General features: G+C 46.9%; 15 protein-coding genes across 25 annotated transcripts; 9 read left to right on the top strand and 6 right to left on the bottom strand.

The window, feature by feature from the left end:
- Nucleotides 1-9,282: 9,282 nt before the first annotated feature.
- Nucleotides 9,283-13,222, top strand: LOC9648643 (nucleolar GTP-binding protein 1). Of its 2 annotated transcripts, XM_002976272.2 has the most exons (18): nt 9,283-9,428; nt 9,492-10,349; nt 10,403-10,494; nt 10,542-10,656; nt 10,734-10,798; nt 10,856-10,969; nt 11,035-11,109; nt 11,170-11,208; nt 11,259-11,330; nt 11,386-11,499; nt 11,559-11,630; nt 11,689-11,725; nt 11,795-11,907; nt 11,970-12,161; nt 12,228-12,360; nt 12,421-12,763; nt 12,836-12,957; nt 13,029-13,222. In XM_002976272.2, the coding sequence occupies exons 2-15, from the start codon at nt 10,232-10,234 to the stop codon at nt 12,306-12,308; spliced, it is 1,299 nt and encodes a 432-aa protein (XP_002976318.1). In that variant the 5' UTR covers nt 9,283-9,428; nt 9,492-10,231; the 3' UTR covers nt 12,309-12,360; nt 12,421-12,763; nt 12,836-12,957; nt 13,029-13,222. The 2 variants fall into 2 exon arrangements, with proteins under 2 accessions (XP_002976318.1, XP_024537159.1); XM_024681391.1 differs by having other exon boundaries at nt 12,228-12,763; nt 13,029-13,219.
- Nucleotides 13,223-13,486: 264 nt separating this feature from the next.
- LOC9648645 (cationic amino acid transporter 1) lies at nt 13,487-15,830 on the bottom strand. Of its 2 annotated transcripts, none has more exons than XM_002976406.2 (3): nt 15,793-15,830; nt 15,367-15,731; nt 13,487-15,017 (listed from the first exon to the last, which is right to left on the bottom strand). In XM_002976406.2, the coding sequence occupies exons 2-3, from the start codon at nt 15,722-15,724 to the stop codon at nt 13,588-13,590; spliced, it is 1,788 nt and encodes a 595-aa protein (XP_002976452.1). In that variant the 5' UTR covers nt 15,725-15,731; nt 15,793-15,830; the 3' UTR covers nt 13,487-13,587. The 2 variants fall into 2 exon arrangements, with proteins under 2 accessions (XP_002976452.1, XP_024537156.1); XM_024681388.1 differs by having other exon boundaries at nt 15,367-15,734.
- Nucleotides 15,831-15,847: 17 nt separating this feature from the next.
- On the bottom strand, nt 15,848-19,946 carry LOC9648988 (putative ion channel POLLUX-like 2). Its single transcript, XM_024681399.1, has 24 exons — nt 19,803-19,946; nt 19,690-19,733; nt 19,476-19,636; nt 19,165-19,428; nt 19,021-19,092; nt 18,893-18,968; nt 18,739-18,837; nt 18,525-18,679; nt 18,372-18,473; nt 18,235-18,321; nt 18,096-18,180; nt 17,888-18,035; nt 17,719-17,795; nt 17,589-17,669; nt 17,363-17,533; nt 17,191-17,304; nt 17,045-17,137; nt 16,864-16,990; nt 16,730-16,806; nt 16,631-16,678; nt 16,514-16,583; nt 16,374-16,447; nt 16,201-16,311; nt 15,848-16,101 (listed from the first exon to the last, which is right to left on the bottom strand). Exons 4-24 carry the CDS (start codon nt 19,221-19,223, stop codon nt 16,009-16,011), a joined length of 2,019 nt encoding a protein of 672 aa, XP_024537167.1. The 5' UTR covers nt 19,224-19,428; nt 19,476-19,636; nt 19,690-19,733; nt 19,803-19,946; the 3' UTR covers nt 15,848-16,008.
- A 16-nt stretch (nt 19,947-19,962) lies between these two features.
- LOC112348524 (30-kDa cleavage and polyadenylation specificity factor 30-like) lies at nt 19,963-21,948 on the top strand. The gene is made up of 7 exons (XM_024681195.1): nt 19,963-20,338; nt 20,536-20,812; nt 20,863-21,042; nt 21,154-21,267; nt 21,329-21,397; nt 21,448-21,534; nt 21,589-21,948. The coding sequence occupies exons 1-7, from the start codon at nt 19,989-19,991 to the stop codon at nt 21,874-21,876; spliced, it is 1,365 nt and encodes a 454-aa protein (XP_024536963.1). The 5' UTR covers nt 19,963-19,988; the 3' UTR covers nt 21,877-21,948.
- Nucleotides 21,949-21,952: 4 nt separating this feature from the next.
- LOC112348573 (erbin-like) lies at nt 21,953-24,614 on the top strand. Its single transcript, XM_024681389.1, has 14 exons — nt 21,953-22,181; nt 22,239-22,348; nt 22,413-22,532; nt 22,585-22,677; nt 22,739-22,781; nt 22,830-22,939; nt 23,055-23,188; nt 23,246-23,318; nt 23,379-23,453; nt 23,515-23,613; nt 23,666-23,754; nt 23,839-24,142; nt 24,243-24,416; nt 24,496-24,614. Exons 1-14 carry the CDS (start codon nt 21,965-21,967, stop codon nt 24,607-24,609), a joined length of 1,755 nt encoding a protein of 584 aa, XP_024537157.1. The 5' UTR covers nt 21,953-21,964; the 3' UTR covers nt 24,610-24,614.
- A 2,039-nt stretch (nt 24,615-26,653) lies between these two features.
- Nucleotides 26,654-31,484, top strand: LOC9648989 (filament-like plant protein 4). Of its 5 annotated transcripts, none has more exons than XM_024681382.1 (6): nt 26,654-27,556; nt 28,004-28,177; nt 28,258-28,429; nt 28,525-30,691; nt 30,762-30,822; nt 30,878-31,484. In XM_024681382.1, exons 2-6 carry the CDS (start codon nt 28,052-28,054, stop codon nt 31,424-31,426), a joined length of 3,075 nt encoding a protein of 1,024 aa, XP_024537150.1. In that variant the 5' UTR covers nt 26,654-27,556; nt 28,004-28,051; the 3' UTR covers nt 31,427-31,484. The 5 variants fall into 5 exon arrangements, with proteins under 5 accessions (XP_024537150.1, XP_002976320.2, XP_024537151.1 ...); XM_002976274.2 differs by having other exon boundaries at nt 26,654-27,467; XM_024681383.1 differs by having other exon boundaries at nt 26,654-27,467; nt 28,007-28,177.
- A 66-nt stretch (nt 31,485-31,550) lies between these two features.
- LOC9648646 lies at nt 31,551-33,191 on the bottom strand. Of its 2 annotated transcripts, none has more exons than XM_002976408.2 (3): nt 33,077-33,191; nt 32,533-33,015; nt 31,551-32,465 (listed from the first exon to the last, which is right to left on the bottom strand). In XM_002976408.2, exon 3 carries the CDS (start codon nt 32,128-32,130, stop codon nt 31,594-31,596), a length of 537 nt encoding a protein of 178 aa, XP_002976454.1. In that variant the 5' UTR covers nt 32,131-32,465; nt 32,533-33,015; nt 33,077-33,191; the 3' UTR covers nt 31,551-31,593. The 2 variants fall into 2 exon arrangements, with proteins under 2 accessions (XP_002976454.1, XP_024537164.1); XM_024681396.1 differs by having other exon boundaries at nt 31,551-32,468.
- On the top strand, nt 32,599-33,719 carry LOC9648990 (peroxidase 42). Its single transcript, XM_024681196.1, has 2 exons — nt 32,599-32,701; nt 32,938-33,719. Exons 1-2 carry the CDS (start codon nt 32,599-32,601, stop codon nt 33,717-33,719), a joined length of 885 nt encoding a protein of 294 aa, XP_024536964.1.
- A 59-nt stretch (nt 33,720-33,778) lies between these two features.
- On the bottom strand, nt 33,779-35,459 carry LOC9648647 (peroxidase 29). Its single transcript, XM_002976409.2, has 4 exons — nt 35,345-35,459; nt 34,897-35,290; nt 34,476-34,830; nt 33,779-34,405 (listed from the first exon to the last, which is right to left on the bottom strand). Exons 2-4 carry the CDS (start codon nt 35,104-35,106, stop codon nt 34,005-34,007), a joined length of 966 nt encoding a protein of 321 aa, XP_002976455.2. The 5' UTR covers nt 35,107-35,290; nt 35,345-35,459; the 3' UTR covers nt 33,779-34,004.
- A 387-nt stretch (nt 35,460-35,846) lies between these two features.
- Nucleotides 35,847-37,846, bottom strand: LOC9648991 (cell wall integrity protein scw1). 2 transcript variants are annotated; one of them, XM_024681394.1, is made up of 9 exons: nt 37,661-37,846; nt 37,420-37,599; nt 37,265-37,340; nt 37,070-37,199; nt 36,871-36,982; nt 36,719-36,810; nt 36,590-36,659; nt 36,453-36,535; nt 35,847-36,380 (listed from the first exon to the last, which is right to left on the bottom strand). In XM_024681394.1, exons 1-9 carry the CDS (start codon nt 37,733-37,735, stop codon nt 36,218-36,220), a joined length of 981 nt encoding a protein of 326 aa, XP_024537162.1. In that variant the 5' UTR covers nt 37,736-37,846; the 3' UTR covers nt 35,847-36,217. The 2 variants fall into 2 exon arrangements, with proteins under 2 accessions (XP_024537162.1, XP_024537161.1); XM_024681393.1 differs by having other exon boundaries at nt 36,719-36,813.
- A 20-nt stretch (nt 37,847-37,866) lies between these two features.
- On the top strand, nt 37,867-39,095 carry LOC112348575. The gene is made up of 4 exons (XM_024681395.1): nt 37,867-38,551; nt 38,619-38,715; nt 38,780-38,839; nt 38,895-39,095. Exons 1-4 carry the CDS (start codon nt 37,878-37,880, stop codon nt 38,973-38,975), a joined length of 912 nt encoding a protein of 303 aa, XP_024537163.1. The 5' UTR covers nt 37,867-37,877; the 3' UTR covers nt 38,976-39,095.
- Nucleotides 39,006-39,566, top strand: LOC9648992 (mediator of RNA polymerase II transcription subunit 32). The gene has a single exon (XM_002976276.2). It carries the CDS (start codon nt 39,027-39,029, stop codon nt 39,543-39,545), a length of 519 nt encoding a protein of 172 aa, XP_002976322.2. The 5' UTR covers nt 39,006-39,026; the 3' UTR covers nt 39,546-39,566.
- A 136-nt stretch (nt 39,567-39,702) lies between these two features.
- Nucleotides 39,703-43,050, top strand: LOC112348572 (pentatricopeptide repeat-containing protein At3g09040, mitochondrial-like). The gene is made up of 5 exons (XM_024681385.1): nt 39,703-39,791; nt 39,837-40,024; nt 40,097-40,126; nt 40,182-40,259; nt 40,334-43,050. The coding sequence occupies exons 4-5, from the start codon at nt 40,257-40,259 to the stop codon at nt 43,016-43,018; spliced, it is 2,688 nt and encodes an 895-aa protein (XP_024537153.1). The 5' UTR covers nt 39,703-39,791; nt 39,837-40,024; nt 40,097-40,126; nt 40,182-40,256; the 3' UTR covers nt 43,019-43,050.
- Nucleotides 43,051-46,441: 3,391 nt separating this feature from the next.
- On the bottom strand, nt 46,442-48,411 carry LOC9648649. The gene is made up of 2 exons (XM_024681398.1): nt 48,304-48,411; nt 46,442-47,966 (listed from the first exon to the last, which is right to left on the bottom strand). Exons 1-2 carry the CDS (start codon nt 48,373-48,375, stop codon nt 47,511-47,513), a joined length of 528 nt encoding a protein of 175 aa, XP_024537166.1. The 5' UTR covers nt 48,376-48,411; the 3' UTR covers nt 46,442-47,510.
- Nucleotides 48,412-51,189: 2,778 nt separating this feature from the next.
- On the top strand, nt 51,190-54,198 carry LOC9648993 (nucleotide pyrophosphatase/phosphodiesterase). 3 transcript variants are annotated; one of them, XM_024681387.1, is made up of 12 exons: nt 51,190-51,486; nt 51,559-51,763; nt 51,816-51,910; nt 51,971-52,046; nt 52,182-52,448; nt 52,500-52,644; nt 52,696-52,777; nt 52,836-52,968; nt 53,035-53,240; nt 53,291-53,416; nt 53,500-53,806; nt 53,860-54,198. In XM_024681387.1, the coding sequence occupies exons 2-12, from the start codon at nt 51,596-51,598 to the stop codon at nt 54,169-54,171; spliced, it is 1,917 nt and encodes a 638-aa protein (XP_024537155.1). In that variant the 5' UTR covers nt 51,190-51,486; nt 51,559-51,595; the 3' UTR covers nt 54,172-54,198. The 3 variants fall into 3 exon arrangements, with proteins under 3 accessions (XP_024537155.1, XP_024537154.1, XP_002976324.2); XM_002976278.2 differs by having other exon boundaries at nt 51,192-51,763; nt 52,182-52,298; nt 52,356-52,448; XM_024681386.1 differs by having other exon boundaries at nt 51,190-51,763.
- Nucleotides 54,199-62,214: the final 8,016 nt, after the last annotated feature.

Consider the following 62,214-nt stretch of genomic DNA (forward strand, 5'->3'; position numbering starts at 1 on the left):
ATTGATTGTTGCACCAAGCAACATCGAATCTCTACCTCCCTTCTTGAGGTATTGTTTCGGTTCCATAGCAAAGACTCTTCTTTGCCAAGTCCGGAGGATGTTCACCCCTAGTACGTCTCTTTAGCATCTTCTGCTATGGGCTCTATCCACGGCCCAACTTCGTGACCCTCCCATGGGTCTTTTATAGAGACTACTTTCCTCGGACTCACTATGCCATCGCACGGACATAGTTTATTTCCCTTAGGTGCTCTTCCCACTTGGTCATCACGACCAAGCCACACCACCTTAAATAGTTCAATTTCAACATTTTGAACCAGGAACTTCATTCCTTAGCCAACCAAGGACCTTGTCCTTATCTGGCCATAAGATCACCTAGTGATCTCACCTTGGCACCTTAATAGAGTTGCTAAGAGGTACTTGGTCTTCTAGACCTCCAAGTTGTTGACTATAACCCCGGGGGCATCCCCCACACTTGGCGGTGCACCCAAGCCAGCCCTTACGGCCAAGGGTTCATAGCAACTGAGATTAGGTGTCCCCATCTCACTCACCACGACCTTGGTGCCACTTGCACCAAAACGTTCAAGTTAGATATACTGAGCTTTCACACTAAGTAATCTAACCGTGCATCACGACTCCGAGGCATCCCTCGCTTGGCGGTGTGCCCAAACCAGTCTCCCCACTGAGAGTCCATGACCACCGAAATATAAGTGTCCTCATATTCCAAACCATCACCACGCCCTAGTGATTTGGGACTCGAACCCAAGCACTAGAGGGTCGGGACTCAAACCCAACCTCCGTATATGCATCTATGGACGGCATCACACAAGATGCCTGGCGTGACTCCCCACGCCGGTGCACCAACTTATTTTTAAAGCGCGCTACAGATCACAGTTTAGGAACCTAGTTCCTCCACACTGCCAAGTCCTCTCACTTGACATGTCTGTGATCATGCATGGACTCCTCCATGCTCAGCCCCATGGCCCACCCTTTTTGAAGTTATCACCTTCAACTAGGGTATTTGTTCCCCCGACGTGCCAATCTCGTTTGGCAAGTCCTCCGACCACTGTAACATGGTTCCTGCATAAGCGTGAAAGTCCTTGACCATCGACTTTCGTTCAAAGCCCTCTCTTTGAACACTCGGGAACTACTTCCCTAACCTTGATAGCCTTGCCTCATGGCAAGCTTCAAGACCACGCTTCTGCTGCGCCACTTTGATTTTGCGTGTTCCATGAACCATTTACACTTGGCCTTTCTAGGTACTAAGCTACCTAGAATCGTCTTTGGGAACCTTGAAGGAACTCTGTCCCTCAGCTTGCTAAGGCCTCCCTTTTTGCAAGCCTTCCAAATGCCACATAGTCTAACATGGACAATTCCATATTTTAGACTCTCCATGGCATCACGGTTGCTAGCGGCAATACCCTCGAGCCCCCACTTGATTCTCCACTCCCAGCTGGCATAACTAACCTTGGTTATGCACTTTGATTCCTACGGTTCGGTTCTATCCCCTTACTTCTTGCTTTTTGGCTTCACACCTTTCCTTTGGTCATTCTCCTCCAGACCAGGAGGATAGCTTTGCACTTTCTATCATGCTTTAGCAAGTATTCTTAGGGATGAACCTACCCAATAGCCTAGGGAGTGGTTCCTCAATCCGGGTATGCTCACCTTATAATCCCACACACTGGGATTACATTATTGCTTATGGGCCTTTACATGCCCATCACTAGCCTTGCCAAAATTCCATTTTTGGCTTTGTCCAACTCGGGTAGACAGTCCTCTCCTGTCTCCGCAACCTTGGACATTTGGATAGCACCTTCTATCCATCATTCGCTAGGGATTTAGTCCCTTGGGCTTTATCCATTGCCCTCGCGACATCAAACACCACCTTCTGGTGTTCTAGAGTGTTCGGGTGTCCCAATGATGGCTTTCTTGACAATGAGTATTTCCTTTTATGACATTGACTTACTATATCGCAACACAAGCAACTTATCCCCCGTAAGGGTATATCCAACTTCCCTATGCTATTAAGAAGTCTTGGGTAGCTACCTTCTACCCGTTTAACCAGTTATTTTGCACCTCTTGCTTAGTTGCCTCATAGTTGTCAAGTCCTACAACTCATTGCTTGGTGTTTTCACACCTCCATCATTATCTGGGTCACCACACTCCAACTGCATGCTCTGCAGCTTAGGCTATGCTATTCCCATTTCCATTGGGATTCCTTTGGCAAGGGGTTCTCATGAACCCACCAACATAGCCTCAAGGTATCACACCTTGGCACATTTGGTGTCTCCACACCATCGGCTCCACGAGCCTACCTCTATGACATTTCCCCTTCGTGTCTAAGTCTTTGCCAAGACCAACACTGCTCTTTCTCATGCCAACCATCCGTTAGCACTGCACCATAGAGGTCACACACAACTTTATGTCAAAGTTGTTTTCTTCTGGGAACACCTTTCCCATAACTTTAGCATGGCACATTTTGCCATCGATGAGATACCCTCTGTTCTCATCCTTGGATCCTATGATCCCCCCCCATCCTTTGTGGGGTACAACACACCACAGTCCAAATGCTTCCATCAGTCCTTTTAGGACCATCCGTTGACTCTACTTGAGTCATCCAGCAGTTTTGGACTTGGTTAATCCACAGACCCGTAAGGTCCTACTTGTGAGGCACTAGCTCACTGGAATACACTTCTTGCATTCCTGTCCTACTCAAAAGGACTATTTTCACAAGTGTTACTCCGACACTTGATTTTGTTCTCTGGGGGCAACCTTTGCCCCTTAGGACTACTTATCCATGTGATGAGAACACCAACTCATCCACTTAATACACCCCCAACTCCTTGGGTTGTTCCAGCATTTATTAGAGGTAGCCCCGGCTACCTTTTCAAGGACTTGAGTCCTCTTCCGTATTTGACCTCCCACGGTCATTACTTCTGGTCTCACATTCATGAGCACCAACCTCAACTATATGAGGAAAATCTTGTGACTCCTTTATTGCTTTGGAGTCTTTATCTTTCCCGTGATCCCAACTGTAGTTGTTTACCACAACTACATTAGCCAGTTTGCTAAGTCAAACGCTTATCTGGATCACATCCTCAACTCTTTGAGGAAAACCATATACTGTTCCCAAGATCCCAAAGTCGTTCCATTATTGGCTCTTTTCTATCCACCACCTTGTCTACAAGTTCACACATGAACTGTAATGGAGAGCTATATCTTCCCAACCTGCTACTCCTCAAGGATAGACCCACTTTTTGGACCTTTCGTTGCCAACACCAGTGGTGATATACTTGAGCACCAATAAAAGTCGGACTAAGGAACAGCTCCGATACCAAATTGTAAGGGACTAAATTTTCCATTCTACTTTAGTCACTTAACCACACCTCCGACCACTTGGAGGAGTCTCATTCACAACCTCCATAAGCCCAACTCAGGACTTGGGGCTTGCTAGCCCCGAGAATGGCATCCATGCCACTCAACCTTAGCACTTGGTCCAAGTGCTTCACGTGTCCGATCCCATGATCGACACCCCAAGGTACCACCGACATATCGGCCCGTTACGCTAAGGCCATGCCCATTTACCTTGGTCACACTGGTGGTCCAACACCACCTACATTCCAATCCCTTCTCTCAAAGACTGGGTCATCCATCCATGAGTGGTCATCCCAGATCCACTCCTTAACATCCTTAGGATGCCTACAGACATGGGGAATAGCCTTCCCCAATATCTCCGTTCCGGTCCCCACCAGGTCCCTTTCTGTCCTTGGCTGTGTTTGCCAACACTGCCACTAGATCGAGGCCCACCGGCCCGACCACTAAGTCCCACTATCCTCTAGGACTTCCTCACTGTGTGACTGTGTCCTTGGTCACCACACCGGAGGGCTACCCCTCTTCCTTTCCACAGTCTGGGACTTTGGGACACCATTTCGGAACACCGTGGCCTTACGCAAGCCTCATGGGTACTCTCCCCGCCTTTCGTCTTTAGGTGCTCTAGCCATGGGCTTAGAGCGAGGTTCCGTTGAGCCACACCAGGTATCCAAGTAGGTAGTGCCACCCACACTTGGACTGGGAGCATCGGCCAGTCGATCTCCCGGGGGAACTAGAGCCGGCTCTTGAACACTTCACCAAGCTACCCCGCTTGTCGGTCTGTGTTCACTCTAGTCTTGGACTTCCCAATGGGCAGCTCATCACCCAACACTGGGTCCGGCCTTCCTGGGCCAAACTGGCCTTTCCTGGCCAAACTGGCTCCACTGCAGTCCTCCCCATTACTATACTTTTGGAGCTCACCAAACCCCCAAGGGTCTGGGAGACGAACGCTTTGGGCTTTCACCCTCTCAGGCTCCGAACTCGGACTCGGACTCGGACTCGGACTCGGACTCGGACTCGGACTCGGACTCGGACTCGGACTCGGACTCGGACTCGGGCTCGGGCTCGGTCTCGGCCTCGGCCTCGGTCTCGGTCTCGGTCCCGATCTCGGTCTCGGTCTCGGTCTTGGTCTCGGTCTCGGTCCCGGTCTCGGTCTCGACTTCGGACTCCATCTCGGACTCCATCTCGGACTCCATCTCGGACTCCATCTCGGACTCCATCTCGGGTCCATCTCGGACTCCATCTCGGTCTCCATTTCGGGTCCATCTCGGGTCCACCTCGGACTCCATCTCGGACTCCATCTCGGACTCCATCTCGGGTCCATTTCGGACTCCACTTCGGACTCCAACTCGGGTCCATCTCGGGTCCACCTCGGACTCCACTTCGGACTCCATCTCGGACTCCATCTCGGGTCCATCTCAGACTCCACTTCGGACTCCAACTCAGGTCCATCTCGGACTCCACTTCGGACTCCAACTCGGGTCCATCTCGGACTCCACTTCGGACTCCAACTCGGGTCCATCTTGGACACTCCCACGTGTCATGTGTTGGTCCTTTTGGGTCCCTTTTTGGAGCCTCGCCTTTTGCTCGCTTCATGCTCGTTCCTCGAGCACTTCGTTGGGAGTTCCACTCCCGCTCTTGACTTTTCAAGTCGGAGCTTTTGGTCCAAACGTGATACGCTCGTTTGGCTCTCGCTTCGGCCACTACCATGTGGTGCCCTTCCAGCTCCACTTTGGGGCCTAGGGATTTTGTGTCTCACAACACCGCCTTAGCTTTTGCTAAGTTCCCTCACCAAAGTTCCCACCTATTGTACCAGCTTCTACCTGGTTCTACTTGGTTTCAACTACTTATTGCATGAGCAACAGAGTGTTGGTCATCCATCTACGGATTCCCAATCTCTCCCAATCCCCCTCTCTAAGTTAAATTGGACTTACATCTTGCTATTGGCCTCCTCAAAGGGAGCCATAGTAAACAAGGCCAATGGCAACTGAGTGACAGTAATTTATTTATACAATATCATATAGCATCTCATTGACAAGTACTGCCTAAACTATTAAAAGCAAGCCCAAGTGTTTGAGGAGAAGGATGTTTAGGAACATAAGCCATTATTTTCTTTAAGTTCCTTCCTCACAAATATATATTGTGGTCCTTGTAATTGTAGTTGTTACAAATGCCTTAACTATAAACAATGACCCTTTAGTGATAGAGATATTCCTCTCAAAGCTAGTTGTGCAAAAACCAAACCAAAATGAGAATAATAGCATTATCAAGGAAGATGACTTTACAAATGAAGAAGAGAATATTCTTCGACTGCCAAAGAAAACTCTCTTGACACCACACAATAAACATCACTAAAGTCGAAAACCAAGATGATGGTGGGGATAAACCATACCAAGGATCTCTATTGAGATCCTTGTCATCAAAGATAGTGGTACTATGCCATGCAATTGGTAAAAATCATCAATACAAATGAATTATACCTTCATTTTCTGTTTTCTGAGTGCAAATCAATTATTGTTAGTATATGATAGCAATAGTAGAAGCTTTGAAGATGATGGTGTGCCTCCAACCCTCCTTTTTAGAGGGAAGCAACTCCACTCCACTTACTCTTATATAACTTATTTGTAGTAGAATAAGTCAATTGGAAATCTTACCATTAAAAATTGCATTAATGTTTGTATGTAAACTACTGGAGCATCAACAATAATGGATAACACCACCAAGGTGTTCAATGCCACTATTTACCTAAACACCCAAGATAGTGCCAATTTCATTATATTACATCATAAGAAAGTTGTTATCTTATAGGATGGTACTATTGCACTTAAGCTGAGAGTATAGAGAGACACTAAAGTTCATTTGCAAGTTTAATAGCTAAAACATAAACTTTTCAGTTGTTTTCACATAAAGAGCACAAGTGATGAGGAGATGTTTTATGTTGTTGCTAGACACCTTAAGTTCCACTAGGCCAAAGGTGAAATATTTTTTCAACATATGCTTATTACCTAAACCATGCTTCATTGGCAAGATTGGGAGAGTGTCTTCTTTAAGTTTAGCTTTTCAAAAGCACAATACAAAGTGTGTTTTGGGACAACACAATTTAGCAACTTTTTGCTAAAGGAGACACTAATATACTTCCTTCAATTATTAACTCTATAATAGCATGGTTCATTGAGAAGAGATGCATGTGCTTATGTTATAAAAATTGCCATTATTTTATTGTTTTGTGCAGGGACTTATATAAGAATCAAACAGCTGTACAACAATTGAAACATCTATTTCACATTATTGAATACTCTATTATAAATTTTCCCACTTTTGCATTGAGAAGGCTATGTTTTAGCTATACAAATTTGTTTGCACATGGTGCAATTTGGTAAGACAAATGAGGGAACACCAATTATAAATCAATCCATTATTTACCAAAATGTAAAATGGCTTTAAATAATTAAATTAACTATTTTCAATTCACCTTTAGTGCTAATCTTCATACTGAGTTATAAAGTGGTCTATACATATAAAATTGGAGGAGCTTTGGTCTAGGAGAACACCATAATAGATGTGGGCGAACCACATATAAAAGTTATTAAGGTGGTTGATTGCTAGATTCTTCACACATTCCATTACAAAGTAGTCTATGCATATGAGATTGAAAGAGCTTTGGTCTAAGACACCACAATAGATATAGTTGGGCCATATATAAATGCTATGTTCAGTCGATTCTAGGATTGGCAAATTTAATTTTCACTTACTTTGTGTTACAAGTACACAAACTGTTTGTACTTAGAAAAGGAGCCAAGTATTGGCATTTTTGGATGTTTTACATTATAGGACATTAGTGTAAATTTTTAAGTTTAAGCTTTTTAACTTTAAGTATCCCAAAACTATTAATCGATTGGAAAAGAGGGTGCACTTTTGTTGACAAACCTTTTCCTTTTATATTTATATTCTTATGAATTATCTTTCGTTGGTTAGTTATTATTCTAAGCCTTCAAATACAATACACAAGTATCCTAAGGGTGTATAATTGCAATAATGGAAATTGCAGCTAAAGAGGTTTCAGATAAGAATGATTGATAACTTAGTTAAAGAGGACTATATAAGATAAACTTCAAGGCATGCATACCACATATTTGGAATGCACTTAACTAAGATGTATCAAATCTAAAGTCGAAGGGTGATTAGCACAAGTTTATAGATTCCATATTAAAGAACTTAGCAACTACTAACTATAATATAGTTCTTGAGCCTAGACTTGCCAAACTTGGTGAAGATTATAAATAGGTTGTGGAGGTATGCATGGTTAGGGTGGTGTGGCATTACCTATTCATGGAGTCAAACACAATAGGAAATTTACTCTGAGAAGGCTTCCAACATGTAATATATATGGAAGTTTGATAAAAGCTTTACAAGTATCTAGGTGGGTTTTCACTTATTAGCACAAATGCTTTGCTACAAACCTTTCAAGTAAGGACAATCATTCATTAATCTTTGATTGGGATTTTGGAGAGAACTTCTACAATTGAATTAAAGACATCATTTGATATAACTATTTTCTCCTACATGCAATTGAACAATTGTATATTTTAAGCATTTTATCTGAATAATCCCAAAGAGTTATCCAAGTTCTAATATTTCATGATTAATTCGTTGAGTTTTAATTAAGAGAGCCTATTTAGATCTAAGTTGAGACACTAGGTATATTGTATGCTCGATTTCCCAACTTCTCCACATGGATATAAAATGTTTTCTTCCCACTAATGTATTTGTTGATGGGGTGGACCAAACACAAGATCCACCAAGCTTTAGAATCTAGGTTATTAAAGTACTATAATTTAGGCATTTTTTTTCTATGATAATATAAATAAATAACATATTGAAATTAATATAGTTGCTTGACATTTTGAAAAAGACTCTTTCCAATTCAACTTAATTCATCAGTGAAATATTTAAAATATTTTACAAATGCTGATTATAAACACTTGTAGCCCATGGTACCATTGCAGCTTCAAGGGTAATCACTATAACTTTCAAAGTAACTAGAACCAAAATCACCTTTTAGGACCATAAACTTATTATCGCTTGCATCTCAAGCAATAATATGTCCCTTACTATTGTTTTCTTCAGTACGGTGTTTAATAATCTCCCTCCCCCCAAAGCACAACATTAAAAGAAGACTTGGGTTGGCTTGTTAGAAGGATTGTCAAACTATGGGAGGAGGAAGTATTATATAAAATCCTCAATTTTGTGCTTTGTTAGATTTATTATTTGCCATGCTAGGAGGAAACTCAAAAACCTTAATCATTGTAAATTGATAGTTTTGCCTCATGCTTACAAAATTTAAATATTGAAACTATTATGATTGGAAAAGTATTCAAAGTATCCACTACTGTTGCTCTTTTCACCTGAATGTTATTGCATGCAATTGCAATTTCCATATTCTAAACATATTGCTTTTAAGAGAAGGTGTTAATGAAGACTAAAACTATGATCAAGAAGATGAGCATGAAGTGAGTGGTTAGACACCATTAATCTAGGACCAACAAAGGTGTCGCTAAATTTTATATACCATAAGCAAAATTTATGACAGTTTCTGGATCCATATGTGAGTAATTAGTAGATGTGAACAAATAAGATCCCAACTAAAACATTCATAACTCAAGTTTAGCATAATGGATTATCATTGAGAATCAAGTTAAAGTTACTTAACTATTACTACTTACAAGTAGAATAGGTACACATCATATATAAACCCTTAGAATGACCTGGACTTGACCTTGACCTGACTTGACTAGCCCGGACTTTGAACACGGCCGTGGCCTTAACGCATACGTCAACAGCGTATGAAGACCGTATGTGCAGACCAGACTATAACTTGCGTGGGAACGTGGAGTTCCTCAGGCCAAAAGTTTGGGCTTTTGCAAACTCGAGTGGAGTGAAGATAGATCGATCAATGGAGCTAAAAGCTGCAGTTTTGCCTGTTGTGCTTGTGCTTGGAATGATACTTCACGTTGCAATGGCTGCACAAGGAACCGCAACGTACTATGACTCTCCATACACACGTAAGTTGATCATTTTTGTGATTCCATCCATGCATGATCGCCAATTTTCTCTTTGCTTTGCAGCAAATGCCTGTGCAGATAACAACCTTCCGGCTGATCATATGTTTGCAGCGGGCAGTGCTGCGATTTACATGGGCGGCAGAGGCTGTGGAGACATGTACACCGTCAAATGTGTTCGGCAGAACAACCAGGGGCCCTATGGTTGCACCAGCAATCCTGGTCCTTACACCATCAAGATTGTGGATTACTGCCCCGAGGGTTGCAATGGGACTTTTGATTTGCCTCACGAGCTGTTCCAGAAGATGGCCGATCCAAATGCCGGCAACATCATTGTGGAGTATCAGAAGATTTGACTTATATAAATCCCACAAAGGATGGTGAGCAAGAGCGACAAAGCAAAGAAATAAGAATGTAATAAAACTTGGGAAGGGACAACCAGGTTCTAGAAAGCATTGTTTTTGTGCTTTGATTCGTGTTTATTTGTTGTTGTTGAGTTGCTCTTGTTGGTAAGTCCCGGGGACTTTTCAGTCCCATCCCAAAAGAGCACACAAAGATTTCTTGCAAGGAAAAAGAAGAAAACAAGGAGAATCACAAAAGAACAAGACCAGACCCAACGCAGTATCACACCTTTCTCTTTTCTAGTAGAGATGCCAAGTTTCTTTCAATACTGCAACATTCTAACAACCTTTTGGACCCAATCTCACAGGAATTTCGCAATCGCAGCGATGTCAGCACTAGGTGCGATTCAACGAAATTTCTTTCTGTTTTTGGCTTCTTAGGGTTTTGGAGAGGGGAGGGATTGGATGAAGCTGGCGCTCCCGCAGCAGCAGCTCTGGCGACTGCCGCATCGCATTGGCACTCGGTTCGTTCATTCGTTGCCGCCGTGCTCTTGCGCAGCACCAGAGGGAGGGGGAAGAGGAGGTAGCATTTACGCACTTTCGATTCGTTTCTCTCATTGTTTCCTTGAAATGTAGGTGATCTTCTTTCTGGTGTTCACCAGCCTGCGGTTCCCAGACCGACTCTCACCGATGATGAGCTCCGATTGTTTAAGGAATTGCATCCATCGGTATGTCCAACAATTCAAAAGAAGGGAAGCCTTAGATTGTCTTCTAGGTGCAAAGTCAGCAGCCAGATGTGGGAGCGTTTCAGCAACTCCCAATGGTTGTTCCTGCCGAAGAGATTTTGGCTTCCGCATTGAAAGCTGCCAAAAGGGTTCCGCCGTCCAAAGGTGTGATTGAGTTTTTCGCAGTTTATCTGTTTTTCTTCTTCCCATTTCATCTGTGTTCCTTCACGACGAGCTCACAGCCATCTCAAACATCGCCAAGAGGGAGCGAAACCGCGGAGCAAGGCAGCTGGATGCGTTGATGAAGGTGAGCTCCATTCTTTGTTTATGTTGGGTGCGGGAATTATCGGTGTTCTCTTCGCAGGAACTCTCAGTCCCTCTTACGACTTACTTCAAAAAGTTCCCCAGGAGCTACGAATTACATGCGTATGAGAGGTCGCTTTTAGAGTTCACACTCGGAAAAGGCAAGTACGAAGAGGTACTATTTACTCGCACTTGGATTTCACATCTAGTGTGTGTTGTTTCATGCTTGTACTGAAGCAGATCCTTGGCAACGTTTTAACTCTGAGGAAAAAGCTGACTCTGTGCGGGAAGAATATGGCCTCGCTGTGCTCCAAGGTGAGCTCACGTCGCCTCTCTGGCATTTGCTTACTCTCGTGAACCAACTATTTGATGCAGTCAAGCACCAGAAGGGAGGCTGCAGATCTAAAAGATGAGGTGCTCTTTCTTTCTGCTCTTGGATAAAAGTCTTACCACCACTTGTGCAGGGATTTCACGAGATGACTGTTGTGTTCCACGAGCACGTTCAGTACCTTGAGGATCTGAAAGAGACAGCTAAGGTTGACACCTTTGATTGCATTTATAGCGGGATCAGAGAATTTACTAGGTTTACAGACTCTCAGGAAGCTCCCGGTTGTCAATCCTCGCGACCCAATTCTATGCCTAGTCGGAGCTCCGAATGTTGGTAAATCCTCTTTGGTGCGGGTGCTCTCTACGGGAAAGCCAGAGGTTGGAACTTCTTTTTCGGTTTTTGAGTATGTTTCGCTAACTGGGTATCGACCATGCAGGTTTGTAACTATCCATTCACAACAAGAGCTATTTCCATGGGTCATATAATGGATTATGCTTTTTCTTACCAGGTAAGGTGTAAGAACGGCTTTTTATACAGTCCAAGCGTCACCAACCTAATTTGTTCAGGTTACAGATACTCCAGGTCTGCTCAACAGGATTGATGGTGCGACTATAAAACTTGTCGTTTCATTTTCCTCTTCGCTCTGTTGCTAACAGCATTGTATATAACCAGCGGACCGAAACGACATGGAGAAGTTGACTTTAGCGGCACTAGCTTATCTCCCAACGGCTGTTTTATACGTGCACGACCTTACGGGAGAATGTGGTACTAGCGTGCAGGACCAGGTAAAAGCTGGAAATTTTAGTTCATGGCCGGTACTTTACACGATTGCGCAATGAACTTGCAGTTTTATATCTATAAAGAAATTCGAGGAAGATTTCCAAGCCGGCCTTGGATCGACGTGGTGTCTAAGGCTGATCTCCTGGAAGTGCCAGCTCTTCGTGATGGCGAAGAAGTGGATGAGATTGTCCGGTACAAAACTTGTGGACCACCTGGAGCGCTGTGGGTATCAGTGGAGACAAAGCACAACGTTTCCGAGGTAATGTTCTATATCGAAACGTTTATAAGCAAGAAAAGAAACTCACGGAGTTGGCGCTTATTGCAGCTGTCATCGAGGGTTTTGGAAATGCTGAGAAGTATCTCGGATCAAAGTAAAGAGAAAGCCGCTGTGGATGAGGAGTCATAACATTATCCACTGCTCGTTCTAGCAACCATTCAAGCAAAATGGAGCTAAAGCTGTGAGTTTTCGATTTACTCAACACGAAATGATTTAAGCCTTTTAAGAAACTACTATACAGGTGAGTTTTTATCCGCAAGACGTGCCTCGTATAAATACTATGGTCGGATAAGGCTTGGCTGGCTGCTCTTTCGCTGCTAACTGACAGAAGCTCCTCTCATGGCGACATCAGCAGCACTCTCCATCTCCAGCGGCACTGTTGCGTCGAGCTCGTGTCACGTAGGCGCTTACAGCAGAGGTTCAGTGGTGGGGATAAGTAGCAACGGAGGCCGACGTCGAGGACCCAAAGTGGTGTGTGCCGTTGGTGAGCTCTCATCGAACAGCACAAGCTACTTGATCGCCGGGGCAATTGGGATTGCAGTAATAGGAACTGCATTTCCCATCTTCTTCTCCCGCAAGGATCTGTGAGTAACGATCTGTTTTTCTCGTTTTTCAATTCATCCATGGCTGACTGATGTCCCTTGAGTTTTTTTCAGGTGCCCCGAGTGCGATGGAGCGGGATTCGTGAGGAAGACTGGTTCCAAGCTGACCGCGAACGCTGCAAGGAAGGATAACACCCAAATCGTGTGTGCTCGTTGCAATGGACTCGGAAAGCTGGGTAAGATTTATTTATTTTTTTAACAGCTTAGGCAGTAAAGTTTTTGAGGATTGGATTGTTTGCATGCACAGCTCAAGTCGACAAGTGAATCAAAACGAGATTGTTGTTGTGATCTGTTTTCCTAGAGAATAGGGAGTGTTTTTAGTTTGTTGTTTGTCCGTTGGGTCGTTTCAGCGGCCTTGTGGAGCAAAACTGCCTTGTTTTGCTCTTCATTTCGACGTCATTCCTTGCGTGCTTTACAAAGGCTTGGATTCCTGGTTTCTTTCTTCTCCTCTTTCAGATACGTTATACGAAGCGAAGAAGACTTAGAAACGAGCATTGGATTTAGAATGTGAGTCGATGGATCATATCATAGCGCTTCAAGCTTGAACATGTTTCATGCTGAGTCGAGCGTTACGGCAGGTTCTTTGTCTTGCCATCCGGTTTCTAGCGAATATATGCAGTAAAGCAATCTTTGGCAATCCTTGCTAATTTAGTTTTTTTTCCTTAGAAACAGTATCAGATTCACGTTTGAGAACTTAATGTAATATACAGTTCATGGGAATCCTTTGTATTCTAGTTCTAAAACTCAATATTAAACTCGCTTTCGAGCTTACACTTTCAACTTTATTTTATCACGAGGCATGTTTGTTAGTTGTTTGTCTGTTGCTCTGCAGTTCCATTCTCGAGCAAAACGGCTTTGCTGTGCTCGTCAGTGGCAGCTGCCTCGACATCATTGCTTGCGTGCTTGACAGGCTCTTCCATCTTTGGATCCCTCTTCGTTTTTTCCTTGGAGACGTCATACGATGCGTGGAGGCCGAAGAAGACATAGTAGAGGAGCATGAGTCCCGTCCACACCGCAAACCTCACGAACGAGGCCGTGTCCATGGATCCCAGCAGGAAAATGTTGGTAGCAATCGACAGCGATGGCAGCCAAGGCACCAGCGGCACCCCCCACACCTTTGGCTTTCTGGAAGTCGGCACAAACACGGCCAGGCCAGCGGTAGCCAGGAACCAAACCGGAACAGCAACAACGTAGCCGATCCACCCGTCGCTCACGGCCCAGTAAATCGCGATGGCAATCGAGGAAGCGAGTATGACCGCCATGAACCCGACAAACTCGAGCGCATGACGCGTGCTCGTCACCCCCTCGACGTAGTATCTCCGGACAAGCAGAGCCATCGCCACCATGCTGAAGATAAACAGCGTGCTGATGGACAAGAGGTTGGCCAGGATCCCGAGGCTGGAGAAGAACGCGACGATGGCACTGGCAGCAACCATGACGGCGGTGGCGTTCACTGGAGTGGAAGTTTTCCCGTTGACAACGGCGAACCACGGCGGGATCATGTGTGTCCGAGCAATGTGAGTCAAGTATCGGGCCTGTCCGACAGCACCAACGAGGAGAACGGTGGTCATTCCCTTGAGAGCTCCCAGCGCGACGATATACTGAGCCCAGTTCATGCCGTGGAGCTTGAAAGCCACCGAGAAAGGAGCGTCCTTGTCGATGAGAGCGTTTGGGGTCATGAGGCTGAGCGTCAGCGCCATCAAGCAGTAGATCACCGTGGCCATGGTCATGGAGGCGAGGAGGCCGAGTGGTATGTCCCGGCCGGGGTTCTTCGTCTCCTCGGCCATGGTGGAGACGGCGTCGAAGCCGAGGTAGGCAAAGAAGAGGACGGACGCAGCACTGAAGAGGCCCCGGACGCCGCCAGGCATGAAAGGGGTGTAGTTGGAAGTGTCGGCCTGCGTGAGTCCGGCGACGATGATGAAGGCGATGACGAGCATGTTGACGACGGAGGCGATCCAGTTGAGCGTGGAGGCATGACGAGTGCTGTAGCAGGCGATGGCTCCCGCGATACAGAGGACCACCACTGCGATTGGATCCAAATAGTTGTAGTCCTTGGCCAGAGATGGTGCGTAGATCCGGAAGTCTGAGCTGTCGTGGTTGAGGAGAGCTGCGAAGTATCCCGTCCAGGAGCGAGCCACGGCCGCGTTGCCGATAATGTACTCGAGGATGATGTTTCCTGCCGCGATGAAAGCCGCGAAGTCGCCCAGCTCCACTCGCAAGTACGCAAATGAGCCACCTTTCATCCAGAAACATATTAAAGCTTAATGGTAGTAAAACAGAGAACTGAAAGTCATCAACCATAACGAAGAAAAAAAAAAATCGCTCATGGAGAAAGTCCACAAGGAAGCCGTTATCAATGATACAGACCAAAGTAGAAAACACCAGTCAGGAAAAACAGTGTCTCGTGATTATCCGTCGATTTAATTCTCACCGACCACTAGCAAACAAGCAAAGCAACAAAAAGAGATTCTCTACTCACCGGCAAGACTTCATCCACGAAGCTCAACCAAGCAAACACTATCAAGCCAAGCAACTCACAGAAACTCAAGAGCGAAGCAACTGAGATCAAGGAAAGGAAAGCGTACCAGCGACAGGGATCTCCACAGCGAATTCCGTGTAGCAAAAGACGGAGAGCATGGCGGAGAGTCCAGCAACGGCGTACGAGAGAATGATCGCAGGCCCCGCGTGCTCCTTAGCTTCCTGTCCCGTCAGCACGAACACTCCAGCTCCAATCACCGCTCCAATCCCAAACCACATGAGATCCCACCAGTTGAGCGTCTTGATCATCTCGTTCTTGCTCCGCGACTTAACTTCCAGCAGCTCTTCCTGATCGCTGGAGCGAGCTCGCAGCCTGTCCATGAATCGAGGCCGCGTTTCCGACAGGGCGTGGACATAGCTGCTCCAGCTCTGGAACGACTCCTCGGGAAGGAAATTGGACCCCATGATCGATCTTCTTCACAGGAAAAAAAAAAAAAAAGAGGTGAAGAGTAACTGGATGAATTGATTTAAACCTTGCAGCAACCAAGCTAGACGACACCAGCGAGCAACATTGGAGAGACCACAAGGAAAGCACGACAAAAATTCAATCCTGACCGTCAGATCTCGATACACGCGCCGGTCTTGACGGCGCTCGAGTCTATTTGCTATTCCTCCCAAGATCCGGGAGCTCACGTTTAAATATGAGCATATTCTTCCAAAGCGCGGGCAGGACGTTCTCACCTTAGCTCTTAGCTCACTCCGTATTGGTCCTCGGCAATTACCACCAGTGCGTCTCCCGGTTTGAATCTGAGTGGTATTTCTTTCGACTTGGGATTGATCACCTGGTTTAACACAAACAAGAGATCGAATCAGGAAACGAATGCACAAAAGAAAGAAATCATGCCTATTGTGCTGCCTATGCTAACAAGTAAAAGGCGTACCACTTTGTTCCCTCGCCGATATCCTATAGCTACCTCTTCACGCAAGACCGCACGCTCTGCAAGCTCGTTGAACGAGGGAGCTTCATTGGTGGTTGCGTAAAGGCCAATATCCTGAAACACAATGACTTCCAGGTTGAGTAGAGTCTTGAAAAAACAGAGAGGTGAATGAATACCTGGACATATATCTCATTTCCCCATGAGTTGAGGAGCTCCGTCCAGACCGCATTTAAATCCGCATTTTCCGACACTGGAGAAGGAAAAAGAAGCAAGAACTTTCAAGAGTTCGAGTCGAGCCAGAAGAGCTTGTGAGCACCTTGAGTAGTGACGAGCCCTGATAACTCGTGGGTACAGATGTAATTTAGAGACGGGTGGCTTTGAACAACCTGAATAGGAAAGAGAATATAGTATCATAAAAGTCGGTGCAGCGAACCTGCTTTCCAAGCTTCTTGTCAACGAACTCGGCGACCAAACTCGTCACCTGAAGCAAGCACATGGCCAAAACGAAACATTGCCAATGAATGGAGCCTACCTTGATTTTATACTCTCTGCATAGCGCTTCTGCGAGAAGAAGAGCAAACGCAGACTGTTTGTCTGCCTTTGGGGTGCCTGGTAAAGCAAAAACGCGTCAACCGACAATTTCCATCTTTCACACAACCACCATACCTCCGACGTGCCACTTGCCATCCGCAATGACGCAGATTGACAAAGGCGGGGTATCCTCATTTCCAAACTCCGGAGCAATGTTTGTAATAGCAAGTTTCAAGTCTGTTCGACTCATGGGACTTCCAATCTACTACAGAAATTCAAGAGTAATAGCAAGCATCCCGAAGACAAATGCCAGTACCTTGTGCGTCAACGTTATGTTCCGTAATGGCCTTGAAAATCTTCTGTCCATTACGAGTTGTCTTTCCTCCAAAGAGGCCTCAGCTAGTATAACCTGACATCAACACAGGGTTCGAAACGAAATCACAAATGAATGGCTATGCGTACCAATTCACTACCCGGACCAACATAATCATCGTACTCGAGAACCATATCACAAACATCTGGGCGCCACCCGAGAATAACAATTCGTTCTTTTCTAGCAAGGACTTTCTCGGCCGCCTGCAATGAGACTTCATGCTGTAAATTGATGCTCGAAACGAGAAATGCTACTTATTACCTTTGGTTGTGGCTTTGGTACGTGTTCGGTCGAAATCTGACATTTCTGTCCACCTCTACAGTCGCATAGGATTTTGTCAATTGTGTTAAGGGTCTTGCGATATCTTTCAGCAATCTTCACAAGACTATGTGGAGCTTCCTTTTGAGTTCCTTTCGGTGCTATAACGAGGAACTACAGCATGTCGAAAATTATGAGCAACATTAGAGAATACGAAAGCTTCCTGTACCTTGTCGCTGCTTCGGACGACAAGATCCTCATGGGGATGGAAATCAAGCTTTCCTTCTCGAAGGATTCCGCAAATTATAGCCTGCTTGTTCCCAATTAAATCACCAGTATTAGGAAAACTTTAGAATTACCTCTGGAAAGCCTCGTCGGACTTGTTGGTAGTGCAAACCTGATAGTCCCGGATATTTGTACAGGTTTATGACATGCTCTGCCCAGAGAGATTTTCTTCTTCAGAAATATTCCAAAAGCTTTAAGCATTCAAATTCTGTTACTTGTGAGGGTTTTATGTTTAGAAATTACTCCCATAGCTAAGCACTTGTCTGTATACGTCCCGTAGCCCTGGTTGCCGTGAACATTGTACAAATAGCTTTGCTGAAAGATTTTGAACGGTTTGCACTCTCGTTCCCGACAATGACATTAAAAGATTAGCGGAGCTCGCTTTTGAGACCTGCACAAAACGGAAAATCTTGTACGCATTGTAAACTGAAAGTTATTTACTCTCTGTTACCTCTGCAATTACATTTCCTTTAAATCCTTGAAGTAAAGGCCGAAGAGCCAACACCGAAAGAACAACCTCTGCATCCGCCTCGTATCTGCACATAAAACGTACCTGAAGTCATCAATATCTCTTGTTGTCTAAAACTTACGTGTCATCCTTGTTGGAAAGAAAACACACGGTGCGAGCTTTATCTGCACCCACTCGAAGGAAGGACAGCGTGGAGCTCAGACTTCCACTGAACGCATACAAGTTAGGCGCAAGTCGTAAGAAAGGAACCAACCATACCTTCGTGTTAAAATATTAAGATGAGGTTGGTCTTTTACACTCATCACAAGCTGATCAGTGTAGGCTCGTGGACGCTCAGAGAGAAGCAACACTGTCTGCTTTCTGCGCATAAACAAAGAAATTACAGAAACACACGTTTCGCTTCTATCATACCTTGATCTCGCTGCTCCAGAACGCCAGTAGTGTGCTTGACGTTTGTTAATTTGTTTGAGAACGGTCACGAGATGGTTGTTCGCACCACAAATTACAATATGCCCATCTTCGTACACTTGAGAATGAGCACCTTCCCTCAGCCGATCCATATGACTCTGCAAATCACGCATTCAAACACTCAAATCATTTTAAAACAGTAGTTGTTGCAACGAACTTTGAACTGAGCATTTATCGTGCCCATGAGAAGTGTATAAACTAATATTCCGCACATTGCCAGCATCAAACCGATTGCTCTCTCAGCACGAGTTGTCTCCTGCAGCGAAATGGTCAGCAAGAGAATCTACGGTAAGTTTCTCGGATTTGCTCACTTTGAGGTGCATACTAGATGCACAAACACAAGCCCAAGCATCCCAAAACGAATCTTCAAGTTTTTGGTTAAAAGTCCTGCCAGCACGGGAATGAAACACGCGAACATTAGAAAACAAAACACGAGTACCTGTTCTTATTAAAAATAATCCCTCCGATCAAAGTCAGAGCCACGCATCCCATAGCAAGCAGGCACATGTATCTGCGAATGCACTCGTCAATATAAGAGAAGAAAAATACAAGATTGCCGGAGAATTAAAGATTTGAAACTTACAATGCTTGCAGTTGAATGGTATAGTGCTTACGACATGGGATGCCTTTCGAGCATGACATCTAGCATGTAAGAGATGCGTGATCTGCTCCAATCCACCTTAGCAAAATTAGCTCTTGAAAGGAAGTCTGGTGCCGCAACTCCCACTGGCTTAGATGCGTGTAAGCCTTTTAGAAACGCTAGAGCAGCCGTTAACAACTCAAAGTCTCGCAAAGCACCCGACAGATGCTTCCACGAGAAACGCATAGTCATTTCAATCACCACTGCCTACAACACACACATTGAGAAAGGAAACAAAATGCTAGCCAAAGTACCTCAAACAATGCACACTGCACAAACTGCGTCACTGGGAGGTCTGTGTTCTTCCGTCTCTTTTGGAAAAACCAGCTTGAGTTGGGCAAGAGAGAAGCTCTTGCTGGCTGGCGCGTTAGCTGCTTCTTTCCGCACAAAAAAATCGCCTTTTGCAGCCTTCTCTCTGGATTTCAAACAGCTGGAGCTCAGCGCATCACGCTCATTACTACTACTTACTTGTCACAGCTGAAAGCTTCACTCGGCAATCCCCGCTGCTGCTGCTGGCAATCGAATCGCACGATCGATCACAATGCGGCGACACAAGAGAATCGACAATGCGAGTGGATTACCTGAGCGACGACGCGCATGGACAGCAGCGGCATTCCACACGGGCGGCGGCGCCGGCAGAAATGCCGGCCGATGCCGTCATCGCCGCGCCAAGGAGCCCTAAACGACGAAACCCTCACAACGCCATGAAAGCCCCATGGAATATACACTTTCAAAGAACCCTAAACTCTGGCTAGGGTTTGCGGGAGATGGACGATGATGGAGGCCTCAATTTCGATTTCGAGGGAGGATTGGATGCTGTCACGGCGGCGAGCGGCCAAGCGCCGCCTCCGCAGGCCATGGGCGGCCTTGGAGGCGGCGCCGCGCAGGGGCAGGGGATGTCGATGGCGCCGCGCGGTCCGGTCAGGCGTAGCTTCAGGCAGACGGTGTGCCGGCACTGGCTGAGGGGATTGTGCATGAAAGGGAACGATTGCGGCTTCCTCCACCAGTATGACAAGTCGAGAATGCCGCTGTGCCGATTTTTTGCGAGGTTTGGGGAGTGTAGAGAGCCGGATTGTATCTACAAGCACAGCACCGAGGACATCAAAGAATGCAACATGTAAGTAAGCTCTCATTTCTTTTCCTTTGTAGCTCCCAGGTGTTTAGTTTTCATGTCGCTATAGCTTAGAAGAAGTTCTTCCCAGTCCATTGTTTTGTTTTCATGTCGCTATAGCTTAGAAGAAGTTCTTCCCAGAGCAAGTTTTTGTCGTTCATGTTTGTATCTTAATTGGTTTTGTTTGCCTTGTTTGTCCACAGGTACAAGCTTGGATTCTGTCCCAATGGACCAGAGTGTCGGTATCGACACGAGAAGCTGCCCGGGCCGCCACCTCCAGTGGAGCAACACTTGTCAAAGTTCCGGTATCAACCCCATCAAAAGCAGCAGCAGCAACACATGAATTCGGACACGCCCCCTCTTCGTCCTCCGATGATGCAGCAACAAGGAGGCTACGATCATCAAAATGGAGGACCCAATGGAGGGAAGCCTCGAAAGATGATGTCGGCCTCGAACCCACTCCCGTATGGCTTCTCGAGGTAACTTTAACAAAAACGTAAAGAAAAACCAAGCTGCTGTGATACTGAGAGTTTGCAGCTCAAAGCAGGTATTTCATAGTTAAGAGTAGCAATCGAGAGAACCTTGAGCTGTCCGTTCGACGCGGGGTGTGGGCTACGCATAGAAATAACGAGGCAAAGCTCAACGAAGCTCTTGAATCTTGTGAACATGTGATTCTTATTTTCTCAGTTAATGAAACTCGTCATTTTCAAGTAAGTTCTTTGTCGACTTTTTTTCCATCTCTTTTTCATGATCCATTCGTCTCTTTGAGAAATCAACACAAGCTTTGTTGTGTGTTCCTTCTCCGGCTTTGCTGCTCACAGGGATGTGCCAGGATGATGTCCAAAGCCGGAGGTGCTGCTCATGGAACTGCGGGATGGAAGCAATCGCACGGGATGGGCAGCTATGGTCGAAACTTTCGTCTCAAGTGGCTCAAGGTGAGTTCTTTTCTCTTTTCTTTCTTCTTTCCTCGACTGACTGGCTTTGTTTTTGTTTTAGTTGTGCGAGCTATCCTTCCACAAGACGAGACACTTGCACAATCCATACAACGAGAATCTCCCAGTCAAGGTTTACGTTCATGCTTTCAGCTATTTGTGAAACTCTTTCTCCTTGAACAGATAAGTCGAGACTGCCAAGAGGTCGAACCATCTGTCGGACAAGAGCTTGCGGAGCTCCTCTATCTGGAACTTGACAGCAATCTCATGGTTTGCAAATTCTTTTCTAGGCGGACTTCGTTTTGATCTTCTTTCTCTCCACAGGCTGTTGCGAACGAGTCTGAGGCCGAGCGCGAAGAAGCTCCTCCCGACGCTGAAGAACACCACGAGACGCTGGAGATGGGACGTTTTGGAGCGCTGCCACCACCGTTTCCAGCCGCTTTCATGGGATATGGACGACCACCGATGTTTCTACCACCACTTCCACCAGCACCGCTGCTCCAGCAAATGTGGAGGCCGAGCGAGAAAGAGGCGAGTGGTGAACTGAGCGAAGACGAGGCTCCTGGAAGGTCCGAAGATGAAAACCGCAAGAGGAAGCGCATAGACAATTGAGTGATCTCACCGATAGTTTTAGCGACCAAGTCGACTTAACACCATTTTGTCAACAAAATCTTTTCTTTTTTCTTTCCTTGCGATAGCTATGGCTCCGTTGTTGCTGAATGCGCCAGTGGGCCATTCGTGTTCGTCCCGATGCTCCACCATAACCCATTGCTCGGTTTTGCCAGCACCACCAATCTCCTCGGGTAAAGGTTTCTTTTTTCCTTTGTTCTTCCCTTGCGAAGAAAAGAGTATGATAGATTTGGAGGCTCGCATCTCTGTAGCAGCTAGCACTGGAAGGCTCGACTTGAGCGATTGTGGTAAGAATGCAAGTTCCAAGCAAGCTGATTTTGTATAGAGTTTTTCTTCCCTCTCAGGTCTCGAAGAAATACCAGCGCAGGTCTTTGGTCTCTCGGAGCTTGTCGATCTTTCGGTCGCAGGCAACCGCATTACCAATCTTCCCGAGGAGATTTACAAGCTCAAAAACGTAAGTTGATCGGAAGTTGCGGTCTCACAGTCCATAGCATTTTCACTAAAGTATGTTCTTCCAGCTTCAAAGACTGGGACTTGCCGGAAATTCTCTGCGTACTTTGCCAGAAAGTATAGGCACCTTGACGCACTTGCAAGGACTATGGGTCCATGGGAATCTTCTTCACGCTCTTCCTCCACAAGTATGCTTTCAGCATGGTTGGAATAATCATAGAACTTCCTTGTGGTTTACAGATAGGCAAACTCGAGCAGCTCCGGTTTCTAGCACTCGCCGGTAATCAGCTGGCTATTCTTCCAGAAACGCTTTCCGGTCTTAAGAACCTCGAGGTAGGCTTTTGATTCGATGAACAAACCAATGTTGAAGCAACTTCTTTATTGATTTTGCAAGGTTCTTTCGGTGGCTGGCAACAATCTCATCGAGCTACCTTCTGGTACCATTTGGAATGCAATAAGAGAAAAGTTTCAAAACTTGTAAACAGGTATTGGATCTTTGTGCGCGTTGCGTATTTTGGCAGTATTTGGCAACCTCCTTTTCCATCTTCCCTCAAGCATTGGAAGCCTTCCATCGTTGCAAGAGCTGTGGTTACAAGTAAGGTCTCTAATCCTGTGCTATACTCGTTGACATCTTCGTTCTCTTTCTTTTATCCTTGTCCAGACGATGCAAAAGATAAAGCTTCGTGCTGAAATAGCATATCATGCTGCAGGGGAACAGCTTGGAAAGCTTGCCATCGACTTTAGACGGGCTGGTATCTTTGAAACAGCTCTGCATTGCGGACAACCAGCTTAAATCCTTGCCCAGCTCTATAGGATATCTACAAGCTTTGGAGTCTTTATCACTGTAAGCAGCCATCCATCTTCTATTCCAATACTTTTCTCTTATTGCCTAGCTGTGAAGGTATGGAAACAATCTTCATCACCTTCCTCCAGCGCTCCAGGATTTGAAATCTCTTCGCAATCTCTGGCTAGAGGTTTGGTTTTCAAGGCATATATTTGTTTTCACCAAGAGTTTTATTGTTTCCCTTTCTCAGGGAAATCCTTTTCAGGCTGAATCCTTGTGTCACCTGCCAGATGGTATGAAGGCGTTTGGTGTGAGCTCAAATGTGGTAAGAACAGCATCTAGACCCGCCACCAATCTTAAAGTCTCACATGTTTGTGGAGTTGTAGAAATTGCCAGATCAAATCTCTTCCAAGCTCCTAGAAGTTTTAAGCGTATCAGATGTTGCTGGAACCGGAGACGCTGTGTCTGACGGTGGCTACTTCAAGGTAGATGGCTACAAAAATATTTTTCTCGCTTTACAATAAGTTGCTACATCAGCTTCACAGATACAATGCGAGAAATCCAAATTGGAAGGAAGCGACTGTTCTAGTTGTAGCATTTGGAAGCGCTCCGGGTGTTCCCAACTGGTAAAACGCGTCAGTCTTGGCTTGTTCTTTACAGATGATTAGTTCTCATTCCTTACACGTTCCTTTTGTTTTTCCTTTCTCAAGGGGAGGATTGCTGAGCAGAGTCAAAAAAGAAATGGAAGCCAGTGGAGTGACTCCAGCTTTCGACATATTATATGTTGTTGATAGCTGGCGATCTTGGTACACTCAAAACAAGGAACAAGTCGTGGAGCTGACCAGCATTGTTAACTCGCGGCAGGAGCACCAACTTGGAAGCTATTACAAGCGAGAACTGGAAGCTGCAGTGGAAAGCTACAAGCGAGTCGTCATGCTGGGAGATTCTATGGGAGCAACAGCAGCATTGCGCTTCTCACGGCTGGCTACTTCAGTTCTGGCCTTTTGCCCCCAGGTAATAAGAAAAAACTGTACTAGTTTTCATTCCTTTTCTTCTCTGTGTTTTTCGTTTCCCAATCTTTCTCGCATTGATGATGGCTGTCACTTCCTTGCAGGTGGATCTGGAGTCATCCTCCATCAGACCAGGGAAAGATGCATCGTGGCTGGAGCAGTACAAGCAAACGCTGCTCGACGCCGTCCGTGAGTCAAACGCGGATATCTCCGTCCACTGTGGAAGCTGGTCACACGATTGCGCTCAAGCAAGGATTCTACCCGGCACCAAGGTCATGGTAGCTTCCACTCTGATCAATCTCACAACTTACAACATTAAAAAAATGCTTTTTTGTGGTCTTTTTTTTTTATTTGCAGGTGACTGTCAAAGTTCACAGCGTGAACACGCACCGTCTCGCTAAAGAATTGGATTCACGAGGCTCTCTTGTGCCACTGATCCGGAGCGAGATCGAGAAAGAAATGTCATACTAAGCACGTAAGTGGCTTCTCTCTTTTCTCCTTTTTTATCTTCTGTGTCCGTTCACGGCAATCATAGCTCCTTGCTGCTGGTTGTGCCTGAGATTTTCACGCATTGATTCATTCCATCACAGTTGCGGGCCAGCCTTTAGACACGACCAACATCGGATTTGAGAGGAGAAGAAAAAGAAAAGTAAACTTCCTGCTTGATTCCGACTGCTGGACACGACGAGGTACTCTCGAGTGAAAGCGAGGGGAGCGAGAGCTCCTTTTGCTTTTTGCAGGGCTCCAGGCTTTCCTTGAGCCGCGCTTGTTTAGTCTTGAGTTTTTCCGAATCGTGGTGGTGGTGGAGGTGGTGGTGGCAGCGAGATATCACGAACTTACAGCAAGAGATTGGAACTTTTTTTTTTTTCTCCCTGCCAGGAAGAAGAAGAAAAGGAGATCGAGCTATGAAAGAATTGGTTGGCTCGGCTCGGGTGGATTCCAGAGAGGCAATGCAGCAGCCAGAGGCGACAGCAGCAACAAGGAAGGAATAAAAAGCTGGTAAAAATTCGAAGTCTGCGAAAAAATACTCAAACTGGTCGTGGGTTTTTGCAGGCTGGCTGGATCCAATTGGGAAATCCGGGGATCAAAACCGCGTGGTTGGATCGATCGAGTTTTTCTTCCTTTTTTCCTCCCAGGCGCATTCAATTCAACAACTGGTGAGTGAGAGTGAATTCATTCCATTCATTCCTGTGCAAGGAAACTTAAAAATTTGGAGCACCAACGACGATGAATATGATATGACTGACTCTCTCTTTTTTTTTCCACTCTTGCTCTGCGGCGCTTTGGTCGTTTACTCGCTGGCTGCTGCATCCCTCCTCCTTGCTTAGAAAGCGACACCGGATTTTTCTCAGTGGGTTAGAATCAATCAGAGTTTGCGAGCGATTCGCTCGTTTCTGTCGTTGCAATCTGCCGCAACCATCCGCAAGAAATGGAAGTTTTTGAGCGAAAGCAAAACAGTGCGTAGAAAAAACTAACGTTTTTTGACAAATGTTGGAGCGCATGTGAAGCAACAAAATCAAAGTTTTACGTAAACAAAGCAAGAGCCACCGAGTAGATGAGGGAGGACAATCGATCGCTGCCAAAGGCGAGGAAGTTTCTTACGGTTTGATTCCCTGTTTTTTCCCATATTCTATTTCCCCCCCTCCTGAGGTTTTTCTCCTCGGGGAAACGCGAGTGGTGGTGGTCACCAGGGCAGATGATTGAGAGATGCCTTTGCTAGCCGCGCAAAAGCAAAGAGATGAAGATGCCAAAGGCTGCCACCACCCTGACCCAAATTTCCGGAATCCTTACCCCCTCCTATCATAGAATTTCTGTGGCTTTTGCGCCTGGCGGGCATGAGTACCGCGCGTGAGAGCGGGACGAAAACGAGTGGGAGCTTGCTTGTTTCGCTCTCGCAGAGCCTGCACAGAATCATTCCCGGCAGAGAAACGAGCATATTCCGCCAGCCAACAGAATACGCTCAGCCGGTAAGCGCCGCGTGAAAAGACTAATTTGCCGGGCAGCAGAATATGCTCCTGTTACCGGTATATTCCTTGCCGGTGAAGAATATGCCGCGCTTTTGAATCCGGACATGACACACATTTGGCGTTGCGAGAAACGAGCATATTCCGCCAGCCAACAGAATATTCTCGGCCAGAAAGCGCCGCCAGCGTGAAACGAATATTCTGGCGGGCAGCAGAATATGCTCCTGTTACCGGTATATTCTTTGCCGGTGAAGAATATGCCTCGCCTTTTAAATCCGGACATGACACACGCACACATTTGGCATTGGTTGCGCGAAGTTGACGCACTTATTTTGCGATGGGAACGTCGCCGGAAAACGTGGCGGGTTTCCATTTAACGGAAGAAATCCGGGCAAAAGATGGCGGCACCAAGTCTGTGCGTTTCGTTGTCCCGTCCCGTGAGGGGTGGTGGTGGTGGCGCTGGTGATGGTGCTGGCTGGGTGGCACCAAACACCGTACGGCCCCTCCGGTGGGGGCCAGAAAATAGAATGTGGCCGTGGGCTGCCGTACGCTCCCTAGAAGGAAACTAGCTTAATAGTTTTAGAGTGAGAGTTTGCTCTCTCTCGCTGGTGGTGGTGGGATGCGATCCCCAATCTGACGCAAAGCATCGCAACGATTCTAATCCATGGTGCGCTCGCAAAGCTTGGGATCTTGGCAAAAAGAGCTGGGTGGTGGAACGTCTTGTTTCTGTGGCTTTTGGGCGACACGATGACGACGAGGAAGCTCGAGTAGAGTGGAAGAAGCCACACCATAGCCAAGCCAAGCCAAGCCAGCAAATCCCAGCGCGGCTCTTTTGCCATTCAATCCAAATTGCCACTTGTGGTAGCTGCTCCAACCAAAGGAGAAAGGAGAGGAAGCGGTCCCCTCTCTCTCTCGTCTTTGGCTGTGGGTGCTTGTTTGCCTCCGCGCAAGAATCCAGCCCAGCTTTTCTCTCTTGGATCGATCCACCGAGGGAGCAGCACAACTGTTCGGCAATTGCAGCGCCAGAAATTGTTTGTGAGTGAGCAGTACCGCAGCAGCGCGCGCACACAGGGTGAGAGAGGTGGTGTTTTGCTTGGACAGCATTCATTCACTCTTCCTTCCTTCCGTTGGTTCCTTCTTCTCTTTCATATTGATTGCCTCGCCATTGCCTTGCCTGACCAAGAACAGCAGAGAGAAAGAGGGTTTTTTCTTCCTCCTCCCTCCCCGTTTCTCTTGAAAGGAAACCACCGATTTGGGTCCTCTTTCCTCGATCAATTCTCACTTGGGCGACCGCGTGATCTCATGGATCGTCCTGCCCGGGCGCCATTGCTAGTACCCACCAGCTCCTTCTTCCAGATTCTCAAGGTCAGGCGATCTTCCTTTCTCATAACTTCGCAGCGCTGCCTGCCTAGAGGAGAGAGCACAGGGGAAAAAAAAAATCTACTCGTGCAAATGTACATAGCTACATTCTTCCCCATCTCTTTCTTCTCTTCTCTGATCTGATCTTTGCGACGTTGCATCTCCTCTCCCCGCTTCTTCGATTTGCTCGCTGCCTCGTGGATCGCAATGCATTATAGCCCCTGAATTAAAACCCGATGTGACTAGTGCGTTGGTATGCATGCCTGATGCTTCGCGCTTGCTTGCGTTGCTCTAGATTTTCCTCGACAAAGTCAAGCAGGGACCCGAGCGAGTGATCTATCATCACAAACATCACTCTCACCAGGTTGCGTTCTTGAGAAGCCAACCTTCCAGTCTTGGATAGGCCATAAACTTTTCCAGACAGCCAGCTTTTTTCTCCATCTTCATCGTGATCGAGTTTTTCTTTTCTTTTTCTTTTTTTGTGATGCATTCCACTCATCTTGATCTTCCCAGGTGCTGATAGCTTTTCTTGATCTTGGCAGCAGCGAGCGAATTTGAGGTGTTGAGCTCCACAAAAACAGCAGGGAAAAATGGATCGAAGAAGCTGGCCGTGGAAGCGAAAGTCGTCCTCGAAAAACTCCGGAGCTCTTGTGCCTGTTGCAGCTTCTGCAAATGTGTCTCCAGCCAATCGCTCCTCGAGGAGAAATGACGATCACGTAAGTAGCAAGTTCTTTTCTTTTTTCTCCAAGTCTCTCTGGAAGCGATTTATAACTAGCTAGCTCCATCACTCCTGCAGGGAATGTCAAAGTTTCTGGCAGATCAAGCACAGGAGGCCACGCTTCGCTGTCAAGAGGCAGAGGAGAAGCTACGAGATGTAAATGCAAAGCTCGCAGCGGCACAGTCTGAGCTCGTCGAGAAGGAAAACCACGTCAAGCAGCATGCCAAAGTCGCCGAGGAAGCGGTCACAGGTACTTGTCTTACGAGCAGTGGTGGTAGTAAACTCTTTTTATCTTCCTTGTGTGAGAGTGACTCAGCGTCAGCTTTCTTCGTTCGTTCCTCGCAGGCTGGGAGAAAGCAGAGGAGGAAACAGCGAGCACGAAGCTCCAGCTCGAGACTTTGTCGAGAAGAAAAGAAGAACTCGAAGGAAAAGTGTCTCAGCTCGACTCGACGCTCAAGGAGTCGCACCGAAGCTCGCAAAGAGCCAAGGACGATCACGAGCGGAGAATGCAGGAGATGGTGGCCAAGAAGAACAAAGAGTGCGAGAGAATTCGGGCGGAGCTCGAGGCTAGAGTCGCGGAAGTCGGGCACAGGTTGCTCGAGTCGACTGCCGAGAGCAAAGTTTTGGTGGCGACGCTCCAGGAGAAGATGAGAAGCATCGCGGAGCTGAGCGAGGCGAGATCCAAGGCCGAGGCGGAGATCGGTGTGCTCAACATCCGGCTGGAAAACATGGACAAGGACAACTTGAGCTTGCAGTACGAGATCCAGGTTCTCAACAAGCAGCTCCAGATTCGCAACGACGAGAAGGACTACTGCAAGCGAGAGGCGGACGCGGCGCACAAGCAGCACCTGGATGGCGTGAAGAAGATCCAAGTTTTGGAGGCCGAGTGCCAGAGACTCCGGAGCTTGGTGAGGAGAAAGCTGCCCGGTCCGGCTGCTGTGGCCCAGATGAAACAAGAGGTTGATTCGTGGGGACGAGAGGAGAGACGACGATCGTTCGGGAGCAGCAAAGGTGGCGGAGGTGGCGGTGAATACCACGGGCGGCTCTCGGGTGGTAACAAGGACTTTCAGATCCAACTGCTTACGGAGAGAGTCCTGTCGATGGAAGAGGAGACGAAACTGCTGCGAGAAGTTCTGGCTCAGAAGAACAACGAGCTCCAGGCGGCCAAGAGCTTGGCTTCCGCGCAGGATCTCTCCGAGGCAGCGTCGTCGTGTGTCCGTGGGGGCTTGAAGCCGAGAGCTCTGGCGGTGGGATCCATGTCCGAGTCGAGTGTGAATGACGAAGGTGGCGCGAGCTGTGCGGACGCCTGGACGTCGGCCATGATCTCGGAGCTGGACCAGTTCAAGAAAGACGCGTCCAAAGTGGACAGCAGCGAGAGCCCGCGGATCATCCTGGCCGGCGACTCGAAGTTCCAGATGATGGATGACTTTGCGGAGATGGAGCAGCTAACGTCGAGCGCGGCAGCAACCAAGAGCGAAGAGGAACTCGACCAAACTCCAAAGCTTGAATCGGGTTCCTCGGATCGAGCAGCAGAGCTGGAGAAGCTTGTGTCCGAGAAGGAAGAACAGCTCAACGCCGCCAACCGGCTGTGCATGGAGATCAGCAGCAAGCTCCTGGCGACCGAGAAGGAGTTTAGCGCCCTCCAGGCGAAGAATGCCGCGAACGAGAGCTCTCTCATCAAGCTCCAGGAGAAGCTGGATTTGTTGCTGGAAGCTCCAGCTCCAGGGGATCAAAAGGTGGCGGCGGACGACAAAGAGAGCTTGAAGATTCATGCAGCTCTTACCGAAAACGTCCAAAAGGTGGTGTGCCTGGTGGAAGCTCTAGCTCATTCTGTGGGTGCGGAGCACGAGGATGGCCACTCTCTGCCATCGCCCAGTGCGGATTCGGCGGTGAGCTCGGACGTGAGCAGCAGCGATCAATCCACCAGCATGGCGAACCCCAGCTTTGAGAAGCTCACGACCGCGAGCAACAGGCTGGTGGAAGGGAAAGTTAGCGTCATCGATTTCATGAGCGAGCTCTCCACGGTTCTTACCTCGATCGTCTCGAGCGACAGTGGATCCGAGCAAGGGAGGTGCTTGAGAAGTCTGATGAGGAAAGAGAGCAGCGGCGAGCTCCTTGGCGCGGATCAACACAAGATGGAAAAGCTCGAGAGGGAGAACACGGGCTTGCGAACTGAGGCAAAGAAGCTGTCCGAGGAACTTAGCAGGATCAAGGTTGAAAAGGAGTTGCTTCATCAGAGCTGCGAGAGATCCAAGGACGAACTTCAAGAGGTGGAATCGAAGCTGTCGATTGCGGAGAGGCTGGTCTCCGAGTTCAAGCAGCAGCTGACAACATGTAGGAGCGAGCTTTCGCAGTGTAGAGCGAGCCTGGAGGAACGGATCAAGGTGGCCGACTCCACAGTGGCGGAGTTGCGAGAGAAGCTGGAAGTGGTGGAAGGGAAGTTCCAAGCGGAGCAGGACCAGCACCGGGAACTCGAGAAGAGATATGAAGAACTGGAGAAGCAGATCAACCTGTAAGAACTCCTCGTTTCCTTCTTTTCTAATGTTTCGCGGGCCTGAACTTACAGCATCTTTGTCTTGCAGAGAACACTCTTGTCGTGGCGATGGTGATCGTCCGGACGAAGATTGTGCAAACCAAAACAATGTAAGTTCCCCAGATTCTTTTCTCGCTCGCGGCCTGATCACTGGATCACTTGCAGGGCGACGAGATTGCTGTGAAGCTTGCGGAATGCCAAAGGACGATCCTGGCCCTGGGGAAGCAACTTAAAGTTCTCTCCTCGGACTCGGACCAGCAGCAGCAACAGCAGCAGCATCAAGAAGAGCTCAGTGACATCGACGAGAGTTGCATCGCTCGAAACCTCCAAACTTCCAACAACAACACGCTCCGTATGGAAGACGAAGAAGACTTCTCGTGGTCGAGGATCAAGCTCCAAGGCTTCGAGCCCGATCACCTCACACTCCCTTGGAGTCCTCCAAGGAGTGTGGAAGAGTTGCAGCCGCCACCCCGCAAGACCAACGGAAGAGCAGAAGAATCGGACTCGACATGGCTCTACTCGGGGGATCAGGCAGCGGCGGGATACAGGCGGACGGTGATGAGATCGCCAGGAAGATTTGTGAGCAAGAAATCTGGAGCTGCTGCTTCCAATGAGCTCGCAAAGTCCGTAACCATTCCTCACCATCCCAAGAACTATCATGGAGGCTCCAGCTTTGCCAGGTTCTTCTCCAGAAACAGCAGGAACCCAAGCTGATGTGATCTTGAAGAACCACAAAACTGAAACAATGAGAATAAAAAAGAAAGAAAAAAAAGTTCCAGTTAGAACATCTCTGTAAAGTAAAAATCTTGGTGTGTATATAATATATAATTATTGTTGCAAAAAAAAGTAGATTTAAATTCATTCCGTCCAAGACGAGGGAATCACCACTTCCCTTTAACTGTATCTTCGAGTATAGTTACTTCGGGTGACTTGGAAGATTTGAGGTGTGTGTTCAATATAAACAAAGCTTCTCCCATCATTTTCTTGTTGGATAAGCTCGTGGCCATGGCTATGGATGTCTCCTCATCAGGCTCCACAAGATTACAAAACGCCTCAAACTTTACCATCTCTGAAACATTGGAGGTAAAGCTTAGCAGCTCTTCGAGAGTTTGAGGCAGCGGATAGCAGGCTTTGGTTGCAAGCACAAAGAACGCATCAGCGATGCTGTATTCGCCGACACAGTGCGTCATCTCTCCATCGTCCAGATTGATCAGGCCTTTCTTCAAGCCAGCTATCAGAAGTTCTTTCTCCGGGATCGCTGCGCAAGTCAAGAATGGCCTGATACTTAGGCCCACTGTCACCCCATGGAACATTGCCTGCTTGATGATGGCGATTATAACATCGACCTCCTTCGCTGCCTTGAGCACAATCTGATGAGCCTGTGCTTCCCCAACCATCTCAGACACTAGAGTGATCATCTCTTCCAGCTGTTGATGCCAACTAAATCTTGCAGAAACGTGTGGGAAAGAACCAGGTCAACACCCTTCGCTCTTCACTCTTTGAAAGATCGAGATAGCGGATAGCAGACAAACAAGGAAGAAATGCCGCTGTAATAGCAAACGTGGTGCTTCATCTTTCCATCGTTCACATTAATCAAGCCTTGCTTCAAGGCTCGAGTTTGCCACCATAGATAGTTTCATTTTTAGCGCACAAAGAGAGTTTTAATCCTGTGCGTGGAAACATCTGGTTCATCTGCTTCAACTGCCATTATCAAAGCTCGCCCAGCGGAATTTTAATTCTGATACTGGCTAGCCTGCTGCAAGTTAGGTGGTCAACACACAATCCATTTTTCTTATAAAGAGTAGGAACCGAGAACTCACCTGTTGATCGCTCCAGGCACTTCCACTTTGTGTTTTTTTCTTTTTCCTTAACTCGGATCTCTTTCGATGGCCGGAAGAATCTCAATGCTGCTCCTGTTGCTTCCAGTTCTTGTTCCGGTGATGGATGCAGCAGCAGGAGGCCTGACCCCGGGATTCTATCAGCAGAGTTGTCCGAACGCCGAATCCATGACACGTTCCACAGTCCAGCGACTGACCCTGCTCGATCCAACTCTCTCCGCTGCGCTGGTCCGCCTAGTCTTCCACGACTGCCAAGTCCAGGGCTGCGATGGATCCATCCTTCTCGCCACCACCAAAAATCAATCCTTCTCGCCGGTCACCACCAGCGAGCTCGCCTCCTCCAACAACTTTGGAATCCGGCGACTGGACGCCATCGACCGGATTAAGTCGGTGCTCGAGGCCTCCTGCCCTGGCGTTGTGTCGTGCGCGGACATCGTCGTCATGGCTGCCCGGGACGCCATTGCTCTGGTAAGACAACAAAAGTTTCCATCATTTCGGAAGAAAGAAAGAATGCGAAAGAGCTGACCATTCTGATCTCGCTTGGATTTTCACAGTCTGGAGGGCCGACGATACCGATCCTGACCGGCAGAAGAGATGGAACCACAGCCAGCGCCAAGCAAGCCGACGATTCTCTTTTCCCGCCACAAACTCCGCTCGATCGGGTGCTCTCCGTCTTCCAATCGCAAGGCCTCGACACGGTGGATACAGTAGCGCTGCTCGGTATTTCACGCCTGCTCGACCTTCTTGCCCGTAATATCGTTCGATCTTGCGCAGGAGGCCACACCCTGGGAGTGTCGCACTGCCCTAGCGTCGTCAATCGCCTCTACCCGCGCATGGATTCATCGCTGCCGCTGGGATTCGGCGCGTCGCTGCGCCTGCGCTGCCCGGCCACGATCCCGATGAACAACCTCAGCATCATCGCCAACGATTTCACAAACCTGGCCTTCGACAATCGCTTCTACAGCGATGTGATCGCCGGCACCGGCGTCCTCACGGTCGATCAGCAGCTCGCCAGCGATCCGCGCACCCGCGGCATCGTCAATCAATTCGCCGCCGACCGTGCCGCCTTCTTCCGCGCATTCGCGCGAGGGTTCCAGAAAATGTCCCACCTCAACGTGCTCACGAGCAATGCCGGACAAGTACGGCGGAGCTGCCGTACAGCCAACTAAATCGCGCGCCACTGTCCATTGGCCATTGGCCAGTGGCCGCCACCACCACGCCGCGCAAAGACTGTCACTTTGTCTATTCAATGAGCTATCAATGTGAGAAAAGGGTCTCACAAAAATCACACTTGTCCACTCCTTGAGCAACGATGTCTTTGCTCATACCAAAAATCTTAACTCCTCCGTGAAGCCTTTTCCTAAGGTTATTTATCTCACACACCAGCGAGCCTCTCTTGGGTCGATCGATCGAGCTCATGGAAGCCTTGGCGAGCCTGAAAATCATCACTCCCATCAGTTGAGAGATCCACAGCTTCGTCGTATCTCGCCACTGTCGCCGGTGAGCACCGTGTGAGACGTGAGCTTGAGGAACCCCGCGGTGAAAGCGTCGAAGAAGGCCTTTTGGTTCTGGGCGTAGAGGGCGACAATCCCGGACGTCGCTGGATGCACTCCCAGCTCCGCGTCGATCGTCAGCAGCCCCATTCCGCTGCTCACGTCCCGGAAGTACTGGTTGTCGAAGATGAGATTGGTGTTATCGTTGGCTACCACGGTTAAGTTGTTGATGAGTACGGGGTTTCCAGTCGGGCAGCTCAAGCCCAACCTTCCAGCGTACACCAATCCCATTGCCGAGTCCCTACTGGGATATAAGCGATTCACGAAGCTCACGCAGTGTGACACTCCGATTGTATGAGCACCTAGAAGAAGATCATTCACTCATTTTATCAGGAACAATTTCTATTTAGAAAAAGGAAAAGCTCGACTCACCTATGAGAGCAACACCTTCCTCCGGAGTGATGCCTTTCGCCTTGAACATGTCGAGCATTGCCGGAACTGTGATGGTTGCCGGTGGAAGAGAACTGTCTGCTTGAGCATTGCTTGCAAACCGGCTGTCCCTCCTGCCTAGTAACACATCTATGGTCGGACCTCCTCCCATAGTGATCGCATCCCGGGCGGCCAGGACCACTATGTCCGCGCACGACACCACTCCGGGACACCAGAACTCAAGAGCAGTCTTTACCCTGTCGATCACATTCAGCCCCCGAATTCCAAAGTTCTTGTCAGACTCCTGCTCGCTGGTGATTGCTCCAGCCGAAGTTAGAAGAATCGATGCGTCACAGCCCTGCGTCACGAAACAAGCCCAGATCAATACCGGTATATAGATAGCGTTATACAAAAACAGACTTACTCCAACTTGGCAGTCGTGGAATGCTGCTCGAACGAGTGCCGCCGCTGCAGTGGGATCCGCCATCAAGTTCGGAGTCATTGTCGTTCGAACAATGCTCTCCACTCGAGGGCAAGTGAGATCGTAGAAGCCGGCTCTCAGCTGTGACATTGTTCCCGACAGCAAGCCACTCAAAGTAAGCCAAAACCAGAATGCAGACAACCAGAGATCCATCTCAGATCTTGCAACTCCACGGAAGAAAATCTATCCGGAAAAGCGAAGGCGCTGCTCTGCTCGCTCACTCGCTCACGACTCTAGCTCTTCCTTCCTGCCTAAATACAATCCAGAATCCAAGCAGCATTCTAATGGCTAGAGCTACCCTGCCTAAACTACTCCTGCCTGCACTGATGCAACGCAGCTGCGAGACAATGCAAGTCATCAGGTCAGCCGGTCATCTTCACGACGCGTGTACCATTTCTCAGAGAGCAATGGATTTCACACTCCATATGCTTCAATGTTCTTGTTGGGAGGAGAGAAATCGGTTGACCCCTTCCGACCATTGTGCATGAATGAAAAATGGAGAAAGAGGAAGCAACTACGCAACCACCACAAAGCAAACCAACATGACTCCATCGCTCTTTTAATTCACTCCTTTCTTTCCAAGCAGCACAGAGCAGCAGGAACAGCACGACAAAAGATAAAAAGGACGAGCATTTAAGCATTCGCAGGCAATGCAATTTAAGGCCGCCATGAGCAACTTAAGCAGCCCGAGAAGTACCACAAAAATACTGACCTCTGCAGCAAAACCATATACTTACTTGTACAAAACCGTGGCGCTCGTTCCGTGTGGAGTCTTGAATTACTTCACGACTTCTTAGATCTCTCGCAAGGAAGATTGTCTGTTTGGCACCTAAAATAATCCAAACAAAAACAAGTTGTTTATCTCAGGGGAGTGAAGAAAAGGTCGGTGCAACGAAATACAAAATGCACAAATGTCTTCAGAATGAATGGATGCTTAGAAGCTTCCAAACAATAAGATTGTGTGCAAAGACCGATGATGATAAGCTTTGTGTGCCTCATGCTTCATCACACCAGTATCATGTATAATGCCCCCGACCCGATTCCTCCCGCTATAGCCAGTACCTTGCATTCTAAAATGCGGTGAATGCATCTTTTGTCGAAGAACGCCATCAACTAGTAAGCATGGAGACGACCATCAGCGCGCCTCCTCCCCTACGATGCAATGATACAGACTCTGACGATGCCATCCATGCTTGCAGTCAGTTCAAGATGATGTTATGCTGGATGCGAGCTAAAAAGATCGGAGGAAATACATCCCTTTATGTCAGGCAGTCGACGTCTCTGAAGTCACTGAATTGCGATCGGTAGCACCATTTGTCATTGTACTCAATGTTGTCAATGTTGGGGATGACACACCGGGAGGAGGGATCCCATCAAGCTGCCCACTAGGTCCCTCCTTCTTCCGCCCGTAAGGATTTTTCGAATACGTGGACAAACTGTCAAGGAAATTCAACCAAAGACGAAGAAAAAGACAAACGAAGAAACCGAAAAAAGGATATTGTATTCTCATCCCACCACGATCTGAAGTCGAAAGAACAGCACCTTGAAGGTTCGTGTGGACTGCCATAGCTGTATTTACATCCTGAAAGCACCAGTGTTACATACTGCGAACACAGGACAAAGTGTGAATGCTCACAACAAACTCGATGAAACACACAGTGCTCCTTCCTTGGCGCAGGACTTTCATTTGTCTAAAACCTGGTTGGCTGCACAGACACTTCCAAACCGTCAAAACAATCAGGTTTGCACGGATAGAATAACTTGCCTGCTAAACAACCCACGCAGCTCCGCTTCACTCGTTGCTTCACCGAGATTTCCAATAAACAAAGTGTTACATGGCGGATTGTCCTTAGTGTTCTGCTGAAACAAAACATGGTGGTAACGTTCCCCATACAAGACGTCAGAAAAAGCTTCTACCTGAACAGGAGCGTAACCAGCAGGTGCCACGGGTGCAGGAGGAGGAACCGGAGGAGGTACCTGAGCAACTGGATACGATCCATAAGGATCGTAAGGAGCTGGAGCCATGTACCTGCAGAACCCCAAAGAAAAAACAGAAATGAGGAAACGATACAGTGCAAGATGGGAAGAATAAAAAACGGAAGAAAGAAGAACTCACCCCTGGGGTGGCCACGCCGGCGGCGGAGGAGGTGCAAAAGGAGGAGGATAGGCAGGCGTGCACTCGCCCCCAGTTCGCATTCTCTTGCTATGATCGTATGCTGTTCCCTCTGCATTGATCCCCGTAACACCTGACACCGTAAACAAAAAATCATGAGCAGACATATCACAAAAACTTGGATATTAGATTACTTGCCTCTTTTCACATATAAGTTCTTCTTTGCCATCTCGGCACGCAGCACGGACTTAGCGTCGGCATCGAACACTAGATTCTGGAAAACGATGTAAGATTACTTGTGATGATCAAAAGAGAAAAAGAAAAACCAACTTAAAATCCGAGTTAACGCTTGCCTGGAGTGCGTCTCGAGCAGCCATTGCCATTGAGGCGGTGGAGAAGAGCGCGAATCCCATTGGCTGGTCGCCTTTGAAGTTCATTTGCGACGCCTCATATCCGGGCCACCAGCGCAGGAGATTTTGGAGCTCCCGCTCCTTGACATCTGGTGGAAAACCTAGCACGAAGATCGTCCTCACCTGAGAAAAAATCGAGAAAACGATGAAATCCAATCCAGCGCCTCCAATCGAAGCTCCCTACCTCATCAATCGCCACTTCCGGTTGCGGCGTCGCGCCTGACCAGGGATTGTATTGCGGATTCCCTACTGCCGCCATTGCCCGTCGCAAATCTGTGAGCTCCCCCCGGGAGATTTTAAGTGAACCCCAGAAAACCCTAAAACCCTGGAAGGCCCGATCTCCACTAGGCAATCTCTCTGGTTCCACCGTACTGCCCTTCTTCTCGCGCTAAACGCAACCAATGCTCATTGGCAAAGGAACCGGAGGTGGCCCATACTGCCGGTCGCAAATTCCCGGTATGTACGGAATGCCCCATCCAACGTGGCAATTTCAAACTCTCCAAAGAGCCCATCGATCTCGGCCGTTGGATGGTCCACGTGGGCCTACTTTGATAAAGCATATCCTCTTGGGCGCCATAGCCAGGAGCTTGCCATTTCGCTTTCCCCTAGCGCCTGGGAGGAGTGTCCTTGAGCAGTTCTTCGTCTTTCTTCTTCTTTCCTCTACGCGCTTGATCATGCCGCCAAAGCGCAAGGCGAAATCCAAGGCGGCGGGAAAGTCCCGGAAGGCGAAAGCATCCGAGGACGAACAGGTCGACAAGAATACTGCGGCCGAGGAGATTGAGCAGAAAGAAAGCGCTGGCGAGGTAGAGGAGGCGCAGGAGGAGAAGAAAGACGAGGTCGCGACGAGCGCTGCGGCTCCTCCGGTGGAAGAAAAGAAGGTCGTCGACGATGCTCCTCCGCCAAATATTTCGCAGGAAGAGGAGAGCAAGCCAAAGGCCAAGGGCAGGAAGAAGAAAGAATCGGCGCCGCTGGTCCCCGGCACCAAGCGAGTGACGAGATCCAATCCCGGCCCCAAGGAGGAGGAGAAGGAGAAGGCTCCGCCAGCGTCCAAGGCGCACATAATCATCGAGCACTGGTAAGTTCTTCCCTTTTCTCGCGTTCCTCGGCATAGAACTTTGCGAGAATTTCTTCTTGGTTTGCAGCAAGCAATGCTCTTCGTTCAAGACCAGGGCCGTGAACATCCAGTCGCTGCTGATCGAGGCCGATCCAAGCTTGAAAATCTCCATCAACCCGGAAAAGGTACGCGAGAACTTTTGGCCGCGGCGAAGATCTTGCTCGTCTAATACATCCATCTTTCTCGCAGCCGCGGAAGGGTTGCTTCGAGATCAGAGACGATGGCGGACGGATTTTTGTGTCGCTCAAGGTAGGGAGAAAAAGTCGAGCTCGATCTTCCTCGTAATGAGAATTTTGTGACGCAGGACCTCACGAGACCCTTCGAAGATCTCAAGAAACTCAATCTGGAGGAAACGGCACAGAGCATTCTCAAGGAGCTGACTTGATTGACAACAACAAAAGGAATTTCTTCACCCAGATCTACTAAAACCAAAAAAATGCCCTCTTCTTTTGTTTTAGGGTTCTTCATTTCTAGGGTTGTTGGAATGGATCCCATCCTCCAAGCTCTCCAAGATTCGTACCACAGGCTACTCGCGGCGTGCGCGGCGGCGCTGGAGGCTAAGGAAGTAGCAGCGGGGGAGCGATCGGAGCGCACGGACAAAGCCCTAAATTCTTTTCTCGAGAGCCACCAGCTCTTCCACGGCGCGTGCGATCGGGCCCAGGAATTCGTGGAGAGCGTGAGGCAGAGGATTGGGTCCGAGTGCCTGGTGGACGAGGCGACGGGCCCGGTGTCGGGCAGGGTAGTAGCGGGGGACGCCGCCAAGGCGGGAGGCGGCGGCGCCGCCGTAGCACCGCTGAGTGCCGTGCGACTCGAGCAGCTGAGCAAGGCGGTGCGGTGGCAGGTGATCGATTTGCAGCAGGGCGGCGGCGGCGGTGCGCTGTCCAATGCCGCTGGTGGCAGTTTGAGTGCCGTTGGCCAAGCCCCTGGCGCTATTGTCACTCCAGAGGATGTTTAAAAAATGCTTGTTCGAAGTAAATAGGCGACATGTGGCACCACTCAATAATGACGTGTGCCAGAGCTAGGGCATGTTTGCCCTTATTTCTATGTCAAATCGACGTGATAAGGTATGTAGTTTTCCATTTTGCGTTCCATTTATCACTCTAGAACGACAGCGCAACAAATTCTTCGAAGCCCCTAGACTTTTGCGAATGGGGGTCTATGATCCGGTTGCAAGCCCTCCACTGTGGCTCAAGAACAAGAGGTAAGCATTGTCTGTAAGTTACGTCTCTGAGTTTGTTCTAAGCAGATTGACAAGAGGCTCGGTCGCGTTTCAACAGAAAGAAAACGATAGACCGGTGGCCAAAGTGCCTTAGAGCAAACAATTGTCTTCTTCATTTTCCTAGTTCAATTTTCTTGTTTTCCTCCTGCAAGAGGCTGATGCTGCAATGGTGCTATCGCTCGCATCCAACGTTCCAAATTCGATGATCTTTTGTGGTAAGCTTCTTCCTGTGCGTTTTGTTTTTTTTGCTTTGGCTTTCCTTACATTGGCTTTCTTTTGTTTTACAGGAGCTGTCTCGACTTCTTCTTCCTTCTCTGGTATGCTCATAACACACATGTCTATGAACGCTGATAAATATTGTTCCGCCTCCAGGGAACGAGAAGGACGATAAGCATTCGGACGCTCGAACTTATGCTAAGCTTCTTAGCTCGTGCAACTCTCTGAAAGATGGTAAGTCGTTGCATGAAGCGATTGTTAAGGAAAAGCTGGACAGAGATGTGTACTTACGCAAACTTCTTGTCAAGATGTACCTCAACAACGGAAGTGCCCGAGATGCTTGGGAAGTGTTCAAGGAAATTCAACCATCCGTGGACGTAATCCCGTGGACAACGATTATTGGAGCCTTCAACCGAGAAAAACTCCACGCAAAAGCTCTTGGAGTTTTTCGGTGCATGCTACTACAAGGTCTGAAGCCCGACGCAGTAGCGTTTCTTCCGGTGCTCGAGGCGTGTGCCGCTCTGGAACGCTTAAAGGACGGGCTCCTGCTGCACGGCTACATTTTAGAGGCAGGATTAGTGGTCGACTCCGCTCTTGGCAACTCGATCATCAACCTGTATGGAAAGTGTGGGAGCTTCTCAGAGGCACAAGAGGTGTTTGACCGGATGCCACACAAAAACGTCATCAGCTGGACTTCGCTGGTTGCGGCCTATGGTCGGAACGGACTTCCGGACAGGGCTCTGGAGCTGTTTCATTTGATGCAGCTTCAAGGTGTGAGACCGAGCAGGATTTCTTTCGTTACGGTGCTTAACAGCTGCGAGAGTTCGTTAAGTGTAGAAGAGGCCCGGAAGATCCACAGCTGCATCAAGGAAAGTGGCTGTGAGCTACAGATCATCATCGGAAATGCGCTCGTCAACATGTACGCAAAGTGTGGAGTGCCTGAAGACGCGTTTCAAGTCTTTCACAGGATGGCCGAGCGTGACGTTGTCACTTGGACGGCGCTCATCTCCGCTTGGGCGTTACAAGGGAAAACGATGGAAACGTCCCTGCTCGTGCGAGAGATGTTGCTTCATGGTGTCACGCCAAACCATGTTACGTTTGTCACGGTCCTCAACGCTTGCGAGAAGCCGTCAAGCCTGGCCTTTGGGAAGAAAATCCACGCTTTGGCTGTGGAAGCTGGATACGAGCCGGAGCTGATCGTCGGAAACGCTACCGTCAACATGTATGGGAAGTGTGGGAGCCTCGAAGATGCATACGCAGTGTTTGACAGGATGCCGGCTCGAGATGTCATCACTTGGAACGCTATCATCTCGGCCTACGCCCATCAGGCGCATCACAGAGAGCCCCTCGTCCTCTTCGAGCGAATGGAAGCCGAGGACGTGACTCCAAACAAAGTTACTTTCGTCACAGTTCTCTACGCTTGCGCGAAGCTGAAAGCTCTAGAAGAGGGAAGAGCAATCCATGCTCGAGTGTCCGAGGCTGGTTTGGCATCGGAAGTTATCGTCGGGACAGCGCTCGTCAACTTGTACGCAAAGTGTGGGTGGCTGGACGAAGCTCGAGAGATCTTTGACAGCATGCGACGGGAGGACGTGATCTCGTGGAACTCCATCATTGGTCCCTATGCCGAGAGTGGGATGATCTCACAGGCCATGGAGCTGCTGGAGAAGATGGAGTGTGAGGGAATTCTTGCGGACGAGGTGACTTATATCAGCATCTTAAACGCACTTTCCTCTCCCGAGTGGCTAGAACAAGGTAGGCTCCTTCACAGGCTGATCGCCAAGAGAAAGCTGGGACTCAAAGCCACCACTGAGACGGCTCTACTCAACATGTACGTGAGGTGTGGAAGCGTGGAGGACGCCGAGGAAGTTTTCAACGCGATGGACCGTCACGACGTGGTGTCGTGGACGAGCATGATCCTGGGATACTACCAGGCAGAGCAGCACAGCAAAGCTCTACGAGCTTACAAGAGGATGCAGCAGAATGGAGTGCTCCCGGACAAGGCAGCTCTCGTCACCATCTTCAAAGTTTGCTCGAGCCCGGAGCTCATAAGCGAGGGGAGAATGATCCATGCTTTGTTGAGAGGAAGCGAGCTCGATAATGACACTGAAGTTGGCAACGCCGCGATCAACATGTATGGCAGAAGCCACTGCTGCGACGCGGCCCGCGAGACTTTCGACTCGATGCCTCGACGAGACTCCGCTACCTGGGGGTCAATCCTCACGACTTTTTCGCAGCACGACGAGCACGGCAAAGTGATGGAACTCTTCGAGCTCGGGGAGAGACGGGGCGAGGCTCCCGTCCACACCAAGGCCGGATGCCTGAGCGTCATCCGTGCGTGTGGAAACTTGGGCGCTCTTGCTCGAGGCAGGAAGATCCACAGCCAGATCGAAGACGCGGCTGCTGGATCGCTCAAGTCGTGTGGCATCGTCGGGTCGGCTCTGGTGGATATGTATGGAAGATGTGGAAGTGTGGAGGAGGCCAGGAGCGTCTTGGACGGCTTAAGCAGCTCTCGGGACATGGTGCTGTGGACGAGCATGATGGTGGCTTACGCACGAAACGCACAGGGATGGAAGGCTCTCGAGATTTTCTGGCTGCTTCAGCAAGAGGGTCTCATCCCGGACGACGTCGTCTTTGTGGCACTGCTCTCGGCTTGCAGCAGCGTGGGAGCGATCGACGAGGCACTCGAGTTCTTCGCGTGCATGACACTGGATTACGGACTGGAGGCTGGCAAGCATCACTTGGGGTGCGTGATTGATCTCCTGGGACGAACAGGGCGGCTGGCAGAAGCGGAGGAGACGATGAAGGCTGCCAAAAAGTTTAGTGACAAGGAAGATGATCCGGTGATGTGGATGAGCATACTTGGTGGCTGTTCCATCCATCAGGAAGTGGAACGGGGATGTCGAGCGATGAAGAAGATCTTTGGTCAGGAGGATCAAGCTGCTGCTCTGGTTATGCTTTCAAACATGCATAGAGTATCTACTACATATCATTGAGATTTTGGGGACAATTACACTTGGTTATCCCATGCTCATTCAGGTTAGCAAGCTAAAAAGCTACCACCTTTCTTGGTTTAGGTTTGGCGAAATGTGGGTGGGGAGGTGTGGTGCACTGTGGGCACCTCGACGGCAGCTGCACAAACGGGCGGATCCGGTAAGGGCTATAGCAGCTCTGGAGCGTGCCAGAATCAAGGTCGAAGTCTGCAATCAAGTCAAGGTGGACAAAGGCGCTCCTCCCGCACAGGCCGCATTCCTGGATCTGCCTGACGATGTTAGCGAGTGGTGGCTCACGGGACGCATAAACCGAAAGCTCCTCGTCCGCGAGTGCTACGATCCCATTTTTAATCTTGTGTGGCAGCACAATGAGGTGGTGGCGAAGGAGAAAGGGATGCCCAGGGCAGGCGCAGTCTTGCTGGGGAATCCTGGCATCGGTAAGACAGGGTTTTTGTGGCTGGCGTTGTGGAAACTGCTGGCCATGAAATGCAACATCATCATCAGGCTACCTACAATTCGTGACTACATATGTGTCTCTTGGACGGATGACGACCAACTCAAAGTGGAGGAGCATAGGGACATTTCGGACGCGCTATGGGCTCGTGGTAATCAGCCCTGGTATCTTGCTGACAATTCGATACCAAGTTCGGATTGGGCTTTGCGCTGCAAGTTCTTGCTAACGTGTTCTCCGGTCAAAGCTGATTACTATGAGTTTGCAAAGGCCGGCAGCGTCCGGAAGTTCTTCGATCCAGTCTGGACAGAAAATGAGCTTCTGGCCCTCAACGAGCACAACTTTGGGCATGATCCAGAAGAAGTGAGCGAACGCTTCCTCAAATGGGGTGGTGTGCCTTACTATGTGCTGGAGAAGATAGGGCCAGATGTCCAAATGGAGATACGCAATGCCATTGGGGCCGTGAGGGATTTCGACCAGATTATCAAGCTCCAGTCACTGCAGGAAGACCAGAGTCACAAGGTGCTCCACATGATTGTGGATGAGAGCACTTACTCGACTTACCGCTTGGCTCTTGCGAGTCCCTACGTTGAACAGCAGCTGCTATCAAATCTCCCGTTACCCGATCTGAAGCGCTTTCTGTCGGTAGAGCAACCAGACGCTTTCAGGGATGTCCAGGGAAAGCTGTTGGAGCATTTTATTTGTGAAGTGATCATTCCGAAGGGTAGTAAGCTACAGTACAGGGAGCTCCAAGAAAATGGGGAGTTTGGGCCAGTTATGCAGGGGAGCTTCCCAAAGGTTGCTTCAAGATATGATCTGGATCGAAAGGCAGGAGCTGGGCGTGAGGCTGTTTTTCCAGCACAGATCCTGCCAGGCCACAAGAATGCCCTGTTCAAGCCTTCCTCGGCAAGGAACGCTGAGTGGGACTTCATTGTGAATGGATCTGTATACCAGGTCACCATTACAGAGGAGCGTGCGCTGCGACTCGGGCAAGCATTTGAGCGAGCACTTGAGTTCCTCCGAGTCCACCATGGCAACGACAATGAGCTCGACTTCTGCATTCTTGTACCGCTCTTCAATCTCACCAAGTTCACCGTTGACTGGTTCGATACTGTCAAGCTGGCTGAGAAGGGGAAGAAGTGGTCGTTCAATGACAGACAAGAGATTGCTGGTCAAGTGATGCGCAAGCTCGAGCAGCTCAACGTCAAGGTGAAGATGGTTTCCCTAGATATTGGGGATGGTTGTCCAGGGTGCATGAGAACAGGCTTTATCAGCAGTCAGAAATCTTGTCTTCCATGTCTGCACTAGACACGTCTGGATACGCCAACCAAAGAACAGCATTCTCCAATTCAAATTCATGGAATCGGATCACATGCAAAACCTAGACTTTGGAGGAATGACATAAGTTAGGAGCACACGTGTATTGCGTGGAAGTATGGTGAACGGGAAGACCTCCGGCTAGAAAGGATTAGAAGCTAGAAACTTACCAGATTTCGTCATTACAATACCGCTGGGTTTCAACAACATTCAATTGTACAGGATTTCAAGTTCTGGCAGGGCAAATTTCTTTGATCCAGGCCTGAAAGAACGAGAAAATCCTGCTGTGGGATCCTTCTTGGGAGTTTCTTCAAGTGAAAATTGATTGAGTGTCTTTGTAATTCTTGAAAGAAATGATGTTCTGTGGCATCTCTGAAATGAGCGCGTGTCATTGCTCCGGATTCTCCTGGGCAAGTGCCGTAATCTAAACGTTCCAAGCTATGGCGTTTCTTTGGCACGCCTTGCTAAACAACTAGATCGATCCCTCCAGCGCTCTCGCAGACGATGTGCAATGGCCTGGACGAGCAGATCGCCGAGCTAGTGCAAGCTTCTCCAAGCAAGTAATTAGCAGAATTTTAAAAAATGGCACAAAAATCCAACATCTAAACATTTCTCTTCGCTTATTTTCAAGTGTAATGGCACCCTGGGAAGAGCTTATGGTGCTGCTTGTCTCAGATCTAAACTTCCATCAATTCCCTTGTCATACCGTCTTGAAACTCCACCTATATGTAGGTAGTATGATTTGTGAGAATGGCCTGCGTTTTTTATCTCTCTAGCTCGGAGAAAGACTGGAGCGATCCTCGGGAATGATTTGATCGTGGATATAGTACGATATTTCCCTCTGCGCCCGAAGCTTTCATCAAGAAAGCTGAAAGCCATTGCACAAGCTCTTGACGGTTTTGCTCTTGCTCATTGACCACCGAATCATCATAACTTTCCATCCAAACCAATTGACAAGCCCTGGCTCATACCTTGGTGTTCTCGTCTCGTACAAGAACAAACATTGTGGATACGAGCAGCAGGAGCAAGCGAAATTTTCCAGGTCATGGGCGATTTGCCACAGCCGCCATATTGTGCTCCTGGTCAAACCAGCGCAAAGTTCAAATCAAAGCATTACAAAATTAAAAGGAAAAAGGAAAAAGCACCAGTTTTTGCAGAGCCCTCTTAGATTTTGCTTTCCTATGGAAGTGATCAAGAGCAGTCAATCCGGGTGCTTTGATCAAGGATTGAAGGTCCCTCCCATAATGCCAAAAAGTTGTCCAGCTTGACTACCGATCAAGCGCTGCTCTACTCGTCAGGATCTTCGCTCCTAGGGCCTTGTCATCCATTGGATCTGCTGCTCATCGAGCTGCGTTGGCGGGCAAATGAGAATGAATGTGGAATGCTTTTGGTGGCGATTTTCATCCACAGGCCTAAAATGCTTTGATCCCCATTCACGGCCACATCCAAATCGAGGTCCCAAGTATGGCATCAACATCATCCACTCCTCTCTAGTGGCAGCACAGCGTTCTTAGAACTTCCACATCCGCACAATGCAGTGGATGGCAAGTTATGCTGCTCCATTCCTGGGGACTGAGACTATTGGAAAGAGACATAGGCCTCGGTATTGGGATTCAATCTATGCAGCTCAGCTGGTGACTTCTCTAATTACTCATTGATGATCATTTGTTTGTTTTTAGGCTGATTGAAAGAGCTATCAAAGACGATCAACAACGATCACGCCCTTAGCTTGCATGGCTGCAGCTAGCAACTTCATGTTCCTATACTAGTCAGGATCCATTCCAGCTGAAATGGCAATGGCATTGAGCTGTGGCTTTTTGAGATTCTTGAGGTCCATAAGCGACAGTCGCACTGTTGCAGCCGCTGCAGACACATCTGGAACTGGGGGACAGCCAGCAAGTGTGGTGTAGTGTTCCTCCCTATTGAGTGCAATATCGCGCAAGAGATTGAGTTCCTTGGTCGGCAACGCAGCTAGGGCATCTTCAAAGGACCTGATGTGCAGCGTATACGCCAGGACCCGAAGCATGCTCCACTGCGGTGCTGATTAATACTGCCACCCTTGGGATCTTCATCTTTGCTCGTCAGGCATATAAAGGCGAAGTGCAGCTTCCATTCCTTCAAGTCCACTGGTCGATCACTTGAATGCTCATAAACCTGTCTGCAGAATGCAAGTGCTTGTCTAAGCTGGTGGTGACCTGCAGCGCCATCAAATGAAGCTGGCCAGCCATGTCCCTGTATACTACAGCCCCGTCAATGTCTCCAAAGTTGAACTTGGTGGGGAAAAACACAATGCCGTAGCCACGAGCAGGCAGCTCCTTCAACAGGTTTGGAGCAGTCCTGAAGCGTTCAGCTTTCACTGTGGATATGTCCAAGTAGGGAGCAATCCTTATTCCCAGCCTGGATACCACGTCCGTGAAAAGTCACTCGCATATCCAGCCTATTTCCGCCCAGTTGGTAACAGGCTCCTTCATCACCACTTCACAATAGTCACCACCCCGAGCCTTGGCAAAAGTTGCTTCCTTTTCACGGAAAACGTCGATGTAGAGCTCCTCAATGTAAGGTGTACAGAACTTGCCTCTAGACAGTGTATAACGAGGATCTATATCCGTCATCTCACTCAGGCGGTGACACTGCTGAGAAACTCTGAGATGCTTCCTAATATCCCGCTCGATGGAACTGATGATGCGATGCTCCTCAAAGAAAACCAGTACCGTTTGCCAATCCTCCTCATCCATCTTCAAGCAGCTCCACGGCGTCTTCGACTTTCATCATTTCAAGCATCTCTTGGGGCTTGGCCTTTCCTTGGGTCTGGAGAGCCTTCCATTCCTTATCGCAGGCCACAAGTTTGTAGCAGTCATTCAGAATGGCACAGCGACTTGAATCACGCTGCCGCTCCTTAAATTGGCCAATAACTGCACCTAGAACTGAGCTTCTCATGTATGTCCTCAGAGCTCTCTCACTCAGCCCCTCCTCACAGCAGGCACTCCCGACAGAGTCATGCAGTTTCTCTTCGTCTAGCTCAGCCTCTGGAGAAACTCCCCACAAGACCTTACAGCCTTGTAGAAAGATATCCAGTTGGTGAGCAGCGGCGGAGCGGATTTGTAACGATTGGTTCCAAGTGTCGACATCTAATGCCTGTGTGTCATCGAGGATGAACCAGAAGTCTCGTGGCAGATGTTCTTCCTGCAAAGAGTCAATCATTTCAATCTCCATCACCATCCTCCAAATAGGCAAAGAGGAGCGCATCCTTGAGGCACCCGAAAAGATCATGCTTCGCCTGCATCATGTTCCAGATGCAGAGAATGCGGGACGTGGCCTTGACAAACTGAATACAGGCGAAAACCCTCAGACGAACTCTCTTGCCTTGCCTATGCCTTTAGCCCCTACCACTACACCACCGTCGTCTGGAATGTCATCGTCCCAGACATCCAAGAACTCCCCAAAACCCTCAATCCCTATAACATCTAGTCTTCGCCCTGGTCTGCCGCTCTCGAATGCCTGGGTATGGAATAGAAGTTACCTTATCGGGATTGAGCAGATCTTCGTGCTTGAGTTTCCGCATAGCAGTCCATGCTTCGACGGCTGCTGTCATGTCGCCCACATCGCGCTTGCGTTTTGTGACCGCAGGTCTCCAAAGTTGATAAAACCCTACGTTTCAGGTTTTATTGTCGAATTTTCAGAAGTACTTGTATGGCAAAGAGTCATCGAGCCTCGCTTATCCTACTAAGGTTTGCAAGAAAATGCAGCGACTGGGATATTTCTTTAGACGTGTGGTCTGCAAACCTCTTCGTGCCTCCACTGGTGAACCACCGGTCGTGCTGTGAAAAGTAGATGTAATTCTCTCGATGATGTCCATAGCTTGGGAGGTGATGTCGTCCACCTCTTGAGGTGTGTGTGTGAAGCACGAAGGATTCTAAAAGACAATCCCCTCAAACCCAATGTATCTCTTGGCTTCCCATGAAGAGTAATGATCATGGAAATGGTGTACCTGTTGATCTCTGGTGCCATTGAGACTGTGGCTTGCTTGGCCGCCTACTCGGCCAGAACAAGAAATCACACTTTGCAGCAACTGGGACATGCCTAGTCACCATCTTGGGCAGGACGCAGTTATTTAAGGCAATCTCAAAAGCTTTCCATATTCATTCCCATTCATGGCCGCCAACCCAGTTACCACATAAACATGTGATCTCACGAGCCGCCATCGCCGAATCGCGCCCGCGGGCATGAGCAGCACTCCGGATTTGAATCATAGGGCTCCAATGGATGCTAGCGGTGCGAGCGAAGTCCTGACGAGTAGAGCACAGTTTGGTGTTTGCTCTGTGGTCCAAGCTCTAGAAATAGAGCAGAAAGAGGCATTCAATTCACACACATTCACCCAATGTTCTCTTTCTTTGATGTAAGAATTTGATCACCACCACCACCCCAACTAACACTCTCATACACTGAAAAAACATATACACTTTCTTCTTGTGGCTTGATCAATCAAACAATCGTCTAAAAAAATTCGATAAAAAATTCCCAAGTTTTTGCTTTCCTTGGTTTTGGTTTGATTTACTCGGAACTTCTCATGCCCATCAGAAAACTAGCGATGCTTCCCCGGATTGACTGCCCTTGGTTATGACAAGCGCAGTGTGGCAAATCGTTCTCAGGAGGTTGCCGGATCCTCTATCCAGTGCGTACTCCCACTTGTGGTTCTTGTGGCTGGAAATGTGGTGTGATCGGGGAGAAAATGATGGCAAAGCCCTAGTAGTCGATTAGTTTCCTAAAGTTGCTAATGTGCCGGGAACCTAGATTTGCTAGAAGCTGATGGAAATCCAGCCAAAGCAAGCCAAAGACGGTTCAAAGTATTTGACGGTGCAACCCCGCCACATCATTCGCTCATAATTGTGATGCGATCCAGTCAGGAAGAGAGTCCCGTGATCGCGCGCAATGGATTCCGAGCTCCAGAGAGCATTGTTCTTTCTTCTTATAACCAAACACGCAGAATAGTAACGCTTTGATTTCAGAAAGAAAAACAAGAACACCATGCCGCAAAACCTGTTCAAATTTAGAAGTTTGCCGTGCCAAAACTTCGCTTCAAAGTAAGAAATAAGGAAACCGCACGGCTGTCTTAACTTGAGGGAGTGATCATTCCTCCAAAGACGGGAGTCCTCGGAAGGCACAAAGGCATCTTGCGAGTTGCGCTCCCATGAATTTGACCTCCTTCCTGGCACACGGGCAACAGGATTGAAGATCCTCCTGCGAGTTCCAGCATATAAGTAATAGCGCTAGCAATGTGTTGGGAACCTCTCACGGCTCATCGGGAAGATCTTGTGCTTCTGGTGACCCGGAAGACGATAGCGCCGCCGAAAGCTTCACTTTTCTTCCGCGGCTCATTCGTGCGTGAACCATCTTCTTGGAGCCGACTTATCCTCCACCAGATCAACATCTTCAAGCAACACTGGTCGCTGTTCCAAGATTTTACCCACAAGTGTGTGCTTTTTCCTTTTCGTTACTGTAACTTCATGACATCCTTGCATGTGTCGTGAAGGTGGGTGCTACACCTCATGAATAAGATCAACTTGTCTTGCCGGTTCCTTTCCGTCCAGGGGTCCCTAAGCCACCGCTTGCTGGTGCTCGGGCGCGTCCTCTGCGAGCTACGGGCTGGAGCTGGAAGAAGAGGTACTCAATTGACTCAAGAAATTACGTACTGACGAGCCATTGCACAATGAAGAAGGTAGAAAGAAGAAACGAAGAGGAAAGGAGGTAGTAAAGGATGCTTCTTGCCATGACATATCAAGAAAAAACATTTATTCAGGTTTCAAGCTATGTTTCGTTCTTTGTCCTTGGGACTAGGCATTGCATTCTCCTCATGGATCAAAATTGCTCCCAAAGTCGAAGAGGAAAAAAAACACGAAGAAGTCAGCCAAGATAAGAGATTTGCAACGCGGGAGGAGCTAGACAAAGGAAGCTCTCGCGTTGAGAATTTTGCAGCTATGTCGGGTTTAAGGTGGGATGTTTCTTTTCGCTCAAATATTCAGAAATGGATTTTGCAGGTGCTTTCTTTCCAAGAGGCTCAAGATGAACTGAATGTGAAGTTGGTGCAAGTAAGAAACGTTGTCAAGGATTTTCTCTATGTACTCGGAGGATTCGCAAATGTAACGGGGAGGCCAAGCGTTTGTTTGATTTCCCCCTGCTCTAGTAAGTGGACAAGCTCATTCTTTCTGTTTCAACAGTCGTAACTTGAACTCACGATTCCATTGCCATGCAATCGATGGTAGCTCAGTTTGTTTCTTAGAAGACCTCGCCGATAAGGGCGGGGGGGGAGGGGGGACATTGATCAACACACGGCTGCAATCTTTTGAGAGTTGGGGTTCTCTCATTCCCGCCGCCTGCCTGATCACGTTGCAGCCATGGCGGATTTGAAGGCGATGGATGGCTTCATGTCATGGGCACGGACGTTCGGGAGAGCTTGAGACTGCTCGAATGTGTATCGTTAAATTTAGTTTCATCTTTGCACTAGAACCCTATTGGGGCGGCCGCATTGATCATTGATCATTTGCCACCGTCCGTTCTTGCTTGTGGCAGATCGTCTTTGGAACTGTGCTTTCGTTTGGCTTGAGCTTATCTGTTCAGGCATGGATGCGATCGTGCTGGAAATTGATATTGAAAGCATCCAAGCTTGTTGGCTTGCTCTTTCGTTTCTACCTCGCATTTGCCAGTAGTAAGATCTTTTCCTTTTTATGGTTGCTTTTTTTTTGGTCTCGTTGGACATATATGTGAGGAATCATGCCAGGGGTTGTGCGAATATCCATACGAGGGCAGTAGGAACAATGAGCCGTCCATTGGTTGCTTGTTGTTTCCTCCTCATTTTGCTGCAACTTTGTGGATCGAGCTTCCAGCACAGGCACGTCCTCTCTCGTTTGAGAACTGACCGCGCTTTGATTGGTCTCAATGAGTCTGCCTCCGTCCAAGTTTATCCTCAGCTGCTCGGACTTAAGGTACAATGTTTTCTTCCAGTTTATATGTTGTAATTGGCCTTCGATTCTTCAGTGGGGGTATGTGGGATATGTCACTGTGAAATACCAAAGGTCTTTTGGAGCCAGCAATGACGATTGGATTGGTGTTTTCTCGCCATCAAAGTTCAAGTATGTGGTAACACAGGAGCTCTCGAGCAGAATTATCTTTCTCGTGTGTGATGTGTGCAGCGCGTCGGCTTGCTTGGACGATTATAATGGTCCAAATAGGGAATATCCTCCGAATTTGTGCACTGCTCCCATCAAGGTACTCATTTCGTTCTATTGTATTCTACTCGATTGTTTTCTATATTTTTCTTGTTCTCGTGGAAGGTCTTTTCTTCCATTGTAATGCCTCTTTGCTTTTGGAGTCTCTTCTAGCTTTGCTTGTTTGTGCGTGCAGTTCCAAAATGCTTCCGCTTCACCCGACTACGTCAGCACTGGCATTGGACAAATCGCGTTCCGTCTTATCAACCAACGCTCTGATTTTGTGTTCGCTCTGTTCACTGGCGTTCGTACTGTAAGACGCTTTCACCGTAACTTCTTTCACATTCTCACGTTGTTTTTTGGATGGCAGCCGGTGCTCATTGCTGTGTCCAGCCCAGTCACCTTTGCGCACTTAAAGATGCCTTTATACCCAAGACTAGCTCAAGGACAATCTTGGAATGAGGTATTGTTACTGTCAACAATTATTTAGCATATGCTTATGCTTATAGTTCAGATGACTGTAACGTGGACTAGTGGTTATCGAACCAGCGAAGCGATTCCGTTCGTTTCGTATGAGGTTGCGGATCACATTGCACTTCACAAGATTCCGTCATTCTCTCCGGCTAGCACGCTTTCATTGTCTCGTGGAGACATGTGTGGTCTGTAGTTTTTTAAAGTTTTGTGTGTAATATTGGAAAACTTTTCTTCAGGACCTCCAGCGTCCACTGTTGGCTGGCGTGATCCCGGCCAAATTCATACTGGATCAATGAAGGATTTATTGCCCAACACAAGGTAAATCACCATCTCCAATGCAATGTTTATTTATTTGATCTCTGCAATACTTATTCAGATATAGCTATCGCGTTGGTCATAAGTTATCAGATAACTCGGTCGTGATGAGTCCGATTAAATATTTTAAATCTCCCCCATTTCCTGGTGAAGAGTCGTTGCAACGGGTTGTCATCTTTGGAGATTTGGGAAAGGTACCTCAAAGGCGGCTATATGTTTTTTTTCTCTTTTTTTATCTAACAGCTACATCGATCAAACAGCACGAAAGAGATGGATCAATGATGTACGATGATTTCCAGTTTGGCTCACTGAACACAACCGACACGATCACAAAAGAAATAGACAACATTGACATTATTTTCCACATTGGAGACTTATCCTATGCAACGGGGTATATTTCTCAATGGGATCAGTTCACGGAACAGATTGAAGGAATGACTTCACGTGTCCCTTATATGACGGCCAGGTATACTATACAGGAAAAAAAACTATAAGGTTACAATTATGCCTTTGCAGTGGAAATCATGAACGGGATTGGCCTAACTCTGGTTCCTATTATAACACAACGGACTCCGGAGGCGAGTGTGGGGTGCTTTCATCAACTGTGTTCAACATGCCTGTCAAGAACAGGGAAAAGTTCTGGTATGTTGTCTATAGGGAACGAATAGGATTTTGTAATCATAGGAAAAGTTCTAGTATGTCATAGGAAGTATTTTTTTTTGCAGGTATTCGACGGATTACGGGCTTTTACACTTCTGCATTGCTGACTCGGAGCACGACTGGCGCAAAGGAAGCGAGCAGTACAAGTGGATCGAAGAATGCCTTGCTAGCGCGGACAGGCAAAAGCAGCCATGGTTGATATTCATCGCTCACCGCGTCCTTGGCTACTCTTCGTGGTACGTAGCCAGCGAGAACACTACTGCGGAGCCATTTAGCAGGGAAAGCCTGCAAGGTTTGTGGCAAAAGTACAAGGTGGACATCGCCTTCTACGGCCACGTCCACAACTACGAGCGATCCTGTCCAGTTTATGACGTGAGTATGAGCTCTTTCTCTACTTGTTTGGAAGAACTATCTGTTATTTGCAGGAGGTGTGCGTTAGCAATGAGACCAATGTTTACTCTGGGAAATTCAATGCAACGATTCACGTAGTCGCGGGAGGTGCTGGGGCTTCGCTCACGCCGTTCCCGTCACCAACGCCGGCATGGAGCATGAAGCGTGACTATGACTATGGTTACACAAAGATCACGGCGTTCAATCGATCATCGCTGCTGTTCGAGTACAAGAAGAGTTCGGACGGCCAAGTTTACGACAGTTTCTGGATCCACAGGGAATTCAAAGACGTGCTCGGCTGTGACGCTGAAAACGTGTTTTGTCCTCAAGTGACATCCGCGATTTAATAGAGATACTTCTTCCTTATTATTTCATTCTTGTTTCACGAGTTTCTTCTTATCAATGACTCTTCTCCTTGAGGTCCAGGGTTTGTGCACTTTCTTGTACATACAAAGCTCCACAATTGTGGGTTGAGTCGAGGAGATGACATAGCTGCATGAATGGCATGAAGTTTCCTGCATGCACATGGCATGTTCCATGTAAATATTGTAATTCATACGTTTCGATTGCTTATATAGCAATTCAAAAGTGATTGGGTGATTGGGTTCATAATATTTTTGTGTGCATATTTATTAGTGTAAATCCCCATAGCTAATGTTGGTTTAACACAAAATCAATGAATTATAATCATTGATGCAATTGGTAGATTTAGGTACTTGCAATGCTAACAATTTTTTTATGAGAATTTCTCATGCTCTGAGACATTATTACACTCTCATTGTAACTATAATACAGTAAACTAGACATTGAAGTTGCTTAGTAGCACCGGACATGTCACTGAACATGGAAGACATCTTCCTCGACCTCCAAAGGAGAGAAGAGACTCAGAGATAGAACCAAAATTTCTCTATAACTTTGTTTCTTATTTGGCTACATGAAAGAAGAACAAATGCATCAGGCTTCTTGTTTTCTTCCTCTGCCACACGGTCTTCCCTCTTTCGAGTTCTGAGCTTGTGCTCCTAGTTGGGTGCTCATGATCTAAAACATGTAATAATAATGCATAAGCAATTTGCCTAGCGAATGCTGGGTAGTGAGCAACAATATTCCTTTGTGGTAGAATATGCTTACAAGACTGTGCCACCCAATTGCTCATGCTAATTGAAATTGAAATTGCACTGGTCACCCAAAAGGGAAAAGAAGGAAAAATAAAATTGCTTACTACCATCTGTAACAAGCAGCTCCACGTTGAGCTCTTGGCACTCATGACAAACTCCAGGAGGCAAGCTAGTTACTCTAATGAAGTTATTTGAATGATGTTCACTTTATCATTGTCAATTTGAATTCTAGAGTTTGTTTGAGTCTTAGAAAACACTAACTTCTGCACAAAATTCAGCTCTCTAGCATCCGACTTCTAGCATTACCTCATATCTACTACTTCCACTCGTCACCTTCAAAATCCTCATCTTGGACATGCCCATCTCGCATGCACAGCACTGCACGAGTTGAGTGCATGCACCTTGCCCTCTGGTGTGACCAGAAGTGATGGTGGGGCACAAGGAAATTTTATTCCTCAAAAAATTTATTCTTTTCGATTTCATTGTGTTGTCCCATTTTGTTTTTGGCTTTCTTTCTAGGTCCAATGAGCATCATCACCACAGCCATTTGGATCATCCAACCTGGTCCAGGCTAGTAGCTTTGATCCCTAGACTTGGCCCTTGATTTTTTTCATTCCAATAAGTTTATGCAACAAAAATAATAATTGACTCTTTAAAATGATTAAAGAGTTGCATAATTATTTTACGAAATTAAACAATTTGCTATGTATTGCATGTAGCAATGCTTGGTTGGCTTAATAGTAGTATTATTTCTATTTATTAATCCAATTGATCAAATATAGTTTATAATTATAAGCATGTTTGTAATTTATAAACACAAGATTAATCTTATTGCATATCAAACATATACTAGAAAGGGATTAAGAAAGTTTATAAATTATAAACGTGTTTATAAATTATAAATATAAGATTAATCTCAATGAATAACAGCTGTTAGATGGGAGAATATCCTAAAATATCCAAGAATATTTTAGGTATATCCACTCCCCTAAGCAAACCAAAAACTTAAAATGAATTTATTTAAAACATTAAAGTAATTGTTTTTAGCTGCTCCATCTTGTACAAAGTGATATACAAATAGCATAGGGAAGAAAAAGAAAAATAAGAAAGAGAAAATGTGACTAGATATGTAATCAGTAAAAGAAAACTAGTGCTCTCTATAGGTCATCATTTGGCATGAAGGAAACAACAGTAAGGTAGAAACAGTAAATGACATTTATAGGTAAAAGCATGAAATGAGTAGAAAGTGGGACATTTTTTGCCCTTAGTATCTTACTTTTTTAGTAGTAGATAAGGTAATTGGATTGTTGATTTGGTACATGTGTCACTTTATGGGCCAAAATCTTAGCTATTGGCCCAACAAATCTCATAGTTTAGGCCAAAGTTTTGTTGTACTTCTCCAAGAATTGCTATGCTGTTGAATGGTTGCCTCCCATGATGGTGAGCAGTAGTGCTGATTGAAAGCATGTGTGGTAGCTCAATAAGCATTGCAATTGTGACAATATTAAGGTTATGGAGCTATCACTTGGTGCAAAGTGAAGAATTGCCAAATGCATAGCTCATGTGTTCAAGAACTCCACCTCTATGCTTTCTCTTGGTACTCAATATGAGATTCTTGTCTTGGTTATACACACACACTCTACCTTTGCCATGTTGATATCATTAGAAGCTTTTTTTTCATTCATCAGCAAAATTTTTAAGGAGTTTTGTTTTTTTCTTTATGCATAGGGCTTACTAAGAATGATCTCAAATCTCTGCAAGGAGATGGTTGAAAACATCTCAACCACTTTTGACCTAAATAAGAGGTGAGTTTTGAAAATCAGCTATGAGCTTTGGTTTCTTCACTTATTGGTTGTTAGGTGCCAACTTTGACCATGTGTTCACCGTTGAGCTCAAGGGTATATTAAGGTAGGATAAGGAACTTAACTTACCCTAAGGCTCATAATGGAGCAGCAACACATTGGAGCTTTTAAGGTAGCTTGGGGGTGGTTGGGTGGTGAGGAACCTTAAAAAAAGGTGTAGTATAGTTTAGGGAGATTAGATTTTTGTCATTTCATGTCGGATCATAACATTTGTCTTAGAGGAGTTGGTTGTGATGGCTGACCAAGATGAACACTAGAATTCTATTGTCGATGGTGGTGCCAATAATGGTGCCAATGGAGTTGCAAAGGTTTAGATCATTCAAGATGTTGTTTATGAGTTGTGAACCCTCAGCAAGAGATGTAGGATGAGATGCATGGTATGATGGATACCATGTATAAGCATATTGAGGCATTCGAGGCTGGACATGGTGGAGCTCCAAATAAAACTTCCTTAATAGATTGATTCAAGATTTCAACCTTTTCTAGTGATGGTGGTGTGGATGAGTGTTTAACTTGGCTAGCTAATGTAAAGAAGTTCTTGGTTGCTAAAGGAATTCCATATATAAAGGCTATTCCAATGGTTTTGTGTGATGTGAGTCTTTGGTGGTGGAATTAACTTGAGGAGTTTTGTGTTGCAAATAAAAAAACCACCAATGTCTACCATGGATGAATTTAAAGTTGCTTTTTGTTTATGGTTTGTCCCTCACTATGACATGGAGAATGCTCGCATAAAACTTTGATATTTTTAACAAGGGAAAATGACATTCAGGGACTATAGTGAGAAGTTTACTTACTTGATTAGCCGTGTTCTAATGAAGGATCCAGATCAAAATAAATTCTACTTCATTGATAGCCTTCATAGTGAGAGCATGTGGCAACACTTGCATCATTCTTAGCCTACATAGAATTTAGAGGAGCTCTTTAATGCAGCTCATCAACTTGATAATGATAAACACAAGTCTCACAAGCATTCAAGGAGTTCTTCTATCAAGAATCATCATGATGATCACAGTGGAAACAAGGATGGGAACAAACATCACAAGCTAAAGATTGTGGTAACTACTTTGGATACAAAAGGGTCAAAGAAGTAGAAGTTCTTTATAAAGAATTATAAAAAAGGTTGTCATCATTGTAGTGAGTTTGGACACTACAAAATTGATTGTCCACAGTTGAAAAATATGTAACAAAGTAAAAAGAATGGCCAATCTTTTATTAACGGTAAGTTAGATATTAAAAAGTTGCAAACTTTGCAATGTGAGGATGACAAAGATGATCGTTTAGGTTGGAGGAAGAGGTTTTCAATTGTTGCTCGTCAACTCAACTATGTGTGGAACAAGATGGAGCTCGAGGATACTCATGCATCAGCTTTAATATATGGCAGTCCAATATAGATTTTACTGGATAGTGGGAGTGATAATAACTTTGTCTTGGCAAAGTTTGTTGAGGAAATAAGGAGTTTATAAGGAACCAGCTCCTCGAGGTGTTGTAAACTAAAGGATCCCTGAAACCATGACTGGAATGATAAAGAGTTCATCAGATGAGACTGAGTCCGAGATGGAGTTCGAGACCAATTTCGAGACTGAGTTCAAGACTGAGTTCGAGATCAAGTCAGAGACTGACTCCAAGACCGAGTTTGAGACCAAGTCCAAGACTGAGTTCAAGACCAAGTCTAAGATATGAGATTGGGTCCGAGACTAAGTCTAAGATCAAGTTCGAGAGCAAATAAGAGGTCAAGTCCAAGATCGAGTCTGAGACTGAGTCCAAATACTAAAGGATCCCATGATCAAGTCTTGTTGTATAAGGCTTGGTGTGCTTGGCTGCTTATGCATGTGGGGAGTGTAGATGAATATTAAGTTCAGTTTAACTCAGGGAGGCTGATTAGGAGAGAAATTAGGAATCTGTGGATAAATGGTTAACACTCTATTGCTCGTGCAGTGAGTAGTTAAAACTAAATAGGACCAAGTAAGAGCTGGTATAATAGATGGGAATTTTAATGAGGGAACTTAACTAAAGCCAAGGTAGTGGTGGTTGAATAGACGAGATAAGCTGACAAATTAAAAAGGAAAAATTTGTGGCTTACAGAATTCTTTTATATATAGTGAGAGGTGCAACTACCCCTACTTAGTATTTTGATGCTTGTGTATAGGGGCTGGAAGTGTTGGATGGCAAAACCACACTTGTAGAGACTTTTTTTTCCATAGATATTCATTGTGTGGATCTCATTTTTGGGATGCTATGATTAGTGAAGGTGGATCTAGAGATAAAGTGGCATATTAAGTATGTTTCGCTAAAGTATAGTGGCATTAAAAATGTGTGGCTTGGAGAGGGAATTCAACCTTCAGTTATTATGCTTTCCACTACATCTTTGAAACAGGTTTGTTGTTATAGAAAAGCATTTTCAAGTTACTTCTTGTTTGTTCGTGACTTGGGGAACCAAGACATATATGGGGAAGAGGTAGTAGTACAAGCTATACTAAAAGAGTTTTTTTTTATGTTTTTCCACTTGAACTTCTTCATAAGTTGCCTCTATTACAAGGTGTGGAGCATGGGATTATGTTGGAGCTAGAGATGGGGCCAATTTACTGGTGTCCATTTCGGTTGAGTTCTATTGAAGAGCAAGAAGTTCAATGACAAGTTAAAGAGTTACTTAAGTTTAGATTTATTTAGCCAAGTAATTCTCCATTTGATGCTTTAGTCTTGCTTGTGAAGAAGCAGGACAATTCAATGTAGATGTGTATTGACTACTGTGCCTTAAACAAGAAGATAGTGAAGGATAAGATGTTGATGCCAAGTGTGGATGATATCTTAAATAAGCTTGATGAAACACAAGTGTTTACTAATATTGATACGAGGAGTGGATATTATCAAATTGCAATGGATGATGCATTTATCTCCAAGCGGCATTTAACATAAGCTTTAGGCATTTTAAGTTTATAGTTATGCCATTTGGTTTGATGAATACACTATAAACAACTAAAGGGAACGACTCGAGAGACGATTCATAGGGGTTCAAATACAAAGGGAAAGGGCCTATGAACAAAAGTGCACCCCCTTTTCTAATCGGTTAAGAGTTTTGGGATACTTGGGGTTAAGCATCTTTGGGTTTGAATCATGCTAGGTTGGGTGACTTTTCAGGAAGTCCAAACTCAGGAGTTTACATTTGGTATCAGAGGGGTCTCGAGTTTGATTCTATTGGTTAGGGGAATCACACCACATGTTGATTGACATTTGTTAGGTCCAACTTTCTCCTGCTGGGCTTGACCCGAGGGGTAGAGTGTTAAAAGAGTGGGGCTCTCAGAAGAACTGTGGCTTTTAGCTTCCATTCACGAGGGCGTGAACTTCCCTGCTTCATTCACGAGGGCGTGAACTTACAGGGAAGCGTGGTAGATTTTAAGCAACCAAAGGGAATGACTTAAGAGATGATTCATAAGGGTTTAAATATAGAAGAAAAGGACTTATGAACAAAAGTGCACTCCTTTTTCCAATCAGTTAAGGGTCTTTGGATTTTTAGAGTTTAGCGTCCTTAGGTTTGAATAATATTGGGCTGGGTGACCTCTTGGGAAGTCCAAACTTAGGAGCTTATATGCACCAGCCATATTTACTTGGTTGATGACGAAGGTATTTAAGTGTTATCTTCATGAGTTTATAGAGATTTCTTGGACAATATTCTTGTTTTCAGCAAGAATTTGAAGCATAAAATGCACTTGCACAAGGTTTTTTGGTTATTATCTGACAGCAAGCTTTATGTGAAAAAGAGCAAATATGAGTTTGCAAAGTTGGAGGTGGAACATCTAGGCCATATTATGACATTTAAAGGTGTCAAAACAGATCAAGCTTGTGGTAATTGTTTTATTGATCTCTTCAATTTTTGTTGCTATTTAACTAGCAATGTCATCACTTAAGAGTTGAAAATTTTGGTTCACTACTTGAAATTTTTCAATAAAAACTATAAACTTTAAAGTTGTTATTACAATCGGAGTTTCAAGAAGGAGAAAACTTTTTTATACTATAGAGCAACAAAACCTTTTGCTAGGTAGAAAAATATCCTCTGCCTAAGATTCCAAAGGTTGTTGAATAGCACAGATTATTCAACTTCTTGCTCCTTCCATCATATACATTTTTAATAAAGGGTAGGTGTCTAGAGTGTCAGTTCCCCAGCTGTGCAGCTGAGCTCACCCATGTCAAAGCTTGGGAGGGGGTGAGCAACACACTCCTACTGCCCCAAAACAAACCTAGGGATTGCCCACTTGGATCTGGACCCAGATCTAGACTCAAATGGTCTCAATACAGCAAGGGGTGTGCACTTGGGAGGGGGTGAGCAATACACACCCTACTGCCCCAAGATAACACACAAAAGCGAGAGGCTAGGCCAAGTTGTGGCACACCATACATGTTGGTCACCTAAGTCTCCTGGTTATGCCAAAGCCTTGGCTAGGACCCATCATAGGCATATGTTTTTTACCATAGCAATGGGTGTGTAGTCCTCTACTAAAGGCACACACCATTACATCACGAGGATTAACTACCAACCACCTCACCACTACCGCATGCAAAGATCCAGACCTCTAGTCTGACTGAGTCTTCCAACTTTCATCATGACCTGTCCCAATGCACCTCATGGTGGTGGGCAGGGAGTGTGATGTTGAGGGTAGCAAAAGTAGAGCCAAAGTTAGAGCCCAAGTGGAGGATGCAAGCCCACCCCACTTGCCAGCACGCCACGTGCAGAGGGAGCTTGCCCAAAACTTAGTGCCAGACTCATACTCAGACTTGAACTCCACCTCAACTACTCAACTCTTCCAACACCACTATACTTTTGGAACCCCTAACAGTGCTCCCCCAAGGAGAGAAGTGCTTTGGGCTTCCACCCCACAACATGTATTAGTGTCTAGGTTTACAATCTAGGAGTGGTGTGACTTATGCCACATCAGCAATGGAAAAGTGGTGTTTTTTCTCTTGAATTCTGCAGGATGGCTTCTAGGAGAGGATGACACGTGGTACACTTGCTCTTGCCACATAACATATATAAGTTTTATGGGTTTTTTGACATAAGAGTCAAGTATATTATGAGTCTAGTGTTGCAGTAAGTGATTGTAGTCTTGCCACCTCATTTCCTGACAAAAGTTGGATGTTTTTGAGTTTTGTTATATCATACTTATCTCACCACATGTTATTCCATGTGCTCTGGCCAGTGGTGTGCACAACTATAGGGTTTAGGGTTTATGGTAGCAGACATTTGGAATAGGTCCCATGACACATGGCATATTTTCTTACATGTATTCCTTATTTTGTACATGAGGTGGCATATATCTTTGGTAAGCATGAGGTGGCATGCCACATGGCACACCACTGGAAATGTTTGGCTCTTAAATGTATCTGCTCTGGATATGTTAGGCCTGGGATATGTCTATGTGGT

This window comes from Selaginella moellendorffii, unplaced genomic scaffold (genome assembly GCF_000143415.4).
Source record: "Selaginella moellendorffii unplaced genomic scaffold, v1.0 SELMOscaffold_30, whole genome shotgun sequence".
Taxonomy (NCBI): Eukaryota; Viridiplantae; Streptophyta; class Lycopodiopsida; order Selaginellales; family Selaginellaceae; genus Selaginella; species Selaginella moellendorffii.

What these genes read in the sequence shown, in the direction of transcription:
- LOC9648988 (XM_024681399.1), bottom strand. Translation starts at nt 19,223, where the DNA reads ATGTCATGCTCGAAAGGCATCCCATGTCGTAAGCACTATACCATTCAA. An exon ending in TTGGTCCGGGTAGTGAATTG is followed by an intron (nt 17,138 to 17,190) that starts GTACGCATAGCC and finishes TGTTGATGTCAG; the next exon opens with GTTATACTAGCTGAGGCCTC. An exon ending in ACATAACGTTGACGCACAAG is followed by an intron (nt 16,991 to 17,044) that starts GTACTGGCATTT and finishes TTTCTGTAGTAG; the next exon opens with ATTGGAAGTCCCATGAGTCG.
- LOC9648646 (XM_002976408.2), bottom strand. Translation starts at nt 32,130, where the DNA reads ATGATCACTCTAGTGTCTGAGATGGTTGGGGAAGCACAGGCTCATCAG.
- LOC9648643 (XM_002976272.2), top strand. Translation starts at nt 10,232, where the DNA reads ATGAAGCTGGCGCTCCCGCAGCAGCAGCTCTGGCGACTGCCGCATCGC. An exon ending in GAAAAGGCAAGTACGAAGAG is followed by an intron (nt 10,970 to 11,034) that starts GTACTATTTACT and finishes GTACTGAAGCAG; the next exon opens with ATCCTTGGCAACGTTTTAAC. An exon ending in TGGCCTCGCTGTGCTCCAAG is followed by an intron (nt 11,110 to 11,169) that starts GTGAGCTCACGT and finishes TATTTGATGCAG; the next exon opens with TCAAGCACCAGAAGGGAGGC.
- LOC9648993 (XM_024681386.1), top strand. Translation starts at nt 51,506, where the DNA reads ATGGTTGCTTTTTTTTTGGTCTCGTTGGACATATATGTGAGGAATCAT. An exon ending in AAGGACAATCTTGGAATGAG is followed by an intron (nt 52,449 to 52,499) that starts GTATTGTTACTG and finishes CTTATAGTTCAG; the next exon opens with ATGACTGTAACGTGGACTAG. An exon ending in GTCTCGTGGAGACATGTGTG is followed by an intron (nt 52,645 to 52,695) that starts GTCTGTAGTTTT and finishes ACTTTTCTTCAG; the next exon opens with GACCTCCAGCGTCCACTGTT.
- LOC9648990 (XM_024681196.1), top strand. Translation starts at nt 32,599, where the DNA reads ATGGCCGGAAGAATCTCAATGCTGCTCCTGTTGCTTCCAGTTCTTGTT. An exon ending in GGGATTCTATCAGCAGAGTT is followed by an intron (nt 32,702 to 32,937) that starts GTCCGAACGCCG and finishes GACCGGATTAAG; the next exon opens with TCGGTGCTCGAGGCCTCCTG.
- LOC9648991 (XM_024681393.1), bottom strand. Translation starts at nt 37,735, where the DNA reads ATGGCGGCAGTAGGGAATCCGCAATACAATCCCTGGTCAGGCGCGACG. An exon ending in GAACTTATATGTGAAAAGAG is followed by an intron (nt 37,200 to 37,264) that starts GCAAGTAATCTA and finishes TTACGGTGTCAG; the next exon opens with GTGTTACGGGGATCAATGCA. An exon ending in CGTGGTGGGATGAGAATACA is followed by an intron (nt 36,381 to 36,452) that starts ATATCCTTTTTT and finishes CAGTTTGTCCAC; the next exon opens with GTATTCGAAAAATCCTTACG.
- LOC9648649 (XM_024681398.1), bottom strand. Translation starts at nt 48,375, where the DNA reads ATGACAGCAGCCGTCGAAGCATGGACTGCTATGCGGAAACTCAAGCAC. An exon ending in ATCTGCTCAATCCCGATAAG is followed by an intron (nt 47,967 to 48,303) that starts GTAACTTCTATT and finishes GACTCTTTGCAG; the next exon opens with GAAGAACATCTGCCACGAGA.
- LOC9648992 (XM_002976276.2), top strand. Translation starts at nt 39,027, where the DNA reads ATGCCCTCTTCTTTTGTTTTAGGGTTCTTCATTTCTAGGGTTGTTGGA.
- LOC112348524 (XM_024681195.1), top strand. Translation starts at nt 19,989, where the DNA reads ATGGACGATGATGGAGGCCTCAATTTCGATTTCGAGGGAGGATTGGAT. An exon ending in TTCGTCTCAAGTGGCTCAAG is followed by an intron (nt 21,268 to 21,328) that starts GTGAGTTCTTTT and finishes TTTTTGTTTTAG; the next exon opens with TTGTGCGAGCTATCCTTCCA. An exon ending in ACGAGAATCTCCCAGTCAAG is followed by an intron (nt 21,398 to 21,447) that starts GTTTACGTTCAT and finishes CTCCTTGAACAG; the next exon opens with ATAAGTCGAGACTGCCAAGA.
- LOC9648989 (XM_024681382.1), top strand. Translation starts at nt 28,052, where the DNA reads ATGGATCGAAGAAGCTGGCCGTGGAAGCGAAAGTCGTCCTCGAAAAAC. An exon ending in CGCCGAGGAAGCGGTCACAG is followed by an intron (nt 28,430 to 28,524) that starts GTACTTGTCTTA and finishes CGTTCCTCGCAG; the next exon opens with GCTGGGAGAAAGCAGAGGAG. An exon ending in ATTGTGCAAACCAAAACAAT is followed by an intron (nt 30,823 to 30,877) that starts GTAAGTTCCCCA and finishes GATCACTTGCAG; the next exon opens with GGCGACGAGATTGCTGTGAA.
- LOC112348573 (XM_024681389.1), top strand. Translation starts at nt 21,965, where the DNA reads ATGGCTCCGTTGTTGCTGAATGCGCCAGTGGGCCATTCGTGTTCGTCC. An exon ending in TTCACGCTCTTCCTCCACAA is followed by an intron (nt 22,533 to 22,584) that starts GTATGCTTTCAG and finishes TGTGGTTTACAG; the next exon opens with ATAGGCAAACTCGAGCAGCT. An exon ending in TGCAAGAGCTGTGGTTACAA is followed by an intron (nt 22,940 to 23,054) that starts GTAAGGTCTCTA and finishes ATCATGCTGCAG; the next exon opens with GGGAACAGCTTGGAAAGCTT.
- LOC9648647 (XM_002976409.2), bottom strand. Translation starts at nt 35,106, where the DNA reads ATGGATCTCTGGTTGTCTGCATTCTGGTTTTGGCTTACTTTGAGTGGC. An exon ending in TCCACGACTGCCAAGTTGGA is followed by an intron (nt 34,831 to 34,896) that starts GTAAGTCTGTTT and finishes TTCGTGACGCAG; the next exon opens with GGCTGTGACGCATCGATTCT. An exon ending in GGAAGGTGTTGCTCTCATAG is followed by an intron (nt 34,406 to 34,475) that starts GTGAGTCGAGCT and finishes ATCTTCTTCTAG; the next exon opens with GTGCTCATACAATCGGAGTG.
- LOC112348575 (XM_024681395.1), top strand. Translation starts at nt 37,878, where the DNA reads ATGCTCATTGGCAAAGGAACCGGAGGTGGCCCATACTGCCGGTCGCAA. An exon ending in TCTCCATCAACCCGGAAAAG is followed by an intron (nt 38,716 to 38,779) that starts GTACGCGAGAAC and finishes TCTTTCTCGCAG; the next exon opens with CCGCGGAAGGGTTGCTTCGA. An exon ending in GGATTTTTGTGTCGCTCAAG is followed by an intron (nt 38,840 to 38,894) that starts GTAGGGAGAAAA and finishes TTTGTGACGCAG; the next exon opens with GACCTCACGAGACCCTTCGA.
- LOC9648645 (XM_002976406.2), bottom strand. Translation starts at nt 15,724, where the DNA reads ATGGGGTCCAATTTCCTTCCCGAGGAGTCGTTCCAGAGCTGGAGCAGC. An exon ending in TGTGGAGATCCCTGTCGCTG is followed by an intron (nt 15,018 to 15,366) that starts GTACGCTTTCCT and finishes TCTGGATGAAAG; the next exon opens with GTGGCTCATTTGCGTACTTG.